The 71,040-nt window shown below is 41.6% G+C and overlaps 4 protein-coding genes across 7 annotated transcripts; 2 read left to right on the top strand and 2 right to left on the bottom strand.

Moving 5' to 3' along the window:
• Positions 1-19,340: 19,340 nt before the first annotated feature.
• ldlrap1a (low density lipoprotein receptor adaptor protein 1a) lies at positions 19,341-36,351 on the bottom strand. 2 transcript variants are annotated; one of them, XM_078268439.1, is made up of 9 exons: positions 36,149-36,349; positions 30,585-30,727; positions 28,492-28,604; positions 27,557-27,671; positions 25,054-25,126; positions 24,496-24,591; positions 22,853-22,980; positions 22,508-22,542; positions 19,341-20,296 (listed from the first exon to the last, which is right to left on the bottom strand). In XM_078268439.1, exons 1-9 carry the CDS (start codon positions 36,231-36,233, stop codon positions 20,152-20,154), a joined length of 933 nt encoding a protein of 310 aa, XP_078124565.1. In that variant the 5' UTR covers positions 36,234-36,349; the 3' UTR covers positions 19,341-20,151. The 2 variants fall into 2 exon arrangements, with proteins under 2 accessions (XP_078124565.1, XP_078124566.1); XM_078268440.1 differs by lacking the exon at positions 30,585-30,727 and having other exon boundaries at positions 36,149-36,351.
• Positions 36,352-39,170: 2,819 nt separating this feature from the next.
• On the bottom strand, positions 39,171-50,983 carry maco1a (macoilin 1a). Its single transcript, XM_078268614.1, has 11 exons — positions 50,729-50,983; positions 49,532-49,673; positions 49,148-49,274; positions 48,450-48,573; positions 48,062-48,240; positions 46,542-47,091; positions 45,034-45,192; positions 43,705-43,887; positions 43,147-43,267; positions 42,591-42,765; positions 39,171-41,192 (listed from the first exon to the last, which is right to left on the bottom strand). Exons 1-11 carry the CDS (start codon positions 50,806-50,808, stop codon positions 40,990-40,992), a joined length of 2,043 nt encoding a protein of 680 aa, XP_078124740.1. The 5' UTR covers positions 50,809-50,983; the 3' UTR covers positions 39,171-40,989.
• Positions 50,984-51,003: 20 nt separating this feature from the next.
• srfbp1 (serum response factor binding protein 1) lies at positions 51,004-55,779 on the top strand. The gene is made up of 3 exons (XM_078268615.1): positions 51,004-51,112; positions 52,786-53,262; positions 54,478-55,779. Exons 2-3 carry the CDS (start codon positions 52,798-52,800, stop codon positions 55,762-55,764), a joined length of 1,752 nt encoding a protein of 583 aa, XP_078124741.1. The 5' UTR covers positions 51,004-51,112; positions 52,786-52,797; the 3' UTR covers positions 55,765-55,779.
• Positions 55,780-56,605: 826 nt separating this feature from the next.
• On the top strand, positions 56,606-67,820 carry e2f3 (E2F transcription factor 3). 3 transcript variants are annotated; one of them, XM_078268616.1, is made up of 7 exons: positions 56,606-57,052; positions 58,810-58,921; positions 60,056-60,296; positions 60,712-60,843; positions 61,141-61,255; positions 62,526-62,721; positions 65,596-67,820. In XM_078268616.1, the coding sequence occupies exons 1-7, from the start codon at positions 56,828-56,830 to the stop codon at positions 65,874-65,876; spliced, it is 1,302 nt and encodes a 433-aa protein (XP_078124742.1). In that variant the 5' UTR covers positions 56,606-56,827; the 3' UTR covers positions 65,877-67,820. The 3 variants fall into 3 exon arrangements, with proteins under 3 accessions (XP_078124742.1, XP_078124743.1, XP_078124744.1); XM_078268617.1 differs by lacking the exon at positions 56,606-57,052 and adding an exon at positions 58,191-58,390; XM_078268618.1 differs by lacking the exon at positions 56,606-57,052 and adding an exon at positions 58,420-58,535.
• Positions 67,821-71,040: the final 3,220 nt, after the last annotated feature.

Raw genomic sequence — 71,040 nt, 5'->3', positions numbered from 1 at the left:
TACATGACTCGTTTTAAAGGTGCACTATGAGTTCCTGCATGGTTTCAGCGCTATTTCATTTTTGTCTCAATGTAGGCATCTCTCCTTGATCAGCTAGCTGCCTGCCCCCTGAACACACTGTGAAAAAGCCCGGTCTCGGGAGAACACACAGGGGTCGTAAACGTCAAACAAACACTAGAGGCACAAGATAGGCACCAAAATACAACAAACCACTCCAGCCAATCACCGACAAGATGGTTGGGGGAGGGGGTGGGGGTTAGTGACAGTTAGTCAGTTAGTCATGACAGTTACGGAAACATGGGGGGAGTGGAAAGTTTGCTCTGTTTTGTTTGGTATTTACTTGGAACGTCAACAGAAGTGACGTCATGCAGGAACTCATAGTGCCCCTTTAGCCAATCCCTGATGTTTTACTAACCCTAAGTATTTTTGTTGCATAAACTTAACTAGTTTCGTTTTACAACGTTTACTACGTGTTTAAAACTGCACCCGTTCATATGATTACATTCACATGATTAAACCACCACCGTGCGGCAGTAAATAAAACGGTCGTAAGTGTCTATGGAAATCGACCTATAATGTCGTTTAGGTCTGAGGATGTGTTGATTTCAGGGCTTTTTTCCTTTGCTTCCTGTGCTTCTGCAACAACTTAAATTGCGAACATGAACTAAGTTTCTCTAAGGGACCATCTCTTTATTAATTAACGGGTTTTCTCCCTGATCCCCCTGATATTTTTATTTTTGTTTTGGGAAAGTTAATTAGCTATGTACGGCTGATCCAATCTGCTAACTACAGTCATTTCCGCCGGCAGAATTGGAGTTCCTCGCCTGGAGATGAGTAGCCTGCTTTTGTCTCTCTGTCTGAAATCAAGAAACCATTGTGTCAAAAATGTATAAGAATGTTCAGTGATAAATCTGCCACCATTATCATTGTATACTGCAGTTTCTGCAGTGCTAAAATAGAAAGCTTAACAGGTGTAGGAACAGTCGCTATGGGGGATGGGATTTAGCTCACGGCCAATTAGAAATAAGAAAAATATAAAACAGAAGTTTTGCAAATAACACAAAACAAACGCTATCATGACTAATTTTGTTTCCTGCCTTAAGATATAAGAACTCATGTCCTTTGTCTCTCAAATCAAGTTCAGTAAATGTCTTTCCTCCAGAGCCTGAGACCAACAGAAAGCCATTCTCAGACACCATTGTACTGAAGAACCGATAAACCAGTACAGGAACTCTTCTCTACACAATGAAGAACTCTTCAAAAACAATGGACACAAATCTGAACTTGCAGAATCAATGGCTGCAAACAGTCAACCAGGAAACAGAAGAGGACAAACCTACTTTTACCTTTGTTGTGACCAAAACTGGACTGTAGGCAATGAGCGGACAGCCAAATAATACACAAGACACAAAATGGCTGTCAGTCAAAGCATGGGAGGGGACGTCATATCCTCTTGACAAGAACTGCTTGACTCATACGTTCTGGTTACTCTTCATCAGTAGCATCGAATCCCAAGAGTGGATCATCAGACTTTTTTTTTCCAACTTCAGGTTTGTATCACTGGTCAGAGAAAGCAGAAATGTAAGTTGCTTCGTAAGAATAGCTGGTCCTTCAGGTCCAGGAATTAGTCAGCACACAACTAAACAAGCTAAGCTCTGTTTTAAACCAAGGACTTTCTCTTTTTCTATCTCTCCATCCACATTCCCTCCTTTCTGTCTTTATTACTGCCCTTTGTGTAGCAGCTCATCTCTCTCCCTGTCTATCTGTGTTGGTGTCTCTCTAATAAGCACATTGACGTTTGGTGCTCCTCCTATTGTGATTGTTTGAGCCCTCACAATCCCAGTCGTGATTACAGTATCATTTTGTTATTGGGTTAGAAATATTGCACGTTGAGTCTTTTCTTCTGCCTTTCTCTCTTTGTGTCATCAGTTAAATGATGCATCTGTTATTCTCTCCTTTCTGAACTGCAACCTTAAAGCCCTTGTCAGTTCGGGGATAAAATATGACACTTTTCTTTATTTATTTTTTTACAGCGCACCATATTTTCTTTAAATGAGTTGGATGACAAATAAATACAGCCATGATTCAGAAAAAGTTCCAACGATTGACCAGGCAAACTCTCATCACAGTGGCGTCTCACTTAAAATCAAAATTTTACAACTTCCAGGTTTGAAAGCCAGAAGTTTACTCATGTGTCAAACTTTTAATAGACTGGCATGGCTGGGAAATGATAATGATGATTTAGGTTCAAATTGAGGTTTATTGTTCATCACTACATATTCAGCACCATATGCAACCTGTGGTCTGCATTAGAATGTGCAGGTAATGAGGATGGAGAAATGCAGGGCATCAATCCTAATGAAATGTATACACTGGGCAAATGTATGCTGGGTTTCCACTAACAGCATACAGATAATCCACTTGGCTATGTGGCTGTTTTGAAATGTAAACCATTTTCTCTCAGACCCCCTCTGAAACTATCATTAACATTCAAGGCTGTAATGGGATAGAGAAAAATCCAGGTGTAAATTTACTAAAGATGCACTGCAGATTTGATCGCCCAAACTGCCAGCACTAGGACTTGCAGACTGGCAGTACAATTAGAACTTGCATGAATATGTACTCTACATGCAGATAGATGACATTCTTATCTTTTCAGTCACTTTGGCCATTGGCATAGGTTTTTGATAACTGTGATAGCATTTGTTTTTGACATTCCATAGAGGAAATCAGTTTAATACATTTAAAGTCAATATTCAATATTTTCCTAAACAATCTCATAAAAAGACAAAATTCAGCAATAAATTGATCCAACTGTAATACCATTTGTTTTCTGTGTAGCAAAAGCCTGATATAATTTATTCCACTGCGTCATAGAGATCCATTGTTGTCTAAACACTATTATAAACACATCAATGAACCACATTGTTGCACTCTGTGACACGTTCCTTCATTACAATGAACCAAGCGGCAACTTCCCAGCCTGAAAAGTGAAGCCAATGCGGAAGTGCCTTAAAGTGCTCATATTATGCTCATTTTCAGGTTCATAATTGTATTTAGAGGTTGTACCAGAACAGGTTTACATGGTATAATTTTCAAAAAACACCATATTTTTGTTGTACTGCACATTGCTGCAGCTCCTCTTTTCACCCTGTGTGTTGAGCTCTCTGTTTTAGCTACAGAGTGAGGCATCGCACTTCTGGTCCATCTTTGTTGGGAGTCTCACATGCGCAGTAGCTAGGTAAGGACTACTAGCCAGTCAGAAGCAGAGTATTAGGGCGTGCCATGCTAGCAGCTAGGCGAGCATTATAACGTTACAAAGTGACGCAAGTTCGTCACGGAAGTAAAGACTGGACTACAATGAACCTTTTTCACAGCAGACATTTTGACTTGTCATTGTAGGAAAAGCACAGCTGAAATTGATAACCTTAACGATGGCTCAGTTCCATCAAGTGTCCCAGTAAGCTATTTCAGTGAGTCAGCATGCACAACACCAGGGCCTCTCCTAAGTGGAATGCAGCCATCATTAATGGTTTTGAATACACCTGTGCTTTTCCTACTATGACATGTCATCATGTCTGCCGTGAAAAAGGTCAATAGAGCTGTTTGGAGCAGTTTGTGAACAGTGTTTTCTGTTGGATATGGTAAGTTAGCCTGGCTCCGCCCTCCTACGTACTTACGCTCAATTTTCATTTCCCTTCAGTACTATGTCTGGGTTCGCGGTAAAGTCTTGGGTTTTCTCCAGCCAAATTTTTGGCCATCCAATCAGCGAACAGAGGGAGCGGCTGAGAACGATGACGTTGAGGTTGTGCGCTAGTGTTGTAGTTCCGTAATGGCGGCGGAGAAAGATGCGAGCGAAGCCATTCGGTCCGTTGTGGCAACGCTGCCGAATATCCAGAAGTTAAAGCCCGAGCAAGAACAGATCTTTGCTGAGTTTTGTTGGTGGCCATGATGTTGTGGCCCTCCTCCCCACGGGGTTCGGGAAAAGGTAGATTTTCCAGCTCGCTCCGTTAGTGGTGAAGGAGTTGGCTAAGGCTAATGCTAGTGATGCTAATGCTAAACATAAGCCATGTCAGTCTCCCTTCTTGTTGCACATGTGCATGACATACGTCACGACCAAACGTTAGCGATTGGTTATGGCAGATCCAGAGTGGCTCTGGGCAGATCCAATAGTTTTAAACTTCAACAGAGTACCCGCCTTCAAGGAAGTTAACACTTGTCAATGGAGAGTGGGCAGACTCTCTGTACAAATGAAATGTACCAGAGTCTGGTAGGACCAGGCTAATGGTAAGTGCCTTTGGGGTGGACTTTGGGATTTTTCACTATGTAAACCTATAACGTGCACAAAAAAGATATATAACACAATAAAGGAAAGGGAAAAGGCTAAAAAGCATAATATGAGCACTTTAAACCTGCATTCTATTCTCATTTCACTTCTTCAGTATGGAACAAAATGGACTTAGGGCTGAGTGCCACAGACAGGCTAGGGATGTTGGAGAGTATTGAGACTGAGTTACACATTATTGGTTTTGGTCTTTTCATGGGATTTGTTGATATAAAAAGGAACATGTTAAACAATGGCAGCCTAATCCTAAAACGCAAAAACAAATGAATAGATTAATCAGTTAGGAAAATCAATATTATTTGAAGTGCACTCGCACATCCTATTACTTAAAGGAGAAATCATGGCATACATATTAATAACCTTCCCACGTGTTTAGTTTACCACTTCATGGTTTTATGTGAAGGGGCAAAGGACTTTATCAGAATTATCCAGCTAAAGATAAAGCTTCATTATCTTCATAGGAGCTTCCTGTTCAATTAGGATGTGTTGTCCACAAAATTGCAAATTTTTGACCCCAACCCCTGAATACTGAGTGAGTCAGTGTGAGACAGAAACAATGCTGCAAAGCTGAACACAGCAGACTTGCGGCCACATTAGAGATAATGAGTAAATGTCTGAATGTCTCGCTGGTTGAGATGACTGCTAATCAGTACCACATACACGCTGGATTTTATATACTGCCTTGCGTATGTAAATACTGTGCTGAGAGAGACAGACATTACTTTCCCATCTCAATCTTCAGTTCTGCCAGCACACCGAAAACCCTCACCCTGCCATCTATTTTTTACCCTCTCCCTCCTTTATCAGGCTCCATTTGTTTTCCCTCCTCTATCTCCAGCCAACCTCATCCACATTCATTCTCCCATTTATGACTTTCCCCTCACTCTTTATCCCTCTGTTACAATGCTCTTTTTCTCATATGTCACTCCACCCTTTCTGGTTTCTCCCCTTCACCAGTCTTGTCCTCATTTCTCTTCCCTCCCCAGCTTCCCTCTCCCTTGTTTCTCATTATATCCACTCTCAGACTCCCTTTAGGCGCCGTCTCCATCTGCACATCAGCTCTTCTCTTTCTCATTCGGGCCCGGGCCACTGCCTATCCCTCGCTTCACTGTTCACTTATCAGCTTTTTGTCTCAGTCTGGCTTTGATGGACACTTTACCTGCACAAGTAAGGCGAAATAGACTAGAGGGAGGAGGAGAATGAAGGAATCAATGAAAGAAGAGAACTGACAGGATAAGATTGGTAAGGAAAAAGAAGCACTTTTTTACACTTTTAATAAGCACATAACTAGAAGTTAAAAACAAACATTTACGAGATGTAAGAAAGACACATATTTGACCGTTCAGCAGACCACCGCTGAACAGCGATGGTCAGTGATTCCTTTACATGTTGGTGTGTATGGGGCTGTAGAATGATATTTGGCATTTAAAGAGTTTGGAGCATAGTGTTTTTTGCAGGCTTTTTGCTTGAGACTTGCAGCTTTAACCTCAGTCTTTTGGCACAACGCCATGTATGAAGTTGTCATGTGCATATTCACGTTTTGAAAACGAGTCAGCTGGAAAAATGAAAAAGGTAAGCCAGAGGTAGCATTTTTCAATCAACTCGTGAATCTAACGTTAGCTTAATTAGCTAGCTAGCCACCACTGATTCTGTTGAATCTGCCAGTGATAAGTATCATTTTAGCTGGAAAAATCGACAGTCGTTGGCTAGAATCTAGGAAATCTGAATGACATCTAAGGCCCGTTTTTTTTCCAGAGAATTCCAAGTGGTAATTGGCCTCCATTTTCATTGTAAACAGCATATGTGCCGTACAAGAACGGAAAGCTTGACAGATGAAGGGGGGTGGAGCTTAGAGAAAGGTCAATTTTTTTTTATTTTAAGTGGTTAAAAATGAACAAAAAAACCTTCTGAATGAAGTTACATGATATAAAATATAAAAATAAAGAAATAAAGAGTAGTCTGTCATTGCCAGACCTATCTCCACAGCGCTACACCGCTTATCTATTCTGGAATGGGGGGGGACGCTCTGACTTGTTTTTATTTTTGTAAACCAATCTCAACCGTCCTGGCTGGTGCTAAGGCCCAGATGCAGCAACGGTGCCCTTGCAAAATAGATAGAGATATTTTCGGGCTTCATCTCAGCAATGTGTATCCGTTGAGCCAGACTCTATATAGAGCAACCTAACAACACCGCTTGAACATGTTTTTGCTGACCTCCAGTGATTTCAGTTCTCACCTTGTTGCAGTGATGTACAGGTGTACTCCAGGGAACTGTGACATCACCTTTTGGGTGTGGTTTCAAGTGCAACAAAGCACATTTTGAGACCACAACTGGTCAGAGGTGAAACCTTTCTTTTCAGCCTGGTGTTAAGTTACTCTGAAAAAAGTGAACAGATTAATTAACACCAATCTGTCAAACCATACGAATGGGTGTAAAACAAATGCATCTAAAGGGAAAAGAGATTCAAAAGAATGACTGTGTAGAATGAATAAATGACTCCAGTGGTGGTCTATGAACTCAAGCTGGTTGTAGACACAAAGCATCTGACATAAAAAAAAGAAGGCACCTGCACACAGACAAAGAGAAAGAGACAGTTTTTGAAGCATGTGATACTTGAAACGATGACAGAAGTGGGGCGTCGTGGCTGTCCTGTAAAACACAGCAGAATTAAGGAACAAGCGTGTCCGAGAAAGACACTGGGGATTTGAACGTCAAGGTTTTTTCAAGGAGAGTGTAGCTGGTAGTGTCTGAGAGAGCCTGTTAGAAGCTGGAGTCAGAGGGGTTGTTGTTGCTCCGTCTGCTCAGATGGACCAGGTGAAAGCGGGGAAAGATTCCAGTCAGCAAATCGGTTTCCTCCTCGCTGTCATGTGTTTAGTCTCTTTCTTTCATGAAGAAGAGAACAGGACAAGGACCAGATTGTTGTTGCGCAGATGTTGGCGTGAAAACACTCCTCATTAAAGTGAAGGCTCACCCATACTCTCCATTCTTCAACTTGATTATTTGCAGCAAGTAGCTTGCTTCTATTTTCTTAAGGGGCCAGTATACTCTACTGTAGAATAGCTTCTGAACCTCTGCCCACAAACCTTTCTGGCATCAGATTTAGGGGGAGCTGTGTTTTTGTGCGTTTCTGTTACTTTCGGAAGCCAACGATCATTACACCTACGTCATGCTGTGGTTGGCCAGCTGTGTTTGGCCACCTGTGTGGAGGTGAGAAAAGGGGCCAGGGTTTGACTTTTTTCTCTATGCTCTCGTTTTTTCAACCTTGACACAACTAGTTCTGTCACTTTTTATATAAATAACTGAATGCGACACTTTAAATGTCTTCCAGGACAGGAGAGACTCACTCTGCCTTAGGAGTGTAGTCTTTCGGAACAACTCTAAACTTTGGTTTGTGACGTGATCAGACAACACGTCGTACAAACTTGTGATTACTGATGTGATCGGACAACGTGTCATACAAACTTTTAAATACTGACGTGATCAGACAACACGTTCGAGCTAGTTTGATTGAGTATACCCAAGCCCTTACTAACGCTTACTATTTAAAGAAACAGTTCTACAAATTTAAGGAATGTGTATGCCAGATGAAGTCAGATGGGAATGAGGCTAGCAATTTCCCTTTGCTTCCCGTCTTTGTGCTAAGCGAGGCCAACCTGATTTCAGACTTCTGAATCACCGCACACATCTCGAAATTTTGGTGTTATACCCACACCACTGGTTGGATTAGCAGACGACCAATTAGAGCTGGTTGGCAGAATTAAATATGGGGTGTCATCTTTTTACATAGCTAGCTAACTAGCTAGTAGTTCAAAAATGTCCACAAGCGTGGATGAGGTCGATGCAGCAGTACAAGTTGTAAATCAACTTACCGAAAAAAAAAAACTCTTTAAAGGGGTGATAGAATGCAAAACCGATTTTACCTTGTCATAGTTGAATAACGACAGTTCGGTGGGTAAATAGGACATACATAGAAGCTCAAAATCCCATTGATACCCCTATCCTCTGTAAATCTCACATTTTGAAACTGCCACTGAAAACAGGCGAATCTCAACAAAGCTGGAAGCTGACGTAAGCATCCCAAATCCTAGTCTTTGTCACGCCCCAACATTTGCATAGGCTACACCACTCACCTGAGGTCAGCTTAGTCTTCTGAATCTAGCTAGGTCATGCAGATCTCCAGAGGTCCGCTATTGAATTACTAAATTCACTTCTGAGACCTTTTTATGCGAGAAATCAACTATGTAGAGGTCAAATATGGGCCGTTTTACGAAAATTGATGGCTAATTGCAAATTTTGTCCGACTGTGTGTCGCAGTTCAGCAGGAGCTCAGCAAGCTATGTGACAGCGGCCGGTGCTGCCTCGCCGCCCAGCGTGTCCTACTTCATAGACTCCGGCTCGCTGTGAGCTATCTGGATGTCCGTCACGAAGGGAAGCCCACGGCGCTCCATACCCACGTAAAGTCACCGGTTCTGGGTTACTGGACTACAAAATGCCGAGGCCCTGATGGAGATCCAGGGCCTGCAGCTAGCCGCGATTCATAGAATTGAAGGGACAGTAGCAGCTAACGAAACCCCTAATGTTCACAAAAATTCATTAAATTCAAATCGGACACCATTGTTAGCTTTATAAGACCTTGGGGTACATGTTATGTAAGTGGCGTGACGAAATTCAAACTGTAAATATACGAAAGTTATGCCGAAAGTGTAGCAACGATCTTTTCCCATAGGATTAAATGGGACACATAGCCTAGCTTGCAGCTCCGGAGCTCCGCGGAGCCCCGAGCCCCGGTCGTCCAGTAACCGAGAAACGGTGACTTTAACTGGGTATGGAGGTTGCCGCTTTCTCGTCAGACTGTGTGGAGCTCCTAAAGTCCCACACGGCTTACTAAATTTGCAATTAGCCTTAAAAAAGTCTCAGAAGTGAATTTAATAACGAAATAGCCCGACAAACAATGTATAACTTTGCAGTGTCTGAAATATGAGACCTGCTGTCTCGTCTCCAATGTGTTTCTATGGGGTTCACTCAAACCAATCAGCGCGCAGCTCATATTCACAGGGTAGTTAAGGGCCTAATAAAATAGCATTCAGGCAATTTTCAGCCCAACCAATGTTACATACCCTATTAGGAGACCTTAAGGAACAGTGTAAAATACCCTATATAATCATTCTATCACCCCTTTAATTTGAATGATGGGAAACAATGTCAATTCATGTCTGATTATCAGGCTAGGACGAACCATTTATTTTTGTTTTGAAGTGATTTTCTTATCCGACAAGAGTTTGAAAGGCAACAAGCACATTACTCAAAAGGTCGGACTGTTCTTTTAACTACTGACATCACACTCTTTGAAATTAGCAGCTGCATCTTGTCTTCCGAAATCCAAATAACTTTATCTCTTTTGTGATTAATCAAAGGAATCAAACGCTGGCGATCATCTTGCCACACACGTGGACAAGGTGAACTTTAGATTTTTCATTAAAATGGATGCATGGGGGTTAACACTATCTGGATCATTGAACATTAATCTAATATAGTTGGTGATAAAAGTACGAACGTGCTTAATAACCGTAATACAGTACTATTGAACCTGAAGTGGTAATTTTTCCGGTAATCCAAGCACACGCACACACGCACACACACACACACACACACACACACACACACACACACACACACACACACACACACTCATGCACCAAGTCCATTCTCTGGCTGGCTGCGGTCCAAAATGACACATTGGGGGAAGCAGCAGAAGGCAGGCCTGGCCCAGACAGCTCTGTCTCTGTCTATCTGAATCTGTGGGAGGCGACTTGACAACTGCTCAAGGTGAACATCCAATGAGTCATGTGCGAATATGCAGCCTGAGACTGGGAAAGAGACCTTAAGACAGACAGAGAGAATGGCAGATGAGGGAATAAAATTGGAAGTGACAGACACACACAGAGAGAGAGAGAAGATCATTACACCCAGTAAGGAGTTTGGAGTTTTAAAGCTCCTTTGAATGTTAACAGAGGTGTTAGTAAGTTGTGGAAAAATCTAGAAACAAAGTGAGTCCAACGTTAGGGTTCATCATTGAAGCAAATATTAAAAGTCCTATGACGTGCTGCTTTTTGGATGCTTTTATATAGGCCTTAGTAGTCCCCTAATACTGTATCTGAAGTCTCTTTTATATAGGCCTTAGTGGTCCCCTAATACTGTATCTGAAGTCTCTTTTATATAGGCCTCAGTGGTCCCCTAATACTGTATCTGAAGTCTCTTTTATATAGGCCTTAGTGGTCCCCTAATACTGTATCTGAAGTCTCTTTCCCGAAATTCAGCCTTGGTGCAGAATTACGGCCACTAGAGCCAGTCCCACAATGAGCTTTCCTTAGGATGTGCCATTTCTGTGTCTGTAGCTTTAAATGCTATTGGGGAGGAGAGAGGGGGGGCAAGGTGGAGGGTGGGGGTGCAGCCTTGACCAGCTTGCGGCCACGGTTGTAGCTCTATTTCATGGGTGGGCCAAATTCTCTGGGCAGCTGTGGGCAGTGGGCAAAGCAAAGAAAGGGGAGGTAACCTTGCTCCTTATGATGACATAAAGGGAAGATTCCAGATCGGCCCATCTGAGCTTTCATTTTCTCAAAGGCAGAGCAGGATACCCAGGGCTCGGTTTACACCTATCACCATTTCTAGCCACTGGGGGACCATAGACAGGCTGGGGGAACTCATTAATGTTAAAAAACCTCATAAAGTGAAATGTTCATGCCATGGGACCTTTAAAGGAATATTGAAAGAAATGTAATTGGAAACAATAAGCAGTTAAAATGAAAACTAAAAATTGCAAATACCAGTAATAAAATGTAGCACAATGGCCAAATACCATCTAATCAATTATTGCTTAACTTTGTACCCATGCAGGTTTGGCAGGCCATCATTTCTACGTTTTAGTAAATTAACACCCCTGGATTTTTTTCAAACATATGCTTGCTTGCCTAGTACAATCTCACCAAAGCAAGATTATTTCTCTTGTATGGATGTTTTAGGCCCTCAGTACTTATAAAACTATAAGACGTAAGAAATGTTAACATAATAAATAATTTAGTAGTGCAATTTGTCCCACTATAACACCATGAGTTTCTCATTAACCCCAGCCTTAAACCAAATTCCTGCTTATCTAATCGTCATGTGCCAACGAAAGACAAACAAAAAAGTCATCCCATTCACCCTAGTTTGCACGTTATTATGGATTCCATGCAACTTCTGGGCAAGTCCCGCCCTACGAAGCAGCACGATTGGTTGGGGTTAGGCATTGGCCTCGAGTAGTTAAGGTTAGGATAGCCGACTGGTCAGGGGATAGAACCTGAACAAATCGTGTTCCGTTACCTTGCGTAAGCATTGACGCCTGGCCAATAGTAACGTGTGAATGCTATTGAAGGGCAGGTCTTGCCTAGAAGTTGCGTGGGTTCCATAATAACGCCTAGTTTGCCTGTACTGTAGATGAATGAATGAATTGACTGTTGAGAACCTTGAATACTCACCCTAAGGTCCTACACATAGTAAAGAATAGGGCCGTTTACTTATGGCATATATTTGTACTTGATGTTGAAGCAAATAACCAAGAAGCATGGATTTACAGCAGAATAATGGAGTCAGTGTTTTATGTACAATCATGACGTCTGTGTTTGAGCCATTTTGATGTTCATGGGATAAAACCTGTTCATGAGGGCTAGCATGACTCTGCTATCGTTCAAACCCATGGTATATATGCTATTTCTATGAAAATATAAATGTCTAATTATGTATTAACACAGGAAAGAAATAAAATATTTTCAATGCACCATTTATGTGTTCTGGTGTTGGCTGTACATTCTATCAAAGAAATATTATTTGGTCTTGTCATGATGGGAAAAGCTGAATGTAACACCATGTAAAAAATAAAAGAGGATCATTGAAATATAAAATAGTATTGATGCTTGTGCTAAAACGATTAGAGTCGATTAATAGATCAGTTGATCAGCAGAAAATTAATCCACAACAATTTTGATGATGTTTTCTTGAAATGTTAATTGATTATTGATTGAGAAAATAAGCACACCACATGGCTCATTCAGTAGTAGTTCTGGAGCTTTCAGTCATAGTATATGATCTTCCGCAGTAAATGGAGTTTTCCCACTACATGATTAAATATATATACTGTATATATATATATATATATATATATATATTATAATTTTACAATCATGAAATTCTGAGCACTTGAAGGATTTATTGTAGATGTTCGCTTAAAAGATGATTCAAAGTTCATTCTTCACAATCTCACCACATTTCTTAACTGTTCTGGATCCGTTGGTGATATCATATGGTCTCTATCAGCAAACATACCCAGCAGTGATGGGTATGATGGAAAAAGTATTCAGATCCTTTACTAAAAATAAAAGCAAAAGTAAATGTACTCATGGAGCAGAAATGCTCCTCAGTGTCGGTGTCATGATATTATGACGCTTTGGTATTGTGTCATATTATCATGTATTATTTTGTGACAGGTCGCGGGTGAGCTCATTTTAACTATTTTATGTACTATTGGGTAGTTTAATCTTAGTTATGCATGATATATTCAATATGGCCATCACTGGTGTTTTGTGTGTGGAATCAAAGTAAGTAGTAATGCTAGCTGTCAAATGAATCCAGTGAAGTAAAAAGTACAATATTTGCTTCTGAAGTATAAAGTAGTAGAACATGGAAATACTCAAGTACTCAACTAAATATAGTGCATTCAGACCACTTCCCTTTTTTTTCACATTTTATGTAATTATGCTTAATTCTTTCCCTCATTAACTAACCCATAATGCCAAAGCAAAAACAGGACTTTAGAAATGTTTTTTTTTTTATTATTATTATTATTTATTAAAAAGAGAAAACTGAAATATCAATAATAGTAAGTATTCAGACCCTTTGCTAGGACGCTTGAAATTGTGCACAGGTGCCTCCCATTTCCATGATCATCTTTGAGCCATTTTACACCTTGATTGGAGTCACCTGTGATCAATTCAACTGATTGGACATGATTAGGAAAGGCACACCCCCATAGTCTATATATACATATATATATATATATAAGGTCTCACAGGTGGCAGTGCGTATCAGAGTAAAAACCAAGCCAAGATGGGGAAAAGAACTCCCTGCAGAGCTCAGAGACAGATTTATGTCGGGGTATAGATCAGACAGAAGCCTCTCCTTAGTGAAAGATGCATGAAAGCCAGCTTGGCGTTTATAAAAGCACCTAAAGGACTATCAGACTGTAAGAAATTCTCTGGCCTGATCAAGCCAAGACTGAACTGTTTGGCCTCAATTCTGAACAGCATGTCTGGAGGAAACCAGGCACTGCTAATCATCTGTGAAACACCCTCCCAACCGTGAAGCATGGTGGTGCGGGGGGGGGGTTTAATGGCAGGGCAAGGTTAGGGTCAATAGAAAGCTGAAAGGAGCTAATGATAGAGATATCAGAGCGCCCAGGACTTCAGACTGGGCTAAAGGTTCACCTTCCAACAGGACAGCGACCCTTAGCAAAAAAAGAAAATGCAGGAGTGGAGTAGGGACAACTGTGTAAATGTTCTAGAGTTGCCCAGCCAGAGCCTGAATTTGAACCCAATCATATATCTTTTGGAGAGACCTGAAAATGTCTGTCCACAGTCCCTGTCTGACCTGACAGAGCTTGATAGAATCTGCAGAGAAGTATGGCAGAAAAACCCCAAATCCAGGAGTGCAAAGCTTGTCATGTCATACCCAAGAAGCCTCAAGGCTGTAATCACCACCAAAAAACTGCTTGTACTTTTTAATAAATTTGCAAAGCTTTCTAAAATCCTGTTTTCATTTAATCATTTTGGGGTATTGAGTGTAGATTGATGAGAGAAAAAATAAACGACATTACGGTTTTAACATAAAGCAAAGGGGTCTGAATACTTTCTGAATGTACTGTATTTCTGAATGTACATTCCAGTTTACCGATGCTCAAACATCACCTGGCTGCCGGTTTGCTGTGGATCAAATCATTTCATTAAGCACTGAAATATCAACTGCAATAATGAAGAATCAAAACTATTTTTTACAGAGGGACATTTTCGTTGTTTGGTTTAGCTTCTTTCCAAATTATCACTTGATGAAATCGAGTATCGGTATGAAAAGGGTCTGGGCCCACCTTGCCCAGGACGTGCTTCAGCCCGGTTCTTCTGGCTCTGGAAAAAATGTGATGGGAATTTAATGTACCAATATAGGAAAATGTTGTACCACTAATAATAAATCACAAATATTTACAGAGTAATTGATCATGAAAATGAACATACTGGGGCGGCCTCTGGCTCATCCGGTGGGGGCGTTCGCACCATGTTGGCTGGGTCCTGCAGCGGCGCAGGGTTCAAGTCCGACCTGCTGCCCTTTGCTGCGTGTCGTCCCAAATCTCTCTCCCCCTTTCTGGTCTATCCACTGTCAATAAAGGGAAAAGCCCCAAAAAAATAATCTTAAAAAAAAAAAAAAAAAAAAATGAACATACTTGTATTGAATCCAATCAAACCTCAATATTCAAATATCCCACTTTAGTCCAGATCAGTCCCTTCCCATTGCACTGCGTCGTTTGTGAGAAGCGTTGAACGCTCCAGGAAAAGCTAAAGTGGACCGTGAGTTTTGTAGGATTGTGAAGATCCAGGACTTGGCCAAAAAATTTGAACATTGACAACTTCTCAGTCCCTCCCCGCTTTCCGCTAAAGCCCAAAACGGTCTCCTAAGCCCCTCCCCCTACAAGGGAGAATGAATGCGTGTGCATGAGCAGTGATAGACACGCAGTTAGACACCCCCGCTGGCCCTGATTGGTGCATCTGAACAGGGAGCGGTGGATTTTTGCAAATCACACTACAGGCTGTAGGTGGTGCCAGAGGAGCCAGATTATTTTTTTTAAATGACCTGCTTCATGTAGTTCTACTGGAACATAGGGTCAGTTTCAGCAAATATGACTGACAGTTAGTTAGAAGTCGTACCTACTGCACCTTTTAAACATGCAATTAAACTGCATCATGTTCATGCTTGCCTAGATCTTAATTAAAGACCAGTAAAGGCCCAATATATCAGATAATTTCAATGATGGCCTCCAGCATATGTGGCGTGACGAGGTTAGATTGCGATGGACGTGTCCCAGGCCTTTAAACTCAAGACTTGTTTACGAGACTGGATTAGCTGCTGCTGTGCGTCAATATAACAACCCCTAACACACACACACAGACACACACACACACACACTCTCCACGCATCCTGTGGAACCAAAAACATAAATTAGACTGCAGCTCCAGAGAGGGTTCAATCGCAGGTGTTCTCACACTTAGGCCCACATACACACACAAGCTAATGGCGTCAAATAAAATGGTGAAATTTGCTTTATAATGAATGGGGTAGTGGCAGATGACTCAGTATATTGTCAGAGGAGGCTGATGGAGCCTAATGATGCAAACACTTTGGTTCTGGGCTCTAGCTTTGGATGGCAGGGAGTGCTGGTGTCTGATGTGACGTGGATATCAAAAATGAAGACATGGAAACACACACACACACACACACACACACACACACACATCTTTCTAAACTCTTCTCAGCTCTATTCCCTATCCAACGATGTTTTAGTCCCCTGCTTCTCTGTCAGCCTGCACTCGCTGCTGTTATCTGAATATCCACCATTTCTCCATCTAACTGCTCCAAAACATTACCGTGGCATCTCAGCGTGCATGCTTTTTCATCAAATTTACAAAGAGTGAGAGAGAGAATTGGAACTCCCTTTGAGAAAAGGCTGTTAAATAATGCAGGTGGTTAAGTAAGCTTGTCGGGACGAATTGTAAGAAAAAAAAAAAGAAAAAACCCTGCTTCACTGAGTCAGAGCCTGTTAGGGAGAGAAAGGGAGAGAACCTGCGTGACTTTCAGCCCTCCAGAGTCCTGTTCACATACAGTGAAGTGTGTGTGTGTGTGTGTGTGTGTGTGTGTGTGTGTGTGAGACGAGGACGCCAGACAGGCTGAAGACCCCTGCCATTACGTCCTCTCGCCGGTGGTTTATAGATCAGTCTGACACAAAGCATCCTGTAGTTTTTACCTCCTCATGACATCTTTATTGACCTATGCTGTCAATTAGCAGGAAGAGGACGGGCATATTGGACAGAATTAGACGTGTTATAACATCCTCGTCTGGCAATGGAGAATACAAATGCCTGACTTGGTCAAGAGCTGAAGATGTGACCAGCATTAAATGCTGCTACAGACTCAAAATAGTGTGGGCTTCACATGATTGGCTAGTACAGGACTGCCCCCTGCTGCTGGTAAAAACAAACTGCACCCTCATGTCTTAGGACTACATTGTCATTAGTCAGTATGAATATACTATAGTCCTTTTAATACGGAAAGGATCAAATCAACAAATATAAACATTTGTCAGAAGATGACAGAAGCAAAAACAAGAGCAAACTGAGAATATAGGCCTACACAGTAACCCTGAAACTGTGACTACAGTGATCCAAACACATGCTGCAGCACTCAGCAGGTGGCCTATCTTCAGAAAGATCCTTGCAGTTAAAAAATAAATTAAAAAAAAGGAGGCTCACTCCATATCACTTTGATGCACTGTTGACTCCGGATAACCTGAATTCTCACAAATCAAAGAAACCATCCCATCGTATATTTGAGCAACTTTGCATTGGCTTTCCTTGCTTTAAATGAATTATTTGTATTACTAGTTTACAAGGCTCTGAATGGTTAAGCAGCTATATACATAGTGGACTGCCTCTCCCTCTTTATCTGCTGCCTTAGGTCATCAAAAACTACAGCATTAAATGTACAAGAAAAGGATGGAGAGGCAGTCTTTCCATAAAGAGCCAATATGCAACTGTTAAGATGGATCTTATTTAACCTTTTTATGCTTTTAAGTTGTTTTGTTGCCATTGCTTATATTCTTTTGAAACACATGTTCTGCTATGTTTTGTTTTATTTAAAATAATTTTCGTGGGACATTTTAATCCGTTCTAATTTCTTTTTAATGTAATGTTATGTTAAAGACTGGAGGTACATCTTATGTATGAACGGTGCCATACTATTAGTTTATTATCTTTATTTGCAGATAGTTTACCAGTTTGTCATGGAATTGTAGATGTGCTTACACTTCAGTTTAAAAGTTCCTTTTTTGACCTTGGCAATATGTTCCCCATCTAACACACAGCTGGTATGTGAATGTAATCACTGTACTGTTAATACATTATATTTACAGTGAGGCAAAAAAGTATTTAGTCAGCCACCAATTGTGCAAGTTCTCCCACTTAAAAAGATGAGAGGCCTGTAATTTTCATCATAGGTACACTTCAACTATGAGAGACAAAATGAGAAAATAAAAATCCAGAAAATCACATTGTAGGATTTTTAATGAATTTATTTGCAAATTATGGTGGAAAATAAGTATTTGGTCAAAAACAAAGGTTCATCTCAATACTTACAGAGGTCAAACGTTTTCTGTAAGTCTTCACAAGGTTTTCACACACTGTTGCTGGTATTTTGGCCCATTCCTCCATGTAGATCTCCTCTAGAGCAGTGATGTTTTGGCCACTCCAGGACCTTGAAATGCTTCTTTTGAAGCCACTCCTTCGTTGCCCAGGCGGTGTGTTTGGGATCATTGTCATGCTGAAAGACCCAGCCATGTTTCATCTTCAATGCCCTTGCTGATGGAAGGAGGTTTTCACGCAAAATCTTACAATACATGGCCCCATTCATGCTTTCCTTTACACGGATCAGTCGTCCTGGTCCCGTTGCAGAAAAACAGCCCCAAAGCATGATGTTTCTACCCCCATGCTTCACAGTAGGTATGGTGTTCTTTGGATGCAACTCAGCATTCTTTCTCCTCCAAACACGACGAGTTGAGTTTTTACCAAAAAGTTCTATTTTGGTTTCATCTGACATTTTATATATATATATATATATATACATATATCATACATATATATATATATATATACATACACATATATACATATATATATATATATATATATATATATACATACACATATATATATATATATATATATATACTATATATATATATATACACATACATATATATATATATATATATACATATATATATCACACACACATATATATACATATATATATATACATATACATATATATATACACATACATACATATATATATACTATACATATATATATATATATATATATACACACATATATATACATACATACATACATACACTGCAGGATTTGAGTCCCTGGCGGCGTAGTGTGTTACTGATGGTAGCCTTTGTTACTTTGGTCCCAGCTCTCTGCAGGTCATTCACTAGGTCCCCCCGTGTGGTTCTGGGATTTTTGCTCACCGTTCTTGTGATCATTTTGATCCCACGGGGTGAGATCTTGCGTGGAGCCCCAGATCGAGGGAGATTATTAGTGGTCTTCTATGTCTTCCATTTTCTTATAATTGGTCCCACAGTTGATTTATTCACACCAAGCTGCTTACCTATTGCAGATTCAGTCTTCCCAGCCTGGTGCAGGTCTACAATTTTGTTTCTGGTGTCCTTTGACAGCTCTTTGGTCTTGGCCATAGTGGAGTTTGGAGTGTGACTGTTTGAAGTTGTGGACAGGTGTCTTTTATACTGATAACAAGTTCAAACAGGTGCCATTAATACAGGTAATGAGTGGAGGACAGAGGAGCCTCTTAAAGAAGAAGTTACAGTTTGAGAGCCAGAAATCTTGCTTGTTTGTAGGTGACCAAATACTTATTTTCCAGAGGAATTTGCAAATAAATTCATTAAAAATCCTACAATGTGATTTAATGGATTTTTATTTTCTCATTTTGTCTCTCATAGTTGAAGTGTACCTATGATGAAAATGACAGGCCTCTCTCATCTTTTTAAGTGGGAGAACTTGCACAATTGGTGGCTGACTAAATACTTTTTTGCCCCACTGTATGTACCAAAGGAGTCGATTTTCTTTTTTTAAGAATATATTTTAATATTTTAATTCTGTATAATGCTGGTGGATTATAATGTACATGAAATGGCCACAATGGAATCTGATAACCATGATCACATCTGGGCTTCTGTCCAGAGAACGCTGTTACACTGCAGTGAAAAAGTACCGCCTGTAACAACGTGTCCACTGCTACAAAAGGTTCGTATAAATACAACTAGCTTGATTTTCACATTTTAGACATCCTCACTTTACAATCCAGGGTGGTGGAAGGCTAAATCCTCACAATAACTACATCCATTCAAACTTAATGCAGTGTGGTTGATTGTCCCGCTGTTATTAAGGCCTGTTGATACAGTCTGTACATCAGTCTGAATTAAATCCTACACTTCATCCATAAAAAAAATAATTACAAATCTATAAATTATAACTAAACACATATACAAAACATCGATTACGATGCTACTGAAATAGAACAACATAAGCAAACAACAGGACAACAAATGCTGACATAAGATGAACTTGGTAAACCTAGGTTTGTGGTGTAATAATAGGACACATGCAGTAACCGTAAACAGGATGACATTATTGCTTTGGTGTGCAGGGACAGCAGCCCGTTCTGTTTCCACAAAAACGGAAGAACAGTCCATGTGAAGAGTGCAACAACAAAGTGAGGAGGCCAAACGTTATCTCACAACTCCACACTTCTTCCCATATGGACTTAACTGCAGCCTCATCTTAAATGCACAGTGATGCATTCATAGGAAGACATAAAGACACCCATCCTCCCCTCAGTTGTCGTCTCTTTCTCTGCTGTCTCGTGGTGGTCAGAAGCCGAAGATATCGTCCCCGAAAGGGCTGAGATCGTTGGAAGGGTTTCCATTGGTGGTGTCCCAGTCGGGTTCAGTGAGCCAGTCTTGGGGCGTCACCCCAATTTCCAGGACCTGGGGGTTAGTACGCGACACTGCCAGTCTGAGAAGACGGGAGAAGAGAAGGATGAATGGATGATTTGAAAAAACAAAATGGCTCGGTTACGGTTTGTGAAACCGTTTAAAAATAGATAAGGCCGGTGTTATTCACCGCGCTGTAGATTTTATTTTAGCAAACGTTACTGAAACTGGAGCGAATGGTGCATTTTTTGGTGACAGACGGACTTTTGGAGCGCTAGTGAACATTAAGGATTCAAGGATTGTGTCATGAAATGCAATGTGGCGTGCTTCTACGGTAGTGCTTAAGGCTAAAATAGGTACAAACGCCAAAGAAATATAGTATAAATATTCATGATAAAAAAACATTATGCGTGTGTGGCCGGGTTGCTCAGTGGGTAGAGCAGGCACACATATATTTAGAGGTTTATGTCTCGACGCAGAGGTCCAGGGTTCGACTCCGATCTGTGACGATTTCATGCATGTCTCCCCCCCTCTCTCTCTCTCTCTCTCTCTCCCCCCCTTCTCACCTGTCCTGTCCATTAAAAGGGTGGAAAAAAGCCCCAAAAGAATTATCTAAAAAAACCAACAAAATATGATGTGTAAAATACATAAATGTACACGTCTCAAGTGTAAATTTGCAATGTTCAAGGGATTGGCTGAAGACTTTGCTAAACAGCAAAATACGGAGTTCAGAGGTCATCATAGAAGTCTCTCGGTGTTGAACTTGTAACTATGGAGGAATTTGTCCAGTGAAAGTCAAATAAACTAATTAGTAAAAAGGAATAGAAATAAAAAATCTGATGTCTAACAAGGTGGTTAACGAGCTTTCTAGCTCACAGTGTGACTGCTTTTTTTGTTGGGTTGGTAACACAAGTACTTGATGTCCTCTTCTTTTTCACTTCAGGCCTAATGTCACTCAGCCAGAATAGCCGTATGCTCCTTAGTTCCTCTCTTTAAAGTTTGGGGTCGAGTAGTGATTTTAATGCTGCCTCCACAGCAGCTCAGACCTCCCAGACACGTTTGTGTAACTAAAGCCTCCATTCTCTAATTAAGATCCCTCGGTTTGGCTGCAAACTGCCTTTTCCCCTCTCTGGGATAATAAGTGGGGTGGAGGTCAACAGGATTACTTCAAGACATCCGGTTCACTCGATCCGTGGGATAAGTCGTTTAATTTGTCACTAGGCTTAAGTGACCCACTGCTCGCTCACACTTCCACACCATCGAATACGCAAATTGTTCAGCAAAGCCCTCGGTGTGTGTAGCGAAGTCCCATTACTCCCACTGATTCAGTCCAGTCAAGGCAAAGACTATAAAGTGGGTTATCAGGAAGAAGAAAAAAAAAAAAAAGTGTCTGTCTGTCTGTGCGTGCCTCTGGGGGGGGGGGGCATATCATAGTCGGGGGGTCTGGGTGTCCTCCCCCAGGGAAGTTTTGAGCATCAAAAACTTAATTTCCCGTATTCGTATAGACTTATGCACCAATTTACAGTGGAAATACCTTTTGTGAAAAAGAAAAATGCCGATGACAATGCAAAATATATCAAAAATATAATGGAAAGTATGTTGTTGCATGTCATTGGGCATTTTTAAGTGGGTATATGGAAATCCTGGAGCTTTTTTAGAGGGTATACTGCATATCACGTAGACTACACCACTGATTTCTGGTTATACGAGATGGGAAAGGATGTCATTTTTCACTTTGACTGAAACTCAGTACTGTGGATCAGCTTTCTTTTCTGAACCCAGTTGACAATTATTCCATCAGGGAGGAAATAAATTTTTTTTTTAAAAAGGACACAGGAAGCGATTGATTACATTACTGAGCTGTGAACAGTGGTAATGGGTTTGGCGGTGGATGAATGGAATGGCTTACAGGTAGGTTAGTACTGTAATTAGGCTCTACAACACTACAGTAAGGGCTTGTAACAGCCAACAGTGGTACTCAACTTTACCTGGACATGAACCATAGCTATCCAGAGCTCAGCTGGAGACACAAACACACAATAGATTGAGGACAGTTTACAGTTTAGCTATCAAGTTAATTTCTCATGTACAATAAATTCTGCAGTACACCGAAATTGTCAGTAAGTGGCCCTGTAAAGCCAAGCATTGTGAGAGTGGACTACAGTAGGCTGAAGGATTTGACAAGGCAGAGTTTGGGGGGGGGGGTTGGGGTGTATTATTTTAACAAGCAGCAGACAGAATCAACTACAATTAATTTCACTGAATAATTAAACTATTAAGACAAATATCTCACCTGGAGAAGGCTTCATCCAAACCATCTTCGATTCCCTGGAAAGATGAAAAAGAAGAATATTAACTTTAATATTCACCCAGTGAATATTATATAAAGATGTGTGGTGATGCCGTTTCATAGAACTACATTTTAGACACACCTACTTAAGACTGAATCTAAGACATCGCACGTCATTTTCAACTGCGTTTGGACTTTATGACTTGATGTTCTTAATACATTCAAAGGCAAATCCACTTGAAACACAGAAGACTTGCGGTCTAAATCTCAAATAGAAAATGGATCCCAAGACGAGTTTAGAGAAGACTTAGGGGAGCAACATAGAGCCAGAGGAGGTGAGGCTCTTACCCAGGCAGAGTTGTTGTTGGTCTCAGAGGGCCTGCGGTTATCCAGCTGATCCTCCTCTACATTCCCATTGGTCTCCACCACGACATGCGCACTGTCCTCAAAGTCCAATAGGTTGTCCGTGGCGACATCTACTTGAGGTGAGAGAAGGACATGCCGTTAGTTGTTGACCCTTGGGTCAAATTTGACCCGTTTTCAAAATATCTATATCAGAAATATGGGTTTCTCTTTAACGACCTCATTTTAATTACCCCAAATTAACATGGATCTCTCTCTCTCTCTCTCTCAAAAAGACGATTTTCAGTTTTGACCGGGGAGGACCCGCGTACATGGTTGAATGGAAGACAACACAAGGGTTAAAAATAGGGATCGACCGATACTAGTTTTTCAAAGCCGATACAGATTACTGATAGATTAGATCTGCAAACTGCCAAAAACCGGCCCGATAATCGGCCAGGGCAGATCATTGGTCTATCCCTAGTTAAAGGTATACACAGGTAATCTGTGTGTATTTTGAAGGGACTAAAAGTCTAGCCGTCCCATTAGGTTGTAGGTCAGTACATAACAGAAAACTGATTTTTTTTTACCAATAGTGGAGCACCAAATGTAAAGTGTGGCCTCAGGGTGACACCAGAAGAAAGGCCCTAAACCTTATTGGAAAAGGTCTATCCTCATCCTTTAATTTCTAAGTAAAAAGGTGGAATACAATTTTATTTCTCATTTATCCATTATGTCATTCTTTGTCAGCCATGGGGTTATAGGCAGGGCTTGTCATTAACAGTTTTGCTCAACAGCCACTGTGGCTGGTGGTTTTCCAAACTCACTAGCCACTTTGCATTTTCACTAACCACAATTTAGTGGGAAATTATTTTTTTTTTTTTTTAAGATCATTTTTGGCCTTTATTTTTATGAGACAGATGGAGACATGAAAGGGTAGAGAGAGGGGGGAATGACATGCAGCAAACCCACGGCCGCTGCATCAGAGTAAACCTCTACCCAAGCGCCCAAATTACATTTTATTTGATTAAAAGTTGACTGTGGTGTGCTGCACTTTACTTGAAGAACTAGACATACAACCCATTAAATGTAAATAACCACGCAAATCGAGACTACATAAAATGTGTAACACTACAGTCAAACATTCAGCTGTGATAAGGTTGTGTGTAAAGCTCCTTTTCTATGAAAACATGCAACTGGTTAAGACAAAGACATAAAGGAGTCTTATTACATAAGTGGTGCAGGGGTGTATAAGATTCATTGAAAGTGGTTCGGAGCGAGAGCTCGCGTGTCAACAAAGGTGACGAGAAGCAAGAAGAGAACTTTACCATTCATCAGAATCAAATCATTTACATCACATATGTCTTTTATATTGTTTATAATTGATTATCAGTGGCTTTTCTTGCCAGATTTGCTCGCCGAATGCAGAAAAAAAAATAGATTGTCTTGTGTGGAGAGACAACAATTATTTAACATGGGCGCTGAAAAGAAGGGGGCAGCGCTTCCCGGCTCAACTTGCTAGTCTCAGTTTCAAACTGTAAGAGCTCAACTGTCATTACTCCACTGCAAAAGAATGAAAGAAATGGAAAAAAAAACAAACGAAAAAACACTGTGGCTCCAATGATTTGTGTGCTTCAGCCACTTTTTACCTGTCCCTTTCAGGCTCCCCAGGCTGTTGGACCTCTCTGAATGGGAACTACTGCTGCCATCTCCAGCTGAACTGGACTTCACTCTTTTCCCTTTCTCTAGAATAGAGGAGAGACATTGCACAAGCAGGCCAAAACGTGTTGGTTGCAGCAGATATAATATATGCAAGTACCATCAGGAAAATGTAAAAGTAAAAAGTAATCAATGCAGAAAAATCCTCACATTTTAGAAACTGGAAACGATCCAAACTGTTCTGTGTTTAATCTTCAAAATCAATTCAGCTGGACTTGTAGGCCGTTATATTGTTGGGTAGTTTAGTTCATGATGCATAAACTATATGCGTTTCATGTGAGAAAATCTTAATTTGTAAAGTAACTAGTAACTAAAGCGATCAGATTAATGTAGTGGAGTAAAAAAAGGACAATATTTCCCTCTGAAATGTAGCAGAGCAGAAGTAGAAAGTGGCATGAAAAGAAAAGACTCAAGTAAAGTAAAAGTACCTCAAATGTGTACTTAAGTACAGTACTTGTGTAAATGTACTTCACTGCCGTGGTGCTTACCTGCTTTGGCCACTTGCCAGAGTTCAAAAGCTACTGTGAAGGCCTGGGCTACCGTCAGAGCCACTGCCTGAGCCTGGAAAACAGAAGGAAAGTACACGTTGTTACAGACCATGGCTGCATTACCAACCCCAAGTCTGAATAAACAGAATGATAGGCATGATCTTCAATATGTATCCCATTTCATGTCAGGATACATTTCGGCTTGCTCAAGGCACACATACAGTAGGATGTTGTGAACTGTGCTGAGACTGAAGAGCTGTTAGAGCAGAGGACAGAAAGAGGTTACTGCCATTCTCCATAACCACGATAAGAGAGAGGCAAGTACTAAGGAAGTAGGGTATTATCGTGTTATTCTGGGAGAGAAAGGGATGAGTGTGGAAGCAAGTAAGATGAGATGAAAAGTGCCCTTCTGGTTTTCAACACACAGAAGGAGCACAGGAAGATGACAGACGGGTTTGGGGAGCGGGACTTCTAGGGTTTCCTGTTGTCCTCGGGTCAAATTTGACCCATTGTTTTTCAAAAAGTTTCTAGATCAGAAATTTGGGTTTCTTTCAACCAAAATTGTCAAACACTCTCCACAAGTAAAATAAAAGACAAATTAAATCAATTCCTACTTTCATTGAATTTGGGTGTTTTATTCAATGTTATAGCATTTGAAAGAACGTTGAAAAAAGTGACAAATGTCAGAAAAAGCTTTAAACTTTAAAACACCCCCAAAAAAAACGTTGGCAAAAGCTTCAAAAACGTCGGGAAAAGTAACAAAAAGGTTGCAAAAAGTGACAAAAACATCGAGAAAAGCGGCAAAAGTGTCGCAAAAACACCAAACATTGGAAAAAAATGTTTGCTATATGATATAGAGCTAAAATTAGCATATTGAATGCATGTTACACAATACATGCACACAGTGGCAGTTCTATCTATTGTTTTATTTCCGCTGTCATCATAGGTAACATGAAATCCAACATGTTCCCACACACCAGACTATATACGATGCTGGCGCATCCTCCAACTACGGACAGCCTTCCTCATCTCTCCTACTTGACATTTCTGCATGTGACGTGACCTGCAGCACTCCACACTCCACCTGAGGAGCGCTCGGCTCGGCGCCTCTCACAATCTGACGAAAATCTTTTAAACTGACCTTTGTCGATCAAAAAAGCAGACAGATTCAGCAACTGTATGGCCTATTTCTCGCTTAAAATGTTTTCAGAAACACTTTTCGGTGAACTATTTTTGTAAAATACAAGATCGTATTCAGAACGAGACGCCATTAGAGTCAGTTTTGAAATTCTGGAGCAGCAAGACCCACGTGACGCGTTCGTCCAATCAGCTGCCACGTGTTGCGTTCGTCACGCTCATCCCCCTCGTCGTTTCCAGTAAGGGTTTTAACATAGGTGTTGAAAGTGGGCACTACGGCAGTAAGTGGTTAGTGCACATTAACAGTGTACTGATGAACCGTGCGACACACGCACCGAACCGAGACAAGTGAACCGAGCGGTTTGGATGTTTTTTCATGAACCGTACCACCACTACTACTCACCTTGGAGAAAGAAGCAATTGGATGAGTAAAAAGCACATGAGGACATGCTTGGTGTCTTAGGTTTTTAAAGGATAAAGAGGTCACAAACTCAGGGAAGTGAAACTAAAGCTAGATTAGATAAACCCCCCCAACCATAAAGAGAGGTTTACACCCCATCAAACTACAGACTAAAAAAAATAAATAAAAAAAAGGTACACTTAAAAAGGTCCTATGACATGCTGCTTTTTGCATGCTTTTATATAGGCCTTAGTGGTCCCCTAATACTGTATCTGAAGTCTCTTATATAGGCCTTAGTGGTCCCCTAATACTGTATCTGAAGTCTCTTTTATATAGGCCTTAGTGGTCCCCTAATACTGTATCTGAAGTCTCTTTCCCAAAATTCAGCCTTGGTGTAGAATTACAGCCACTAGAGCCAGTCCCACAATGAGCTTTCCTTAGGATGTGCCATTTCTGTGTCTGTAGCTTTAAATGCTATTGAGGAGGAGAGGGGGGGGGGGGCAAGGTGGAGGGTGGGGGGTGTGGCCTTGACCAGCTGCCACTTTGCTTGTTTGCAAGCCATGATGTCTCTCGCTCTCTCATGGGTGGGCCGAATTCTCTGGGTGGGCAAAGCAGAGAAGGAAGAGGTAACCTTCCTCCTTATGGCCTCATAAAGGGAAGATTCCAGATCGGCCCATCTGAGCTTTCATTTTCTCAAAAGGCAGAGCAGGATACCCAGGGCTCGGTTTACACCTATCACCATTTCTAGCCACTGGGGGACCATAGACAGGCTGGGGGAACTCATACTAATGTTAAAAAAAACCTCAAAGTGAAATTTTCATGCCATGGGACCTTTAACTCTCGAGTTAGAAATTCAAAATAAAGTGATGCCGACCAAGTTTAAAAAAAAAAAAAAGAAAAATCACTGCATTGGAATTTAAATGATATGCAATATGAATTAAAACACTGATACTGTAGTCAACTCACCACTTTCCTTTTGGAGCAGAGGTAAGCATGGCACTCCAGGGTCCCATTGAGGGTGTTTTGAGCGATATAAGCAAACATTTTATCATGCAGTTTGTCCACTGTGCAGTAGGATATTCTGCAAGCCAGAGGGGACAGGTTAAAAGGGACAGTGAGTGTACCAAGAAGTCAAGGAGAGTTTACAGGCTAAGCAACATAATTGTAATTTATTTATTTGAACAGGGACAGTGCAAAAAAACAAACAAAAAACCAATAGATTTCTTGTGCCAGGTTGTAGCAAATTGCTAGTTTCCGCCCGTAGTCCCTGGGCAGGTAGATGGCGCAATCAAATACAGACAAAGTATGTGCAGTATACAATACAGATACATAAAGTCATAACAATCTACATACATTATTGTCCCCCTATCCCACCCCATCTAGAGCTAGAACTAGACCCCCCCATAAACACATCAATTCACTGGTGGGAGCAAGTCTGCTTTGTTAACAACCAATGCTTTGCTAAGCGTGAGAATGAGTGCAAGTTAGTGCATGAAATTAGCTCGATGGTGTTTTAAGCCCCCAACGGAGAAGGAGACGTTGGGGGGCTTAAAACACTGATAAACATGAAATTAGCTCTGTAGGAAGAGTATTCCACTGATTTATAGCCACAAAAGGAGAATTATGTCCCCCCCCCCAAATGCAGGTTAGCATTGTGGAAGACTACATTCGCCCCTTGTGGCTGATCTAGTTCCCTGTGTTGTTTTTTCAGAGCAGTGTAAGAGTTCTTTTCAGGAGGAGGAGCAGAAGCATTATGAATTACCACATCAATTACAACGTGCCACATCAACTACACGGCGACGGTCTTAGAAGGCTGTGAACTTGCATTTAGCAGTTTCAGAAGTGCAACGACGCCGTCAATTAGACATTTATCTGCAAACGGCGAGCTGCTCTTAACATACCTGTAGATGGAGACGTTTTCCAGGAGTTTATCGGTCAAGCGGTCGTACAGGACGATTCCCTGTGGGGAAACTTTGAGAGCAACCTTCTTAGGCTTCTTCCCAATAGCTTTAGCCTGTTAAAGAAACAATTATCAAAGGGTTTGTTTAATAGAATGTTAGTGTGTTGAACTATGGGATCAGGCAAAGTACATTGGTACAGTGGCTTTTAAACCATTTTGATCCAGAATTTACAAAAAGTACTCGAAGTGAAGTGGGAAATGAAGAAATGTAACAGACATAATTGATAACGCTGATTGGCTGTCCAGCGTTACACGTCATAGAGACACGCAGGAAGAACTCGTTACTACGTTACACACAGAGACAGGGCTCACATAGTAGGAGCTGAAAAATAAATTAAAATATTTGTGCCACAATGTGTAATGTTGTAATTTCTTTTTTGTTGAAATGGATTTCATAAAATGGGTATTGAAAAAAGTCCATGCAATCCAAGCAGGGTTTTTCTTGGCTCGGAATAGGCTATTTGGAGGGGGAACGCACAACAGTTAAGTCCAGGTCCACGTACAGTAAAGGCAATGGGTCTGTGTTACCCGATTTGTCAGAAATAAGGTTTCTGACAATTTGAAAAACAAAAATGTATATTATGCTTGGGTAAATGAAACCCAAATTAACAAAACTGGTTAATCATATAACTATTTAAATAAAATCACCCGGGAGACTCCCCAGCCATAATGTGGACTGTATGACATGGTCATCGTTACTCTAGGGCCTCTTTCACACTGGCTGTGTGGCGTGAGCGTGGCGTTTCTGTTGCGTGTCAGTTGCGTGGCGGCTTCGTGGCGTTTTCTATGTCTTTGCACACCAGAAGTGTGTCCGACGCGGCGCTGCTGCTGCTAGCCTTGTACAGTCATGTGAATAAATGAGGACACCCATGCTAAAGTTGACTAAAAAGAGGAATAAAAAAAAATCATCTTTTGCAAATTGATCTTAATGCCTTAATTTAAAAAAAATGAAGAAAAATCCAACCTTTAACGACACCAATTTTCTTTATAAATGAATAATGTATCGTAAATAAATAAATGTTCTTCCTTAAAATACAGGGAGCGTAAAAGAGTACACCCCTATGTTAAATTCCCATAGAGACAGGCAGATGTTTATTGTTAAAGGCCAGTTATTTCATGGATCCAGGATACTATGCATCCTGATAAAGTTCCCTTGGCCTTTGGAATTAAAATAGCCCCACATCATCACATCCCCTTCACCATACCTAGAGATTGGCATGGGGTACTTTCCATGAAATCATCGCTCAATGCAAATCAAACCAGCTATTAGGCTAACTGAAATAAAACCATGCCAATCTCTAGGTATGGTGAAGGGTATGTGATGATGTGGGGCTATTTTAATTCCAAAGGCCAAGGGAACTTTATCAGGATGCATAGTATCCTGGATCCATGAAATAACTGGCCTTTAAAAATAAACATCTGCCTGTCTCTATGGGAATTTAACATAGGGGTGTGTATACTTATGCCCCCTGTATTTTAAGGAAGAACATTTATTTATTTACAATACATTATTCATTCACAAAGAAAATTGGTGTCCTTAAAGGTTGGATTTTTCCTCATTTTTTTAATTAAGGCATTAAGATCAATTTCCAAAAGATGATTTTTGTATTCCTCTTTTTAGTCAACTTCAGCATGGGTGTTCTCATTTTTTCACATGACTGTATGTTTCCCACTGATAAACAGACTGATTTGATTACAGCAAAGACAACATCGGCAGCATTGACGGCAAAATAGGCTACAGAATATTTTGTTCTGTATCGACAGGTGAAATATTTGAAAATGTCATTTATTAAATGTATTTGTGTCAAAATGACATATAAACATCTTTTCCTCTTCTATTTTTCCTGGAAACGCTTCCAACACGCTTGCGTGTCGCGTGAAAAATAGGCGTCGGCCCTATTTCTAGCATGCACGCATTTTTGGCGTGGCTCGAGCCGCGCGTGTAACGCAGGCAGTGTGAAAGCTCTAACCTGTTAACGTGGGAGCTGACACGGACACGCCACGCAGCCAGTGTGAAAGAGGCCTAACTCTCACCGTGGCAACGATCCTCTTAACTGCAGCAGCGGACAGCTCCTCTCCCTTGGGCTGGTCCACTAGCGTCATGCCGAGGTGACGAAGATTAAACGTCATCCCCTCTACGACGGTCTCCCGTGTGTCAGTCCAGTTCTCTGGGAGCTCTACGGAGAAACATTTTTTAGGGAAAAGTGGGTCAATCAATTGATCGACAGGAAAACGGTTTGCTAACCACGCTCTCGTTGGACCAAAGCATCGAGTTAAAAACATCACATATTTGTTGGTTACAGTTTCAGAGACGCTACGACGTGCCTGCCTTCCCTTTCAGGTCCAAAAATAAATAGCGCTGCTCGTGAGAACATTCAAAGAGCATTTGAGAAAAACACAAATTAGGAGGAAATGTAAACAGCCCATGTTGAACTTAAAAGTTCAGACATTTCATCTGCTCGCTCCCTGAAGTGGAAAGGCAAAACTAAGGTATCTAGGTCAGAGGTACTGTCAAGTAAATATTTCAACACCAAAACAACTTTTAGGGCTTGACAATAAAAAAAGAGTTAGGAGCAAGTATACGTGGAATCTGAAAGACTATGATAAGAGGGAAGAGCGAGTTTCCTTTTCTCAAAGTAACAGAACAGATCAATCTAAACCAAACTAGGCCATTAGATGTCCCTCGGAAAAGTACATTAGGGGTTTTCGACCTTTGTGATCAAATGTTAGCACTGATATGTTCCCTGAAAAAGAATGAGGAGTGTAAACCGGTGAAGGAACAGCTGCTATCTCCATGTTGTTTCTTTCTTATCAGTTTGTGTGTGGCGGCGGCTGGCCCTGACCCTCTGGCTGTGTTTACAGAGATTTCCTCAGAACGAAAGGAGGGGAGACGGGTTAGGGAAAATAAGAGCAGGAAAACATCCCCCATTACCTAGAAATCCATCCTCCAAGCATTCACCTCCTCTGGGATGTGGTGCATACCACATACTCATGCAGACACATGTTCACACTATAAAAAAAAAAGGAAGGAAGGAAGGAAGGAAGGAAGGAAGGAAGGGTTTTTCCTCCATTTCTTTCCTTTTAAGCGCCCCCTCAAAGGAGGACCAAAGGAAAAAAAAAAAATCACCCGCACCAAAACGTCTTTGACTTCCAGCAGTCAACTCGCAGTTGAGACAGTTTTAGAACTGGTTAAAAACTTCGTTAAATAGTAGTCTACTTCCTTGTTTTGGTATAGTTGGTGTTTACAAGCCAAGCCAAGGTACGGTACGCAATGTTCACACTAATCAAACAAACGGTACTTTGGGGGTCAAATGTACTCTGACCCGGGCCCAGTTCCCTGATGTCAAATGCCCCTTACTGCATTATATTCCCTTATATCGTTTATTTTTTAAATGTCACCTGCCTCCTGAATTTTGTGTTTTCGTTCACATAAATAAAAAGACGTTTCCACCATAAATTGGTGCATTCAAATGTATCAGAATGAAATCATTTCCTAGTAGAGTTTTCTGCTCGAAATTTCCTGGGGGAGGAGGAGGACCCACTCTTGATGCCCCCCCCAATGGCCCATTCTGAGCCAGGAAAAAAACTCTGGAAGGAAGGAGGACTGCAGCTGAAAGAGGATTCTTTAAAAAGGCCAAAATCCAGCACACATTTACACCACTATGTGAAAAACCCTCCATTAAAAAATGTCTTAAGTTTAAAACTGCGTTGTGAATAATTTTTGGTTGCCACTGATTTCAGGTCCATGATGAATAAGTTCCAGCTTAACACGTTTTTCTATCTGCACTCTACTGTGAAAGGTCAGGTACGGACAGGTACATCAGAACAAGACAAAAGAGTCTACACAGCCATGGTAGCGAGGTACCAAATTTCATGAGAAGTCACTTCATGACATGTCACTGGCAGAGACAAGTGTCAAAACGTACCAAACTTAATGGCACAACGAATCCCCAAAATAACTGTGGTCAGTCAGGTCAGAGCCACCATAGTGGGAAAAGGACAGCACTGAACGGTCAATGGGTCTGAAAACAATGAGGTCAGCCCTATGTTCCCACAGCCCTATGTTCCCACATTTCTAAGATTTTTCTTAAAATTAGGCCCCATGTTCCCACAGCCCTATGTTAGGGTTAGGGGTTATTGTTAATGTGGGAACACAGGGCTGTGGGAACACAGGCACGCCTCCCAGACAACAGCGCAGGTACAGTACCAGGCACCGCTCAGCCAGAGAATTAGGGAGGGCTTTGTGATCAAAGGTCAGCAACTGGGACACCTGAGAGGAAACAGCTGTGTTCATGTGTGAACTGAGACCAAGTATAACTATCTGACCCTGCTGTAAATACAAGTCAACCTCACCATCTGTTAATGTCAGGAGAATGAAGAAGAAAAAGAGTTGCCTTGTCTTGGATAAGAGAGGGGAAAAGGAAAGGTAAAACACCCCAGTTCTCAGCTCCCTAGTCATCTATCAAGTCCAACACTAATGGATGAGTATCCATTGCATGTATCAAAGTGCAAAAAGAAAGCCTTTGTTGAACACTGCGACAGCAAACGTGCTGATCCAAAAGGGTCCAACTGACAGACAATTCACGTTCTGTCTGATTTGTGTGTCTCCACCAAACACTGTATCACTGTGGAAACCACCAAGTGTGGCCCTACAACTTAGGACTGATCCAGGACTCTGAGCCACATAACCTCTTTGTTATTTTATAAAAACAACTTCTGTTACCATTTAACTTTTCTTTTAAATCCGATGATCTACATCCACACACAGCTCCAAAATCAGGTTTCAAGGAATCCAAATTCATCTGAGTTGAAGTGCGGGATTCTACTGATGGATGCAGAAACATTTTTAAAAAAGTGATAACGTGTTTGTCTGGAAGTCTCTGCAGCTGCAAAAAGTTAAACAAACATTTCGGAGGCATTTAGCCTCAAGTTCACTCACAACTGTTACAATGCAAAACATACTCATCCTACCAGGCCTGGAAGCCAGCCTTGCTGTCTCAGAGTCTGACTGGTGGCCTTCAGATCACATCTAATCAGAAAACAAGGTTGAGTCTGAATAATCTAGCCTACTGCGTCAGATACCACCTGCTGCATCTGAGACCAGGGGGGAAATACATTAATCCCATGTATGGTTCTTATTGCCAGAAGGGTTTTGGTTCTAGACGTTATGGAGGCAAAGTTACAGCCATCAAAAAGACCACGTTGCCAGCAGAGTGTCTGACTGATAGTGGGAGAGTAACAGTGGAAATAGAAGGGGAAAAGCCTAATCCATAAGCAGAATCCTCGCCGAAGTAGAAGAGCTACCTGGAGAGCAAATGACATGCTTAGGTGATATAACTACTTCATAAGTCAGATAGAAATATTGCCATTGTGGCAATGATTTGCCAAAGGGACCATGAGTGTGTGCTGGCATTATCACATGCTTCTATTTGAGAAGGTCCCAAGAGAAAGGCTCTTTTGCTGCATACAAGCACCCTCTGGCTGGTCCCCAACAGTGGCAGTGTGCCGGTGAGGGTCGTCTAGGGCGACCAAACCGGGTCAATGAGAGCAGAGAAGTGGATAAGGAGCGGAGAGGCCTTTGCCATTTAAAAAAAATGGCGTAGTCCCCATACGCTTGAATAGGTTTCTCCTCAATGCAAACTCACTCACGGTAGGCAGACGTGAAGTTGAGTGTCTAAGCCAATAGAGCCCCATTAATGGCAATATCTGTGTGAAATGCTGGACCTCAGGTGCAACAGCCCTGTTGCTTTGCCGTCTGGTAAAGCCCCTGAAAAGACACAAAAATGTAGGTTGATCCCGACTTTGTCCCATAGGCTAGAGTCAGACTTGGCAGTCTGACATGGGCGATATGGGTCAGCGCTGGTGAGGAATGCGTGCCCTGCAGTCTAAAGAAGACCTGGTAACCTATACTACAATTCTTCTATAACAAGTGGGTCACTAGCTGCATTCACAGGAAGCTTTTAAATGTAACTAATTATTAAAGTAAGAGCCCAACAAAAGTAACAATGCTTCTCAAAAACACCTGAGTCCGGATAAATTAGAGACATTTTACAGGCTGGTTTAAAACCTTTACAATAAATAAAAAGGGGTTTGGGTTTAACATTTAAATGCCCAGTTATTACAGGATTCTGTGTCGTTTCATAATAAAAGTGATGGTGCAAAGGGCTCCACGCGGGTTGGGCATGCAGGAACTGTGCTTTCCTATTGTTTACAGTCGGGCGTTCTAACAGGACATGTTTACAGTACATCGGTCATGTATTGCAAATATATTCCATGGAATTATTAATTTGTATTGATCTCATTTAGAATGACAAAGGTTGGCCCATGTAACTGCAGGCACTGATAGTAAAGTAAATACATTAACATGTGACCCTCATCAATTAACACAGAAATGTGCAAGCAAGATATCGGTCTGCATGTAAGAGTGTATCTCAAACTCCCAGAGGCCTTTTCTATTTTTCCAGGTGAGCTAAGGTTACATATAGTAACGGAGGATATTTATGTAATCCACCCTGTATTTTCTAATGATCATATACAGTACGCTTTGTAATGGGCTCTCTGATGGAATTTAAAATAGACCTGCTTGAACTCAAGCTAAAAGGAACCTTGCACTGACTGACTCGCAGCATTCCTGGCTTGCCCTAATGGTTACAGACAGGGGCGCTTTAAGGCTGTCTAAGCCACCCAGTCACTCCCCAGAACTTTACAGCCAGGATCAAGTGAGATTTATTTTACAAAGTGGCCCTTGAGTCCTACAATGGGCACCAGAGTGCTTTAAAAGAGTTTCATGTTAATGTTGCAGTGTGGGCAAGTTCCTGACCTACTGAAGGGCCCTTGAGCAAGACACAAAAAAAAAAAAAAATCCCTGTAAATTCTAGTATTACTGACCCTGACCCCTTGGGATTAGCCACAAATCCAAAAGACTGCTGTAGTCAGTAAAATAACTAGCAACACAAGGCACTGCTCCTAAAACATGTGACCACTGAGGGTGCGATAACTTAAAAAAAATGTTCAATAAAAATCATATTTGTCACAGCAGCACTTTATGTAGGTGCTGTGTGGTCTACTTAATTCTGCCTGGTTTTTCGAAATAACAATTATTTCCGGAAAATTCCTGAAACAGGATAAACCGCAATGTAAACAGACTTACTCAATCTCCGTGGGATAAAGTACATATTTTGCACAAAACAGAACAAAATACCAGAACAAATAAACAAAACAAAAAAAATCGCTTCTAAAAAAGTAGCGTTTTTAATCTCTTTGTCAAACTAAATGACACGTAACGTTACCTACGCAAGTTAAAATATGTCAACATTAATCTTTGTAACTTTGCTACAACAGTCCAACACCGGGGGGTTGGGGGGGGCAACATAATACTATTTTGCAACGTTTCGCTTTTGAAACAAAACGCTAAACTTTGGTAAAGTTAGCTCACAAATGTAACGTTATTTATATCCGTCACTGGGGTGATTCAAGTAAAATGGGCACAGCGGTAAGCAGAAGTCAACTTTTGGCAAGGTGAAACTAAAAAAAATGTAGCCTAAAGGTTAAAACCCTTGTGTCTACGTTTTTCTGTCAAATTAACAATTGCTTCTTACTTCTGTGTCTGCCGGCAGTCCAGGACTGTTTCGCCATACTTGGGCTCCGGATAATAGCTCTCCCAGCCGACTTGAGGACATCCATGTCGGTGTTTCAAAATGCGGTGGTGAAGAGTCGGTGAAGATTACTGGTGAGTCTTGCAGGAGAAATGTTGTTGACCAGACTGCTGATGGGGAGGATGGACTTGTGGTGCCTTCCTGTGCTGTCAGAAATCCCGCTATTTATGAGGTCAGCGCACGTGAACAAGCAACAAGCCCACCAGAGAAGTAATGCTGCATTTGGATTTAATGGGACATTAGAGACCGTTCAGGTGATACGAAAACATACATACTAAGTAAACACCACGAATTAATTTCCAACATGTTATTTCCTAATTCCAGTGGATTTGTTTCATTACCATTGTGTCAGCGTATTCAACACCCTTGGTTTTGGAATAATGCTGCTCAGAAAGTAGATTAGGAGAAATCTATTATAGGCTATACCGGCTTGGTATCTTCATACTGTATATGAGCACAGCTTGAGCATACGTTTCCTCTATTGTAACCTACTTTGTTGACAATTATTTCAAATTGTTATTTCATTACATGGCATAATAAAGAAAAAAACATGCATTTTCTGACTTTAATATGTATTGATGTATGTTTCTACGTTCTCTCTTTAAGTCTAAGTAGTCTAGTACTCTTTTGGTCTAAGTAAATGACATGAATAAAGCTTGTACAGCGTTATCTTCCTGAACCTGAGCAGCTGAAAAATGTACCTAACCTTTACGTCAGCCCATTATGACAGACACATATGCCTAAATAGAACAAAGCAGCTCTGTAACTTGAGGATTTCTATGAAAAAGGCCTATTTGGTTGTTTCGTCTTCCTAACAATTGAATGTGTTAAACATAGAGTTTAACATAGAACATAAACCTGCTCCCGACCAGGTTAGGTTCACAGTTACCATAGTAACTGATTCAGAGGTTAAGTTACCTCTCTTTCTGAAACGGGCTGGAGTTACCCCTCTCTCTCAGGTTTGATTAACTTCTCTTTCTGAAACGCAAACCCCAGAGTTTCCCTCATCTCGGGGTTAACAAACTCAGAGTTTTCACTAAACCCGCTTTCTGAAACGGGCCACAGATCTGGGAGGTGACAAGATAAACTAAATGCTTGAAACGTGTATAAGTTGTCTGCTACGTGGAAATGCATGCAACTTCTGAACTGAGAAATCTGGCAATTAAAGGTGCCCTTTAAGTAGCTGACACACCAAAAAGACGGCCGACCGTCGGCAGAAAAGGCAGTCGGACTGATCAGTCGGGTCCCCGAGGTCCAAAAAGTGCCTCAGAACACACCGAAGAGACGCCGACTTGAGCATACGCTCTGCGCGTGCGCAAAACGTAATACGTCTCCAGGCGCTGCTCTGTATTGTTTCCATTAACAGTCCGACTGTTTCCCAGAAAATGAAAACTGGCAGCTGATTGGACGAACGCGTCACGTGGTTCTTTCTTCTCCGGAAATTCACAGCCAGACTGTCATGGCGGCTTGTTCACAATACGATCTCATATTGTACTAAAATAGTTCACCGAAACGATGCAGTTTCTTAATCTGTCTTCATTTCAGCTTGACAAAGGTCCGTTTAAAAGATTTTCGTCAGATTTTGAGCGGCTCATCCGCTCGCCATTTCCGGGCGAGTCCCGACTGCCCTGTCTCCTGACTGAACATGTTGGGTCGGCCCAAATGAAGGCCGACGGCTCCTCCCGACGGACGACGGCACGGGACACACCGAACAGACTCGAGTCACCGACCCAGCCAGACGGTCCGACGGCCGATTATCGGCTTGGTGTGTCTCCTCTATTACGCCACACGTATTTCATCACTTTGTGGTAATGTCTGAAGTTCTACCATGGACTCTTTAACATTTTTTTGTGGAAAAAATGCCTTGGTTACCTTGTTTCAAGCCATTCTAGCGTGGTATAGAAAGCCTGCAGGAAGACTCGGCTCGATTTGTGCCAGTTCTCATTAATATTCAATGAGCTAAGCTGCTTGACTCTGATTGGCTAACAACTAGCCAATGAGAGCCTCGCTATCAGCATCCTTTACCCAGCACAACTGGGCGAGCTCATGAATAGTAATGAGCTCAGGCAACACCACGTCAGACTGACCAGCTTTTGTAATTGGCCTGATTTCTCCGCTTATTTCTTTTCAGTGGCTAGAGCTGACGGAGGAGGTAGCAGTTCACATTCACGACATAACACAAACACATACCTAACATATTTCAAAAAAAAAAATACAAGTAAAAACGATTTTGTGTGGCAGGGCACCTTTAAGGTAGAAAAGTCAATCTGTACTCTCACAAGGGTCCTCAGGCATTAAGTTTCTTTGTTTTGACATCCCAAATGTTGTGCATCACGCAGTCATTATTTCAGGGAGGATGAAAACTAGACACACAGATCATGACACTTAAAGATTGAACAGCTTGCATTGCCACCAGCAAGACTTTCTTTAATAGTGATGGCCAAAGTGAAAAGTGTGACACAGCCACCATCACTCAGAGTAAAGAAAACAAACATGGTGGAACAATGAAAAGTTAAAACAAAGCACTTTTTTTTTTCTTCTTTTTTTTTTTTAAAACCTTCTCTTCCTTCTACACAAACTTATAAAAGCAACTTGAGAACTGAATTCACAACACCAGAGCGATCCACAAATAATATATATATTTTTTTTTTCTTCTTCCAGGTAGGCAACATGACAGCACAACATGGTCAAATGGTTTAAGGGGGGGGTTACCTTTTCCCAACACAACACATTCACAGAATCCTTCCTGGCAGAAAATATAGGAAATCAACTGAATATGATGGGAAATATCAAGGAGGTGCCACTCAATAAAACATATTATTTTTTTTTTTTTTAAAAGTCTGTAACAAATAAATAAATGTGTGGCTAACACAATTAGTCCAACTGACCACCTTGCTGCTTCACCATGATCAGCCCAGAACCTTGTAAACACAACACCATTCCAATAGTTTCCAATGACAAGAAATGAAGAGAACAGCACACATTATGCTAGCTACATCGATCAAAGTATGGATGGAAACCAAACACCAACACTCGGCACTTAAGAACTGAAATGAAATAAACAAAGAAAACATTCCTCAGTAAGTTAATGTACATTTGTTGTAAACAACTAAATGCCAACTCTACGGCATGATAATAGACAATCAGTTTGGTTGGTGTTTGGCGTACCAAGACTGTGTCACTATGAAATGACGTGTACAATGTCCAGTGTTACGTTTTCCCTTTTTAAGCCTGTAACATTGTGATCAACTTTTGTTTGAATGTGTCTGAGGTGACACTTAAAGGTGCAGTAGGTACGACTTCTAACTAACTGTCAGTCATATTTGCTGAAACTGACCCTATGTTCCAGTAGAACTACATGAAGCAGGTCATTTAAAAAAATAAAAAATAAAATCCAGCTCCTCTGGCACCACCAACAGCCTGTAGTGTGATTTGCAAAAATCCACTGTTCCCTGTTCATTTACACCAATCAGGGCCAGTGAGGGGGGAGTGGGGTGTGTGTGTCTAACTGCGTGTCAATCACTGCTCATGCACACGCATTCATTCTCCCTTGTAGGGGGAGGGGCTTAGGAGTCCTGGATCTTCACAATCCTACCTACGGCACCTTTCATTTTTGAATACTGAATTGAAAGGATCAGTATGTGAGAACTCTTAAATGAACACCAGGCAAATCAGAGAGAGAGAGAGAGAGAGAGAGAGAGAGAGAGAGACACGGCTTTGAAGCTTGATGCGTTTCAATCCCAGGATTGCAGGATTGTTTCTGCAGGTTGAAAAATAAAAACTGCAAGGCACTGTAAAATCTGCAAATAATGGTAACGACCAGTTAGTTACCTCGACATCAATAAAGTGATACAATATGGCCCAACAGCTTCTAATTTAGTCCAGAGGGAGAGGAAACGTGTCTGCGGAAAACACGTGAGCGTTAACATTTTGGCAGTGCCAGGTCAAATCTAGCAGTAGCATTGTTTTTTTGTTTTTTTTTTGTATATTTGGACAGAACTACATCTGCTTCTTCCCCTGACAATCCTGACAACTGATAATCCTGGAGACTTTGCTATTCCAGCATTTAGAGGATACATTGTATTGTATTGGGAGTATCTGAAGAACACAGCAATGTATCTGTTCAATATCTATCCATTTTAGAAGAAACGTACAGTCTCATAACTGAACTGAAACATTGCACAACAAACACACACCGATTTAAGATAAAACATGAATAGTTTTACATTCATGTATCTCTCAGTGGGCTTTACTTTACTGGTGAGTTTCAGCCTCAAACTGAGCCGTCTTCTGCCTTAACCCTCGGGAAAAGCCAATTGTTTTTAAATGAAACGTCTGTGTGTCAGTTCACTATAGAAGAAGATATGGCTCTGGGAGGGGGGGGGTGTTATACTGACACCAAAAGAAGACGGACATTAAGCGATGGATGGCGGCTCTTGGCCAACAGGATTGTGTGCTCCTTTCTCCCCGTTCAAACAGATCACGCTGTCTAATGGCTAAATCCCTAAACTCAACACACACACAAAAAAAAAAAGTCATATTGTACACAACCCTCTCAAAAGAATAGTTCTCATAATAGAACCAAAAAAAGGGAGCCAAATACACATTATGTATGGAGGGGTTGTGTGCACTGTGTGTGTGTGTGTGTGTGTGTGTGTGTCGTACATTAGAGTGTAAAAACTGTCGGGGCCTGGTACACTCAAAAAATAAACCCGAACTGAGAGCTTCACCAAAGGAAAGCAAGAAACAAAGTTCTGTCTGACAAAAAGTGTAGATAATCAGAGTCACTTTTTGAGGGGCTGGTAGACTGAGGCGTTGGGGTCCAGGGAGGAGGGACTATTGTCCATGAACTTGGAGGAGTAGTGCGGGGTGACGGGGCTGAGGTTGCTGCTGTCTGATGAGTAGGACAGGCTGGGCATCACTGCCATCACCTCGGCTATCTTCTGCTTCAGCTCGGCGATCTCCTGCTCCCTCTGGTGGATCTGGCCTGGATGGGACGGAGCAAACAAAGACATTCATATCACAGCGTTGAGAGAAGAGTAAGGGTTCCTGCCCACTGGCTGCGTGGCGTTTTCTATGTCTTCGCACGCCAGAAACGTGTCTGACGCGGCGCTGCTGCTGCTGCTAGCCTTGTCTGTACACATGTATGTTTCCCATATGGGGAGAGAGTTGTGGAAATTGACTGCACTCACCCAGTAGTATACGTCGTTCTGTATTGACAAGTGCAATATTTGAAAATCGATAATGATTTATTTGTATTTTCTTTTTTAAAATTACATTTATATCTGCATTCATGTCAAAAAATAGAGACTTTCAAAACATCAAAATGTCATTCATTAAATGTATTCGTGCCAAAATGACACATGGACATCTTTTCGTATTCTGTTTTGCCTGGAAACGCTTCCTTGCGTGTCGCGTGAAAAGTAGGCGTCGGTCCTATTTCTAGCATGCACGTCTCAGGTGCATGCTCGAGGGTGTCACGCAGGCAGTGTGCAAGCTCTAACATGTTAACTGGAATAAAAAACGGACACGGTATGTAGCGGACACGCTCACGCCACGCAGCCAGTGTGCAGCAGCCCTTAGGGGGACATGAGTTCTGAAAGTGCCCTTTGCAAATCGAATCCCCGACAGCTCTCGGATCACTTATAACTTTCCTGTGGGTGGGGGAGACAGTCCTTCCTTCATATTGGCATAGGGGTGGGCAATATGGATACATCCTACACTAAACATACCACACTCCTATTATTAATTATACGGCAAAAAAAGAAAGAAATATAATGCATTATGATCTCAATTTTCCATTTTCAATATGGTCCAGTCCTGTTAAAGTTGTACACCATACTGTGATGTTCATATTCAGCATTTGGATTCTTGACTTGACTCATTTATTTATTTATTATTATTTATTCTAGTTGGGAGAAAGTATATGGCGTTTCTATAATTGGCATATTTCATATTTTCACCACTTTAGTTTAGATGTTAAATAAACAAAGCAAACAAACAAGCAGACATGTGATCTCTGTAAACATTCAGATGTGGTGGGTAAAACCACTGAAGAGTAATCACTTGATCCCATGGAGCTATGGTTAGTGCTGTAGTGGGTGGGGCTTTGTGGTGTAATGGTAATAGCTGTGGGTTATCGACTCCATTTCTAAAAGCAGAAATAATTATGTTTAGACATGAATAGGTTACATATGATTAGGGTCAGATTTCAATTGCGTGCAGTGAGATTTTCAAATGCATGCTTGGTGCCGCCCCTCGAGTTGGGCCATGTTCATTACTCATTGCCAGACCCTTAATCTTTCGGATTGGTGTCTGGATTTCCAGGCTACTACGGCATCTGAACTGCTAATGATTACAGCAACAACGACAGCTGCGTCCCTACCTTGTGCTATCTCAAGCTGCCTCTTGGCATCCCCCAGTGCAGAGAAGAGGTCCAGTTTGATCCTGGTCTCAGCACTCAGGCTGTTCTCCAGGTGCTGGGTCTTCTCCTGCATGGCCGACAGCGCTGACATCAACACCTCCGTGTCCTTCTCATTCTCTTTATACTTCCGCAGCTCCTGTAAGCGACAGGATAGGAAAGAGACATTTTAAACAAAGCAAAAATGATTATAATTAACCATCTTATTTTCAACAACAAAATAAGCTGTGCTAAATGCTTGATGCACCAGAAGACACAGGGCCTCTGTTTATTTAATGACATCAATTACTCTAGCTAAAATGGCATATCATTTTAGTAAAGTGATCACATTTGTTGTTGTTGTTGTTGTTGTTGTTAGAATTTCTAGTACAGCAGCAGCATGTTAATGAGAGCTTATTCACCAATTACATTCACAGAATTTACATAACATTGTGCGATATCTTTAATGACCTAGGAAGCGCACATTTAGCAATTCAAAGCATTATCTGATCAGAAAATGAGTCCTGTTATTCCTTCTCACCTGACACTTGCCCTCTAGATCCCTAATCTGCTCCTCCTTAAGTTTCATGTCCATGCTGAGCTTCTTACACTCCGTCTCCAGCTCTCTGATGCGACCACGCAGAGAGTCCGTCGACTCCACTCTGTCGGCCAGAAGAGAAAAGCAGAACTTTTAATAGTGGAAAAGGCATCCGATTTCCTACAGTGGAATCGTTTCTTCATTGGAATCGTTTAGAGGATTTGGTTTCAAATCCGATCATCGCCTCCCAATTTAACATTCCCAATTTAAGTGTTGCTTTCTGTAGCGGCCAGGCGCTTGTTGTGTTGCAGCCTTGGAGCAGAGTAAGCAGCGCTCTAGTGTGGCTTTATTTTACATTGAAAAAGCCCTGTAAAACTGCAACTCACCACTGAATCAAAATACAACATTCCTCTTATTTGCGAAAATAGGCACGTGACCCGTTTCAACCCCACCCCTCAAAGAATCGGAATCGATAAGAACCGGAAGCGGAAGGAAGAATCTGTTCAAATCCAATGATGTCCAACCCTAGCTGTAGCGGTAATACACTTATCGAATGAATACCTGGTGGCAGCAGCTAATGCCACGGCTCTGGCAGCAGTGGCCTCCTCCATCTTCTTCCTCTTCCTCTCGTCGGCCAGCTGTTTCTCAGCCAGAGCGCGAGCCTCCTGCTCGGCCTTTAGCCTCTTCTCCAGATGGGAGATGGTCTGCTTATCCTTCTGCTTGGCCTGGACGGCACTGTGGAGCCTAAAGTATGGTGAAGAATATAGTCAACCCTGGCTGGATCGTAAGATGAACACACCTTTGCACTTCTTCCACCGATGCAGCCCCTGTCTGCCTTCTGGTCGTTGTAGTAGTCATAAAACGTCACTTGCCTATGATTTTAATTGTTTAAGCTTCAAGTTTGTTTACTGATAACACACCAATACCACGACACTAACAGAGAAAGCAATGTTTGTGTACCAAGGCTTGTCACTGACAGAGATACGGGTCATAGACTTAATACCCTTTCAAACAGTACTTTGTGCAATATGTCGTCGTTTTTATAGGTGTTCTGACCGACTTCAATTCAGTAAGTTCAGTCTATTGCAGAGTCAAACTGTTACGTTAAAACTAGCCTATACAAGCACTGCTATAAGGTTAATAGCTCAGGCGGAACTGACCCATCAGATATGCTTCTGTGGCTTTTGTGGTCTGTACTAGGACTTTTCAGCAGGCAATGTACTGTGAATCATAGCTGAGCTGACGACGGCGCTGTCAGCCACCAGCGAGGGGAGCTCAACTGGGGACAACTGATCCGTCCAGTCGTCCAGTCGCTTGAGTTTGAAGATGTCCTGTTAAAGGTCGCCCCACAAAGATTGTTTTCTTTAGTCTGTAGGATAGGATTTGTAGGCTGGGACGTCTCTGCAGCACCACACTACTTCATTCAGAATGGTTTGACACATATTTTGCCTTTAACAAATATCGCGCCCCCCCCCTGCGATTTGGATATTGCACTAGTTCATGTTGCGATTTCGATAAAATTGCAATTAATTGTGCAACCCTAATGAAAATACAGCGAAAGTGTAAAATAAAATGCTCCACCTGTTTTGGATTGTAGGGATCTTGGCTTATAGGGGATTTGGCAGACAGGACACACACACACACAGACAGACAGACAGACAGACAGACACGCACGCACACACACACACACACACACACACACACACACACACACACACACACACACACAACCCAGGAATCCAGACCACCACACAGTCCTGAACTCACCAGCTGCCTACCTCAACATACTGTCGAGAAATGATATTTATTGCATAACAACTTAAGTAAGACTGTTGTCAGAGTTTAGGTGAGTAGCCTACAGCATACTGTGTGCATGTGTCATGTACCCACTTGTTCTGTAGCAGCTCGTTGTCCTGGCGGAGCTGGCCCAGTTCAGAGCGTAGGCTGCGGTCCTGGCTGCTCAGAGAGGAAAGCTGACTCCGCAGCTCCGACTCCAACTGCCTGTTGGCCTGAAGGTCTGCCTTCAGTCGCTTTACATCCTGCTCCAGCCTTTCGGGAAACAAAAAGGAAAGGCGAGTTCATCAAAAGGCAAACAATTCTTCTGTAGCTAGTCCAGGATAAAAAAGAACTATTTCATTATTGGATGGAGGGTCATGAACACAAGAGTTAGCAAAGCGGTATTGGCTTGTATCAGTCAATAAAGTGAAAAAGAAAGCAAGAAAATACAGTAAAACAAATGTTGGATGACTCTTATAACTAGGCCTGACTACTGAATTTGATACTTTTCAGGCACAGAGCGAGTTGCCTCCTTAGCAGAGCTGGGCAATATATCGATATTATATCGTGATATGAGATTAGATATCGTCCTAGATTTTGGATATCGTAATATGGCATAAGTGTTGTCTTTTCCTGGTTTTAAAGGCTGCACTACAGTAAAGTGATGTCATTTGTAACTGTTCTATTATTTGCCTTTACCCACTTAGTCATTATATGAACATTACTGATGATTATTTATCTAAAATCTCATTGTGTAAATATTTGGTGAAAGCACCGATAGTCAACACTACAATATTGTTGCGGTATCGCTATCGAGGTATTTGGTCAAAAATATCGTGATATTCGATTTTCTACATATCGCCCAGCCCTACCTTAGTATCGAGTATCGGAAAATGCCTCGTCATTCAATTCCAAATTATAAAGGAGCAGATCTCATCAGCGGCAGCGAGCCAATGAGCATGCAGCGTGCTTCTACCACGATCTAATAATGCTGGTGAATGGCTGTCTAACGTTACACGTCGTCGAGGCAGGCAGGAAATACTCTACGTTACGCACAGAGGCTGGGCTCACGTAGTAGGAGCTGACCAATAAATAAAAAGGCTAACCCAAACTCTAGTCAGGCCAATTACATCGTGTATAGAGTCGGTGGGCGGGCTTATGGCTGCCGCTGCTGGGAACAGCGGTCTTCTGGAAGACTTGGAGTTAAGCTTTTCTTTGAGAAAAGAACAAAGAACGGCACTGAAGTCATTCTTAAAAAAGGAAGATGTGTTTGGAGTTTTGCCGACCGGATACGTTTAATCTATCAACTAGCGTTGCTCTGGTTGGTTGTAGCGCTATACTATTGCGTGCAGAGGGAATTTGAAAGACAACCGTTTATCCCGCCCCTCAGATTGAGCCCTGTCAATAGTGTTCCCAGACACTTGATGTGGGTCTGGCTTGTCAGGCTAGGATTTTATAAAATTGTTATCGAAGAAAGTATAGTTCAGGAACCGGTATCGAAGTCATAGTATTGGTATCTGTATAAACATTTTTTTGAACGATACCCAGCCCGATTTATAACTGCACAGAGCAGCAACAAGAATAGTGGGTGTTTTGAACCAGTACGACGGTGTGCGTCTTACCGTACGAGAGCGTCCGGCTTGCTCAGCTGGTTGTTGGGGATGCAGTTCTCCACTGGGTCCTTCTGCCCCCTCCCTGCCCCCTTCTGCTTCTTCTCATTCTTATTGCTTGAGGGACCTGGCGGCACGCTGCCATTTGAAGAACTGTGATTCCGTGGAGACGAGTTGGAAATGTTACCCCCACCTCCGCTGCCATTTTTGTAGTTCTTCCCTGTCCCCCCAATTTCCTCTTTAGAAGCGGAGTGTGTGTTGGTGTTGGCGTCGGCGTGTGTGTTCTCTCCTGCCAGGTCGTTATTCAGTCTCTTTGCGCCGACGTAGTTCTCTATGTACTCTGTCTCCTGTAGTTTGGAGTCCAGTGTGTGTATAATACTGTTGTTATTGATTCCGATTGTGTTTTGTTTTTTGCCCTCGCGCTCTTTAACAGTACTGTCCTTCCCTTTTTCCCGGTACTCCAGTTCCGGTAGCGGGACTGACGTGCTTTTCTTTCCAGGAGGTGCTCCGTTTTGGGCTATAACTGCGGGTTCTACCTCAGAGATCCCTTTGGCTAAAGCAGCTGAAGGAGAGAACATGTAGGCAGCGTTAGAAGACATACAAACATACTGGACAGAATCAACCAAATTCCACAGCACACTGGGAGCATTTATGACCATAAATATAGACTGATTATGTGTGAGTCAAAACAGAGAACATTCCTGACAACAGCTTCATGCCAGCAGGCTGTTACAGGAATACTCTATTAAAAGGAACACGCCACCATTTTTTGAAATAGGGGTTATTCACTGTCTCCCCTAGATTTAGATAGGTGGGCAAACGCATTTTTGTCTCAGTGCATGCATTGTCTTAGTCCGGCAGTGCGGCCGCTAGTTTAGCTTAGCATAGTGAATGGAATCCTTTGTTGCCGGATAGCACGTCGTGAGTAAAAGTGAGCCAAAAAGAACCTGTATTACTTCTTGTGGCCTGTGTATTCACGACGAGTACAAATAGCAATGCAGATTAAGACTAGGCGATTTCCTAGGCAGATACTGACTTGGGACTATATTGGGGCGAAGCACTGCTACTTGGGTGCAGAGAAGCAACTCTGTGTGAGTAAAGGTCTAATATGGGTCGATCTATCCTGTAAAAAAAAATAAAAAAAACAACAGTTGCGCGTTCCTTCTAAATAGACAGAAGACCCACACCTGACCTGTTTGGCGCAATCAACTTAATTATGGTGTATTTGAGCGTTTGGTTCGGGTTGTTTCAGCTGGTGGTCGAACTCAAGTGCGGACAAAACATCCGGGCCCGAGATCTCATGAAAAGGTTAAGTCTGATCTGCTTCCATGTTGGTTTGTTGTTTGAGAGCAGAGCAGGCCAACCACAGGATTATGTGATAGTAGATAGCCAACCCATCATCATCATCATCATTGTCTTTGTTCCCTGTCCATGAGCGTACCGCCGCCGGCACAATTTTGATGGAGAATTTCTAATTTTCTGTATCGTAATAAGTTTCGTGCTTCACACGCGTGCGTGTGTGTATAGCTCACCCTCCTCTGCCTCCCTCTCCTGTCTCTGCAGCATCTGTTGCTCTGGCGGTAAAGCCTGCAGTAGGAGCTGCATGTAGAATTCGTTCTCCTTCTGCACTTCCTTCTGTTTCCTCAGTCGCATCTTGTAGCTAACGTAGCTCTTAAAGCCGAAGCCCAGAGTCACCACTGGATAGCCGATACTTGGAGGCGAAGAGAAACACAAAGCAAACTTTTTTTTATAAGGATATCCTTATATATATATATATATATATATTTTTTTTTTTTTTTTTTGAGGAAATAAATGTTGAAGCATCTGCCATTTTATCCTGAGTTGCTTTACTATTTATCATGGGCATTACAAAGAAAGAAATGATAGGGCATTGACAAAAGACTCTACTATGACGTGTACCAGTGAGCAGCAAAGGGTCGACACAGGTCTACGTGAAAGTTCTTCAGATCTTTGAACCGTATGGCCGCTTCGATGTACACAAACAGGATCCACAGCGATACAGTGGGTAGACAGACTCCTCTTTCTGCGTGAAAGTAAGAGATGAGAAAAAGAGAAAAAAAATATGAACACTCTTGAGTCTGGCACTAAAGAAACTTGGCAGCTATGAATTTCTTGTGAGTCTTTCAGGTGAAAGTAGGGCTGCATGATATGAGGAAAATATGCAATCTGCGACAACGTTGAATATCGCGGTAACGATATTACTTGCGATAAATAAACAGATCTTAAAGTGTACTCAGTTCTGCAGCTTTCAGTATTCTGCTAAAATGCAAAAAATTGCTTGCTAGATTTATAACAAATGAAAGGAAATCATTTCCAACATTCTTTTATTGAACAAATTGAACATTGAATATATTAAAAAAAAGGTACCAATATAAAAAAAATGACATTTTAAAGTGTAGTTTTCTGCTGATATTTTCTTTTAACGAACACAAAAAGTGTCTATAGCGATATGTCACATCCTTTTGCGATGGGTTTATTGCACCAGTTGATATCACGATGACGATAAAAAAAACAACAATATATTGCGCAGCCCTGGGTGAAAGTAGCCGTTTGGCTGGCAGAGATATAAAAGGGTCCACAAAAAAACTTAGACTAACCTGTGTGCCAGACATACTGGACCCATACGTAGGTGCTGGCAGCGAAAAACAGCCATTGGACAGGGATGAAGAGGAGGCAGATGATGTCTGACGTGAACGCCACACATACAAAGAACACAGAGAACGCCTAGGTGTAGGAGACAGAGACAGACAATCAAATATGCCATAACAACTGTGCATAAATACAGTAGTTTATGTAGAGGCATGTGCGTACATGCATGCCCCTATTACACTTAAACATTAACGTGTACTGGAAAACACACTCAAAAAAGCTTGTCTTGCTGGTGCCTCATCCACCACTACCATGTTTGACAAGCATCTACTGTTGCGGATGTAAGCAGTCCGACAAAGGTAGAAAGAGGGGTCATATAAACAAGCTCTTACCAGCCCCTGATATCTGAAGGAGTCGTAGACACTTCGAATGAAAAGCCAGAAAGGCCACAGGTACTCGAACCTGAACTCTAGCACAAAGTCGGCGAGCAGAACTAAAACCCACACTACCAGGAACTTGAGGTACAGGAAGGTACTGTGGGAGAAGACAAGGTAAAGAAATAAAAGATGGAGAGAAAAAAAAAAGGTTAAAAAGAAAGACACAAGAAAGAAACAAAGAGGGAGACTAAATGAGGTTTACCATTGGTATCATGACAAGCATCAGGTTTATACAATAACAGTCTCATGCCTATAAGAACCACGTCTCCAGTGTGATTGCAGAGTGTTACCTCAAGTTCTTACTAGATTTAAAAAGGCAGCTAAATGCCTACTCAACACAGCAACATTGAGCATAAATACAAATCTAGATATTCCCAACAAGTCTAACAATGTGTTTCTATTATCAAACACAAAGTGAGAGAGATGAGTATAGATAGATAGATAGATAGATAGATAGATCCAGTATGTATCATGGTATGTACAGTGTCATGTCTGGACATGTTGCTTACAGCACAGCTGTTTTTTTTGCGTTCTTGCCATCATCAATCAATCTATAGGAAAAGGCATGCTATTTTTGATATTACATTTTATCTGCTGGAATATTTACATGTTCGAGCTAGACCGGATTACTTGGTGGTTATTGTTCCCTTGGTGTAAGTTAACGTTATTTAAATGTAGACCTCTGCCAGACAAAGCACAGGTGAGACCCCCGCCGTCGGCTTCACCCCGGACATCAAAACGAGCGCCTCTGACATTGCTGCTGTTCTTTATTTCTCACAAGTTCACGCTCTCTCTTTTTTCTGTTTTTTTTTTAGCTGAACATATTTCCATTTTGCGGAATGTGTTACAATTTATACTTATTAAATCCCACACAGAGTCACGGCCACCGTTCATTTTTAATTTAGCCAGAATTTGAATGTAACTAACGTAAGCCAGAAACAATCATGTACGAAATACCACACAAGTAACGTTAACGTCAGGCCTGTAATTTTGACAATATGCGGGCAGATTCCTTTAACATTAGCTCGTTGTGTAGCTACAACCAAAGCGTGCCTAAATATGAATGTAGCACAGCCTGGCAGCCCTGTCTTGACATATGCAGAGGGGCGCCATTGTTATACAATAGCGTCCCTCCAGCCCCTTTTTTTGTACCTGCTATATATACCCTCTGTGATTCGGTTCCGTTTTAACGGCCGTCGGAGTTTGCTGCAGTCCGCATTGCGCCGCTTCATCCTCCCCCTGTTGATTCACTTGTGATATCGGTCTGGTAACTGGAACTGGAAATGTCATTCGCTCATCCTAATATTCACACTTCTTCAATTATCCACCATTGTTGTTGTTTTATGCACATGAAACAAAGAAATAAATAAAAACAGTCCGCTAAAGGCCCTCCCCTTTTCACGACAAGCTGCGTCCCCTTGCTGACGCTTGACGTCATGCCGGCATCGGACGGAGGCGTAGGAAACAAACATGGCTGCCCCCTAAGAGTCGAGACGTTTCTCTCATTTTTAAACGTTTTATATTTACTTCTGAACGGTAAGTGTGACCATAACGGGTGACATGGATCTTATTTAAGTTAATGCGCCCGTAGCTTGTTATGTTAACGCTATTGATACGTAAAATAAGCCTTTATACACATGACGTATGGTAAAAGTTCTCCATGCTGGCTCAACCACGTTTGTTTGGCAGTCAGGCATTTAACCACATTCTGCTCCCTCGGCAGAGATGCATTTTAGTCTCAAGTTTATTCAGCTGCGACATCACATAAAATATCATATCATTTTCATAAAGCACTCCGTGGTGTAATACGAATGTTTTTTGGGGAGTTTTGATGCTGCAGGACACGTCTTCAATGATCAAAATCAATCGATCAAAAAAGATCACAAGTTTTAAATGAAGTTTGGTATTCAGGTCTCCTGAAAAATATCGATGCAACTTTGACACACACACACACACACACACACACACACACACACACACACACAAAATATATATATATAGTCTGTTGTTTTTACTGTGTTAGACTAAATAATATAGTTATTATATATAAACTTAGCACAAAAAGTAAGGAAATTTGTGTTTGGTAGATTCCCTTTCAAATGGTGCCTCATTTGTAAGAAACATGCATTTGTGGGATGAGCAGCAGTGCTGAGTATGTGGGTTGCGCCCATGAAAAATTTGCCAAATCTTCTCTGCCATTGCCAAACATCTTATTCTGCCACTGACTCGTTTGGTGGATTGGATGATTCTGCCTACGGCAGTTGGATCGTAGGGTCAAAGTGTGGAGAAGACGCGGAGAACGCTATGCTGATTGCTGCACCGTTAGAGTAACACACTTTTGGTGGAGGCAGTGTGATGGTGTGGGGCGGCATCTCCCTCACTGGAAAAACAAGGTTTGTCATCATTGGAGGCAATCTCAATGCAGAGAGATATAGAGATGAGATTCTGCAACCAGTGGCAATCCCATATCGCCACAGTCTGGGACCGAACTCTATCCTCCAAGATGACAACGCTCGCCCCCACAGAGCGGGGTTTATCAGAGACTACCTCCAGAATGTGGGAGTGGAGAGGATGGAACGGCCTGCCAGCAGTCCTGACGTTAACCCCATTGAACACTTGTGGGATCAGCTTGGGCGTGCTGTTCGTGCCAGAGTGACCAACACAACCACGTTGACTGACTTGCGACAAATGCTGGTTGAAGAATGGGATGCCATCCCACAGCAGTGTGTGACCAGGCTGGTGACCAGCATGAGGAGGAGGTGCCAGGCTGTTGTGGCTGTGTATGGTTCTTCCACACGCTACTGAGGCTCCTGTTTGTGAAATGAATACATTGTTAAATTGCCAATATGTCTTGTTTCTTCAAACTTCAATCATCCAATCCACCAAACACCAAACGAGTCAGTGGCAGAATAAGCTGTTTGGCATTGGCAGAGAAGATTTGGCAAGTTTTTCATGGGCGCAACCCACGTACTCAGCGCTGCTGCTCACCCCACAAATGCATGTTCCTTACAAATGGGGCACCATTTGAAAGGGAACTAAACAGGCTTTCCAACGGTATAAGATTTATTGCCAAAAAGCATTGTTACCACAGAGAAATAATCTACCAAACACAAATGTCCTTACTTTTTGTGCCAAGTTTAGATAGTTGAGGTGAGAATAAGTGAGTTACAGTCAGATATCACTCAAAGGATGGGCTTATGTTTCAACAGATAATATATACCATGGATAAGGTAGAGGAAACGGTGCCATCTGCTGAGGAAAAAGAGAAGGAGGAGGAGGAAGAAGAAGAGATCGAGGAAGAGGAGAAAGAAGGAAAAGATGACGCTGGAGGTGATAAGGAAGAAGAAGATGGGGATGATGAAGAACAGGAAGGCAGAGATGAAACGGAAAAGAAAGAAGAAGCCGTGCCACAGGCCTCGGCTACAGTTGAGAAAACCATTCCACTGCCTGCTCAACCCCCCAAAAAAGAGAAAAAGCAGAATGAGGGCCTGAACCTCAATAATGAGGTGGTGAGGATGAGGAAGGAGGTGAAGAGGGTGAGGGCTTTGGTCATCCGGAAGCTGACGCGACAGATGAGTGCCCTGAAGAAGAAGAAAGGGACGGAGGTGGAAATAGAGAGGAATCAGAGGAGAGCGGCCAGACTGCTGGACGAGATCCACGCCATGAAGGTCCTCTCACCAGACCTGGTAGGTTTCTCAACACCTTCTGTTTTGAATGCTTTATTCCTCAATATTCTCAAAGTACAAATTCAAATAAGTGAAAGATGTACTGAAAATGGTGACTCTCACACTGGTGAGACTTGGTGAAATGTCTAATTAGGACTGGGCAATATATCAATATCATATCAACATCGATATATGAGGCTAGATATCGTCTTAACATTTGGATATCGTAATATCATGATGAGGGATGGGGATCGTTAATTTGTATTGATATTGATACCATTTTCGAGACTGCTTAACGATCCGTGTCTTTATCGCTACTAGGGCTGCACGATATGAGGAAAATATCTAATTGCGATTATTTTGACTGATATTCCAATTGCGATATGATTCACGATATTGGAAGGAATGATCATTTTTGTCTCATTTTCATTGAAAAATATAAAAAAAATTTAAAAAAAATGATTGAAGTGTGATCTTTTGTGAGGATCTGTACCAAACAAAGCTTGCTTTCTTTAGTCTGTAGGATAGGATTTGTAGGCCGGGACGTCTCTGCAGCACCACACTACGTCATTTTAGAATGGTTTGACACATATTTTGTCTTTAACAAATATTGCCCCCCCCCGCGATTTGGATATTGCACTAGTCCATGTTTTGATTTCGATAAAATTGTGATTAATTGTGCAGCCCTATTCGATACCATTATTGATACTTTTCCATTATTTGGTGGAAAGACTAGACAACAAATTCTTAATCTTAACAGAACTGTTATTGCTTTCATTGCAGTCTGTGACTGTTTGATTCCGTCTGTCTACTCGATGGCAGTATCGATAAGCTCGGACCTTATTGATTTTCGGGTTTTGAGAAATTTGGAACCGGGTCCTAACAGAACCGGGTCTCGAGACCCCATCCCTAATCATGATATGACACAAGTGTTGTCTTTTTCTGGTTTCAAAGGCTGCATTACAGTAAACCGAGTACAGCGATGTCATTTTCTGAACTTACCAGACTTACTAGCTGTTTTATTATTTCCCTTAGTCATTGTATCCACATTATTGGTGACTATTTATCAAAACTCTCATTGTGTAAATATTTTGTGAAAGCACCAGGAGTCAACCCTAACAATATCGACATCGATGTATTTGGTTAAAAATGTTGTGATATTTTTTTTTTTCTCCATATGGTTCAGCTCTATGTCTAATTAGATGAACTGATCCCCCCCCCCACCTCTGTTGCCAGGTGACCAAGACAGCCTTGCAAAAGAATCTCAACTTTGAACAGGTGTGTAAAAACCCCAAGTCGACTATTTCCGACCGGGCCACAGCGCGGATCGCCACCCACCCTCAGTTCAACAAGAAGATTGAGGACATCAAAGCTGCCGTGCAGGCCTTCAAAGCGGAGCGGATGAATGGCGGGAAGCAGCGAGGGAAGGACAACATGCAAAATAAAGCTGGGAAGGGGACTCCGCAGTCACCAGACAAAAAGGGAGAGGGAAAGAGTGAGAAAGAGGAGGACATTTCAGGTAAAGAAAAGGAAATCGTAGACCACGAGGAAGGAGATGGTATTCTTAAAGACACTAAAGCTGCAACCGTTGCTGAACCTGAGAAGGAAACGGTAAAAGCAAGTCCTCCAGCTGAGGATGCTGACGGTCCACGGAAAGCAGTGCCAGAGTCTAAGAATGTAAGACCAGCGTTGTTGAAAAGTAGCGAAGGAAAGGACAGTGTCAAAAACAAACCTCAAAGTAAAGGTGCAGAAAGGAAACCTGATCTTATGTCGGCACCTGAGGTGCTTGAGAAAAAGAGGGCTGAGGAAGAGAGTGATGTAGAGTCCTCGGAGGATGAAGAGAAAGAGTACTTTGATGACAGCACAGAGGAACGTTTCAACAAGCAGTCCTCCCAGTCTGAGGAGAGCGACGACGACGGTGGCTTTTTTGTTGGGAAAGTGAGCAAATACAAGAAGAAGAAGAAGCAGAAAAGTGTAGAGGAGGAGAAGGCCGACAAGGGGCGAGAAGTGAAAAGTTCAGACCAGGTCCGGAGTGAACTGGACGAGCTGGAGTCCCGGCTGAAGCCCAAAGCGACCTCGCTTCAGTCCGTTTTCTGTTCGTCCCTCTCTAAACCTGGTGGGGGCAGAGGCGCAGGCAGAGGGCGAGGTGGAGGTAGATTTAGTGGCCGAGGGACACCAAGAGGCGGGAGTGGCCAAAATAGAGATTTGAGTAAACAATCCAAGTTCCAAAAGCAAGAGAAAGGAGCAGAAAGGAATTCAGAGTCAAAGTACAGCAAGCCCCGCCCAGAGGGCCGACATCCTGGGTCGTCGGAGAAGGGCTTTCCCTCTGTCGGCAGAGGGAGGGGGCGAGGCAGAGGTGACGGTGCAAGGCAAAATGATCGCAGGGGTGGGGGTGTCTTTTCCCAGCAGGCACCACAGCAGGCGCTGCATCCGTCCTGGGAGGCCAGTAAGAAAAGGAAGGAGCAGCAAGGACAAATCCTGGCTTTCCAGGGAAAGAAGATCAAGTTTGACGATGATGACTGAAAGTGTTGTGTGTGTGTGTTTAATTAATGCTGAATACACACCTTGGGTTGAGTGTCATACATGCCATATTATTTGGGTTATCTGGCCCACTAGGGATGTGTAAAGGTTGTCACTTATTCTTTGTAGTTCAGCGATGATGTAAACTGCTTTTTCACCGTTATGGTTGGTAAAAGGCCACAACCCTGGAGGTTTTTGTACAAAACGTCAAGAGAAATGTGTTGTTGAACTATTTTTTTTTATTCCTGAACATGATTTAATTCTAAATTGGGACACATTTTTCATAAAATAGGTTTACCAGTTAACAACAGTTTGAGGAAAAAGTCATTTGTAAAAATCCTGTGAGAGTCCTGCGAGAAATGTGTAGGTGGGGATTTGGGAAGTAATATTGTTAGTTTTTGTTTCATTTTTTTTATATTTATAAACCTGTACGCAATTTCACTGCTTTGTCCACAATGGTAATTAGGGCCCCATTATTATATAGTAAACCTGTACACCATCTCTGAAATTGATGTGTGATGATACACATGATAATCTTTAGCAGCAAGATCTTTAACCAAATAACTTATTCCTGTTTGTGGTACTTGTCCCTCACCAATGTATGTGTTTTAACAGCATACAGTTTATATACTATTATAGTTTAATGTACTTGGCTGTCTTATTTTTTTTCCCAAGAAAACTTCATTTCATGTTCAATTTTAAATGTCATTTCAATCATAAAAAACAAGAAATGCAACACATAAAGACTAAGTAATCTAATTTGTTGCAGAGCTCTGTAGCCATTGGTCGGTTAGAGCTGCGTCAGACGTACATGACGCCGCGTACACAGTGATGGCCAACAGTAGTTTACATGCAAATCTGGTTTAAAACTGTCCCGGGGAATATTGAGCTTCGCGCGTAGAATATCCTCCCGCGCTTGTGTCAGCTGTGACTCGCTGCTACCTAAAATAATATTTTTCTGCGTTAGTAAAGGAGATAATTGAACTAGATAGAGAGGGATATGACCAGTTTTATATTGTACAAGCGGCAGAAATGATAAGAGTGGCAGCAGTCAATACGGGACAAGATGAGAAAACGGGTTTCCTCGGTCTCGGAGGTCTCTGTCGACATTAGCGTGGGTTGGTCCGAGAATAGCTCGACCATACGGACCGACAGCCCTTCGCCGTACGTTGTCAGGGCCGTTAAAGTGAAACTCTCCGAGTCGAATTACGGTCCAAAGTACGCTAACGTTACACCCTCCGGACCCTCAACAACAGGGACAAGGCAGATATTTAAGCTCGAACGAGTTCAGGTAACGTTAACTTACGTTAAGCAGAATTAACCAGACGCAAAATGCGTGGGGAGCTGGGTCAACTTGGATACAGGCTAGCTAAAGTTAACGTTATATTAAAAGCTGATATGCCAAGTGGTTGGTGGTTAACGTTCCATATTAATTGTGACACCCACCAATGTGTGGTCACATTTGTTATTTTGTGTCCACACGTAGTTATGTAACGTTACACTATGTACATAACGTTACTAGCTGTTCTATTAGCTGGGTTACGCTACTGTTTATTCATACGTAACATCACCCACCATCTTCGACCAATTAATGTAACGTTAAGGTATGGCTAGCAAATATACACATCTGGACGTGTTTATTATTTAACGTTAACCCTTCCGAGCTTGTCCCTCATGATAGGTTAATTTTTTTCAAATTAGGTTGGACGCTTGGTAACCTATCTAGCGACGTGTGTTTGTAAAATTAGCCACCCGCACACATACGTGAGGACACGATGTATTTTCTCAGTGACATTTTAGCACCACTGGTAACTCGAAATGAAACATTAGTTAGCTGCATCAAGCACGCGATGGTTACCCTGGTTATTAACGGAAGCGCTAAATCTGTCTTCAGAATAAAGGCATTGTCATTCCAAGTAAACGGAGTTAACGAAAACAGCGACTGCTTCTGTTTAAACGATAAACGTTAAATGCAGTGGTAAGATAATACCTGTGGCTTTCTTGTATCAGTGGGTTTGACACATAGAAAAGGACATATAGCATTGATGTGTGAAATACAGCTTTTAATTAAGCCGAAGCACAACAATATGTGAAAGCTGTTTTTTTTCGGGGGGAAATGCTAATGAAATATCAATTTTGTTCCTTAAAAAACAACAAAAACTTGCCACAACTTGGAATTAGGCCAGACAAAAAAGTCTGTATTAATGTTGATTGATTGTAGCACTGACCACAATGCTATCATGGTAACATAATTCTAAACTTTGATATAATACTGGTATAGAAAAACGATACTCGATAATTCTAGGTCCACAGAACTGGATACCTAAATTCATTTTTGTTTGACTGAAAAGCTGACTGTAGATCTGTTTTTTTTTTTTGTCCTTTCGATACTAGCCTATAGAATGTATACTTTATTAAATTTGAATTGCCTACTTTTATTTTGAAGGCGAATTTGTGAAGCTTCGACTACATTTGTCTGTTTCCGGTAACTTTATGCTTGTTTTACCTTGGCTGAGGCATCACACCGCGCCTGGTCGAAAACATACTTTTGCACACTTTGGTCTTCGAGTGCGCACGCTGACAGCGCTCTTTAACAGTCGAGTTTCTGTGGGATTACATTGTTAAGGAGGTAACTGTAAATTCCACTGTATTCATTACTGCCATTAGCAACTACTACTTGGGCCTTGGGTGAGCATGGGAGGGGGATGGGGAGATGTTGTTCCAACTAGCTAAACACACTGGTGAGGGAAGCTATCTTCTGTCCCAACCCCCAGGTAATAACAATCTTCAATAACGATGATTAACCAGCTCCAGATGACAAGATAAACTGTAGTTAATGCAGATACACATTCAATGCTTCTAATTACCTGCAGATCAAGTCATAAGTGAATACAATGGGTTCATGGCAAGTTCATACTGTATTATTGGCCAAAATGGCTGCCCTGTTAGCAACATGATTCAGTGAGATAATGGCAAAGTAAAAGTCTAAGTTGCATGCTATTGTAATACAAAGCATTTTAACTGTACATGCTGCTTCTTTTCACTCAGGCAAAGAGAAGGCTGGAGCTGGAAACCGCAGACCCCCAGGACCTTCAGGATGGTGGCTGGACCGCCAAAGCCAAAAAGCCGATGGCCTCTCTGTCCCACACAGGAGAAAAGGGTAAGACTTTTAACCATAAGAGCCAATGTTCCATTGCTGGCCAAAAGAAGTAGTAGATACCAGCTTGCGCTGTGGTGTTTTGCGTCAAACTGTCAAGCAGTTGACATATAGTGTTGGGTCTGTAAGCAAATAAACACACAGTCAAGTTAGTAGAGCAATGATGCTGTGATGTTTTCGATGTTTGTCAAAGTGATGTTTGTCGGTGTGGTGTCTTAAACATATTCTCCACAGTGGTGGTGACTGGGTTAAATGGGAGCTGATTTGCGTTTGTGCTAGGGCTGCAACTAACGATTATTTTCATAGTCGATTTAATTATTTTCTCGATTAATCGATTAGTTGTTTGGTCTATAAAATGGTGAATAATGTGGATCAGTGTTTCCAAAAAGCCCAAGCAGACGTCCTCAAATGTCCTGTTTTGTCCACAACTCAAAGATATTCAGTTTATTGTCACAGAGGAGAGAGGGAACTAGAACATATTCACATTTAACAAGCTGGAATCAAAGAATTTTTACTTTTGTCTTAAAAAATTACTTAACCCGACTAATCCAATATCAAAATAGTTGGCGATTTAATTTAAAAGCTGACGACTAATCGACTAATCTTTGCTGCTGTAGTTTGTGCAGCTCAAAGTTCACTTGATTCTTCATGTGCACTATCCAGCACCACGCTTGAGTGGTTTTGTTAAATATTTATAGTCTAGAGTTTTCCCAAGTTGCTTTTAGTCTGCTCTGTTTACCCTGAATCTGTTCATCACGTCGCCTCCAAGAGGTTCCCAATACACTTTTTCGTCTTCTTTCTTTCCCCATATTACCAGTGAAACATTGGTCGACTGCTGAATTCTGGTCCTGCTGTTCATTTGCATAACTTTCACTACATCATATTCTCACTGAGTATCTGGTTTAAAATAAAATTAGGGAATTTATGATGGAGAAACAATGTCTAATATCATATGGCATTGAAAGTTGAAACCATAGGGTAACCCAGTCCTTGTTCTGCGCAGTGGCAACAGAAGAATGGCAAGTGTTAGAAGGGATGTAATCAAAATAAGTACATTACAATATGACACATTAGAACAGATACAGAAATCATCAAAGGCTCTTAAAAGAATTCTCAGTTCTCACCCCGTTTTTGCAGCTCCCGCCCCCAATCCCATAGCACGCAAGTCCCTATTTGAGAAGTCGCGCTGCGACACCTCGCTCGGCTTCTTGACGCAGAGGTTTGCCGAGATGCTGCGCCGCTCCGCTGACGGGGTGTTGGACCTCAACCTAGTCGCCCAGGAGCTCAATGCGCCTAAGAGACGCGTCTACGACGTCACCAATGTCCTGGAAGGGATCCAACTCATCAAAAAGAAGTCTAAAAACTTCGTGGAGTGGTTGTAAGTATGAGTGGTAGTGTGTGCTTTTCGGGAAAAGAGCTTGTTGTACGATGCGTATGTGCACATTATGGCGGCTGAAGCTTTGTTGGTATGTTTTGTTGAGAATTAATCAATATTTAACAAACATGTTGGTCCATCTATACATTACTATGTATGTTTGTACGAGTGGTGTGTAATTCTACCTTTTTTAAAGACGGTACCAGCTGCTGGTGGATACTTTGCATTCAGCTTTTAGATGTCGGACTTAATTCATCGTGTGACTGTATAATTCTACGTACTTTTAGCCGTATTGTTTTTCTCAGTTGTCTTAGTCTTAATTTCCCCATGATCGGTTAAGTTTGATCATCAATTTGATGTCTTAGTGAGGTGTGTTGTGGTGTTAATCCTGTGTTGCTGCTCGGATGTGTGTGCACAGGGGCGGTCAAATGAACGTGGACCTAGATCAAGAGCTGAAGACTCTGGTTGAGGAGGAGAGGAGGCTGGACGAGCTGATCCAAAGCTGTACGCGGCAGGTTCACCAGCTGTGTGAGAACCGGAGCAGTCAGAAATATCCTTGGGTTATAATTTCAGCTTCGCTTTGTACTGTTGTTGTCACCCAAATTGACTGCTGGTCAAACAGGTGTTCCCCAAGCGTTACGTGAAAAGCATTATTGGTGGGGTGTCTGAAGGCCAAGCCAAACCAATGGCATTTTATGTTTTCGTGTGCATTGGAAGGATGAAGGCCTCCCGCCCTAGCCACCGCTGTTGTGCTTATGATGTGAATTTTGAGTTTAGTCCTTGAGTGTATCCCCAGCTGTACACAAACACATCCAGGTTGATTATATACCTTAACCATGACGATCACGTTTGCCTATTTGACTTACGAGGATGTCCAAAGGATTCCCAGCATGAGAGAACAGACTGTGATCGTGATCAAAGCCCCTGCAGAGACAAAACTGGAGGTGCCACACCCAGAAGAGGTATATTTATAAAAAAAAAACAAAAAAAAAAAAAACTAGGGCTGTCAAACGATTAACATTTTTTTAATCGCTGAATGTCTATAATTAATCGCATATTTTATCACATGATTAAAATTCTATTATTTTGCATTTCAGAACAGTTTTTAAGTACATATTAACAATCAAAAGCAATTCTTACCAGTGTATCTTGATTGGGAGTCAAATGAATGCAAAGAAAGTTACTATATGAACTTGATTTTAAGATTTGTAATTATTTATTTACTGTAAACAAAAGAAAAATGTGTGAATCTGTCATTATTGCACAATTCCTCCAAGTACCTAACTAAAAAACTAAAAATCCCTATCCTTACTAGAGTCAATATAGTGTTTAGTAACTCCTAAATAATGTTGATTACTCACTGACGTCCAGTGATCACCGGTTAATGAGACAGCGTTTGCAGCACCTTGCAGCAGTTCAGTGTGGCTGCTTTCTCCGTGTCATACAGGCTGTGTGTCCGTGAAAACTACTGTCTCCCTCGACGGCAACGAGACAGGTCAACCGTAGTACGTCTTTAGGACCAGAGTCCTCTACGATGCTGACAGGTCTGCAGTTAGTTGCCACCCGTTTAGCCCGCTAGCGGGTAGCATCACGTTAACTGTACTACTATGCTTAGCTCCGTAGGTGGTAGCTCAAGCTTGACGTGCTTCGGTGATATTTTAATTCAGCTTTACACAACGTGCATATGGCTTTCGACTTGTCTACGAGCCGTCCAGGAGTTTTGGAAAATAAAAAGCTCCATTCAGAGTTATTGCTGCTGTGTTTCTCCATCATGCCTGCAGCCTGCAGCAGCAGGATGTGTTAGGAGGAAGTGGGAGCTTGATGATAAGTAACGGTGCTGCAAAGGGTCAAACTAGTAGCCTGTTAGGCACGACGCAAAGCCGAGTGAAGTGTAAAATAAATTTATAAATGCCAGCATGCAATTAAAAAAAAATTAATCGCATCGCGATTAACGCGTTAAAGCTGACAGCCCTAAAAAAAAACACATAATCAGTTAATTATTTTTTGTTTTTGTTGCAGTGACATATTTTGACTTGAAATTCCAATCAAACAACACAGTATGGTTTAATCCTTTCGTTTTACTGATGCAGCATTGGCTCAAATTAAATTATGTTCTTGCCATATCCTCCCAAGACACTGTTCACTCAGTTCACTCTAAGTGTCTGCTGCTAGCTCCTACTGTATTCATAGACCATTCAATACAAGCACTTTGTCTGCTTCCGCTATGTTCAGAGCCTTCAGGTCCACCTCAGCAGCACACAGGGACCCATTGAGGTGTTCCTCTGCTCTGATGACCCCATCCCCATGGAAGCCACAGACAGCTCTGTGGCCAATGGTGCCAATAGCAGCCACTTAGACTCGCCCGCCAATGGGAACAGCTCCACCCCCCTTGTGCCTTACTCGTGCTTCGTCCAGGTGTCTTCCAAAGGTGAGTCTAGCACTTTCAACATCCCACGGTCTGTCTCAAACAAGTTGCTCCTTATAAAATGGTACTTTGTTGCCACAGAGAAGGAAGCGACAACCCACGGGCTTTTGCCCAAACAGGAACCTTTTATAAGATGATGCAGGGTTTCCTACAGGTTGAGAATTTACTTGTGGTGATGGGTGGCGCGGGATGTGACGGTAGCTGGGTTCAGTAATAAACTAGTCAAACAAAGGTTTATGAACTATTTATTGGAAACAATGACTACATAAAAATAATTTAGAAAGTCATAACTATTTACATATTAAACAAACCAAGCTAGAACATGATACAGATGAAGTGTCGCTGTGCTTTTTCAACTAAATCTGGTTAGTTTGTCAAATAAAATGTATGGTTCGGCAGATAAAATACCTGATTAACGTCACCCAGAGCTGACATGTATTAAAAACCTCAAAACCATACTGTGATCCATACAGAAAGGTACGTGTTATTGTAAATCTCAACACTATGCCCGCGTCATGTCTCCTCCTAACTCCTCTCCTCCTAAATCTTCTCTAAATCATATTACACTAAGGCTATCCAAAGTTAATTCTTGTTCATTTTGGTTGTTCTTGATCATTGTTCATTTTGAGTGTTTTAATCAGTGTTTTGGGGATCCTAATAATGTTAATAATAATGTTTCATGTTGGCATGAAAATTTCACTTCACTTTCACTTTATGAGGTTTTTTAACATTAATATGAGTTCCCCCAGCCTGTCTATGGTCCCGCAGTGGCTAGAAATGGTGATGGGTGTAAACCGAGCCCTGGGTATCCTGCTCTGCCTTTGAGAAAATGAAAGCTCAGATGGGCCCCCTCCTCCTCCTCATTAGCATTTAAAGCTACAGACACAGAAATGGCACATCCTAAGTAAACCTCATTGTGGGACTGGCTCTAGTGGCTGTAATTCTGCACCAAGGCTGAATTTCGGGAAGGAGACTTCAGATACAGTATTAGGGGACCACTAAGGCCTATATAAAAGAGACTTCAGATACAGTATTAGGGGACCACTAAGGCCTATATAAAAGAGACTTCAGATACAGTATTAGGGGACCACTAAGGCCTATATAAAAGAGACTTCAGATACAGTATTAGGGGACCACTAAGGCCTATATAAAAGAGACTTCAGATACAGTATTAGGGGACCACTAAGGCCTATATAAAAGAGACTTCAGATACAGTATTAGGGGACCACTAAGGCCTATATAAAAGAGACTTCAGATACAGTATTAGGGGACTACTAAGGCCTATATAAAAGAGACTTTAGATACAGTATTACGGGACCACTAAGGTCTACATGAAAGCATCCAAAAAGCTGCATGTCATAGGACCTTTTAAACACACTGTTTTGTACTTTACATGTCTGTGTTGTAGGGTTGGGCGACGTCCCCTAAATTGGCAGTTGACGATGCGCACAGTAAAACATAGCGATGGACGATGATATCGTCGTCGGGGGGTGGAGAGGGGCTGGTAGGGGCAGTTTTTTACAACTTGACCTACTTTCACTTAGCTAACTACGGTGCAGTAAAGTCAATCAGATGTCCGTGATCTGCGTAACGACAGTACAGCGGGACGTTTGCCTTCAACAGAGCGACAGTAATAACCTAATATACCATCATTACTGAGATTAAACTACATTCACGATGGTGGCTCTCAATCGCGATGTCGGCCCGCCATAGACCATCGGCACAACCCTGCTGTGTTGCATTCATTAAGTTCTCATCTGAATAGTTTCCTGTCTATTAAAGAACTCTGGATTGTAGTTTAAAACTTTGACAGCACACTTAATAAAATGTCGGGTTTTCTTCGGGCTCGAGTGCATAAATAACGTTACAGTTAATGGCTACGGGCACGCAGAGAACGTTAACTGAAGGCTTGGTTAGCAACGATTAGCTCCAGTTAACTCCAAATATAACAAGCGGAACACACTTCTGCGGAGAGACTGTAAATGACGTTTGGGCTGTGCCCCCAGCGTTTTGACTGTTTATCAGTACAGTTAATCCCCACAGGAAGCCACAACACCGCAAGTAGCATGCGCTACTACTAAAGCTTGATTTATACTTCTGCGTAAAATCTATGCTGTGGCTACGTACGTAGGTATGTGGAGACACAAACCTACGCCATAGCCTAACGTGCACCTCACGAAAAATGTAACAACACATCGCAGCGACGTTGCTCAGCCGTGGCTTAGTAGCGTTGAAATACCCCCCCCCCCGACTCATTTCCTGGTTCTCCTTCTCCATAAACGACATTAACTCAAGGAGAGGGTTAACTTTTCCTGCTCCAGATTTCCCACTGTGGTCAGAAAGCACAGGAGGAGACACTTTGTTTCTCTCACTATGGCTCTAGAGTCAGTACTCGCTCCGAAGATAATCTCCGTCACTCTCTCACTTCTCCCTCGCTCTACCACACACTCCCCACACGCACACATGCCGGCTTGCCGCACACACCAATGCACAAGTACAAACTTCGCTTACGTAGGCAACAGCTAAAGGTCTGCGTGGAGCCTCCACAACCATATATTGCACTTAACGTGCTACTAACATAAGCCTGGCTCTGAAGAGCCTGAAGTGAATTATTGATGCTGTGACTGCTGGTCTGTGTGCTGTAAAATTACACCTTTGATGGGGAAAAAAAATATGTAATGTAAAATGTGATTTTTGTCTACATGGATGTCAATGTATGGGAAACAATGGATGATGTATTTAGTTCCAAGCCTACTTCTAGATTGTTGGCTCACATTTGCTTTGGGGTTTTAAAACATTCACCGCTCATCTTTGTTCCTTCCTCCATGTCTCCTCATCCACACCCCCACCTTATCCACACCCCCATTATCTTCCCAGACAGTGATAACCGTACTCTCGGAATCGGTAGTACCTCCAACCCGCTGTACCAGCCGACACGACACTCCTCGCCAGTTACTGTCGCCCCCGTCTCCCCCATGCACACCTCCCTCCAACCCCCCTCCGAAGAGCAGCAGAGCTTTGTCGGCCTCACTCCACCTCTAGGTTTCTCTCTTGGTGGGGATGAGTACCTCATGAGCCTGGCTGAGGATGAGGGCATCACTGACCTCTTTTCTTCTTATGACCTGGAACAATTGCCCCTGGATATGCCCCTTCTCTAAGCAGCTGTTTTGGAAATTCAATAATTTTGGAGGCAATTGCCATTTTCTCACAAACTGGATACCAAGGGGATACGATAAAAGAACAAAGGGCTGATCTGTACCTAAGTTTTCTATATTTACATTTGCCTATCCTGGACGGATGGGACTGCGATTTACTGACGCTCAGGTATGTGGAGGAGTGAGATCTTGTTATGGCTTCCTTATTGTCTTCAGGACTTGGACTGACATGCATGCTGTTATTCAAAATACTTTGTTTCAGAGCTTTAATCTGTTGCATGGTTGGGTGTCCTTAAGTGTCCTTCTCAAAGGTCTGAGCATTTCTGTCTGAACACAGGACTCATTCTTGACCATTGGCCATGTCAGTGGGAATATGCCATTTTGTATTGTGATCACATAGCCTTCACAACAAACCCTGATGATTCAGACACCCATTTAGTGTCAAGAAGTGTTGATTAAAAGCATACAAAAAATGCAAAGAACCCACATGTCTTGTCTTGACTCGGCTACAAGGGATCCACCAATCCAACTCTTTCTCACCAGATACCAATTTTAATACCTAAACTCTGTTTGCTGATACAGAGTAGACAATCTGTTAACCTCTATGTGTGGAATTCCCTGGAATCATTTTTATGTAAGGTAACACAAAGCCAGGGATTGCTGTGGCACTAAAAACTGAGTTGGTGGTACCGGAACAACTGAATGAATGTGTGAATAATTGAACATTGGATACACTGAATTTGATAATGACACTGACACTCATCATAAGCTATATAATATTGATCGGTCACGGCTGGTACAAGCTCCATTTATTATGGTAAGTATCTTATCTGTCTCCAGTTGTGGCGTCATAGTTTCCTCAGGGCTCTGTGGCTTTTACAACAAGTGCAATTTTGTAGATGCAGACTTGATTCACACAAAACTTTCATTGAGTTCCCCAAGTTTGTCATTTAACCTTTTTTTTTTAAGTTCCTCTTTTGTGGGGAGTGGTTTGTCTAGATTGTAACAATACTTGTTGACTTATGGGAAAACTCAATCTCAAGTTGCACGTACCTGTTTAACATTGAGGCGAGTGACTTGTGCAAGTACTGTAAGGCAGATTGTCTTCACCATGTAGCTGTTTAAAGGCATTGACTCATCTACTGACAGCACACTAAACAACTGACTCTTCTTTGTATGTGTCCTTGATTGCGGAGACATTTTAACTGCGATCCGTGTCAGGTGACCACAGCTCTGTCATTTTAGGTAGGTGTATATTGAGGCCATCAAACTGAAAATAAAGCATAAGATTTAGTGGTCTCAAGTCAGTATTTGTCAAACTGCTGTGGATAATTTTGTTTATCCAGTTTTGTTTTTATAATTTCTTCTCAAAACCAAATGTGGACATCAGCATGCAGATTAAGATTTCTGCCACTTTTGATCTTCTTAGCAATTAAAATCCACTGCGAGGAGCTGAACAGCTAATTGTTGAAATCCAAGCTTTTTTTAAAATGTATTATTTGAATAGCTTTATCTACCCCAGTCAGTTCCTATTTAGCCACAGACCAGAGTAATCTGTTCCTGTTTTCTCTAAAGTTCTGAACTTCGGCCTGTTAAATCGGTTAAAATCGTTGGGAGTAACATGACTATGGAGATTAACACATTTTCACACAATGTCTAGAGTTTTCATGTCATCCATTTTCCCGTTGCTCTCAATGACCTTAGATGCTTCCTTACTTGAAAAACCACTCGTTACAAATATGCGACCAATTTGTGCCTCATGCACTTTTTTCTTTTTTTAAAGGGGATGAAGACCTTTAGGGCTAATTAGCTTCCACGTAGCTTTAAAGTAAGAACTGTATCAAACAGAAATAAATGGAGATGTGCCTGAGCTCATACTGTAATAATTGTTGTTAAGCTGTTTTTAAATACTAGTTTTTAATACTAATCATGGTGTTGATTCCCCCCCCCCCCTTTTTTTATTTTTATTTTTTATTTTTTATTTTTTTTCTAAAAGATTTTCTTTTGGTATTTAATGCCTTATTTGATAGATAGGGAGAGAGAGGGGGAAGGACATGCAGCAAAGGGCTGCAGGTTGGAATTAAACCTGCTGCAGCGAGGGCTGAGCCTCTGTACATAGGGTGCACGCTCTACCAGGTGAGCTACCCAGGCGTCCTGATTCCTCCTTTCTTCCCTTTCTCATAAAGTTATGTTTTCCACTACTCACATTGCAGTTTTAATGTAGTATTTTGACCACCGTGCTACATTGCCCTCAAGACTAACCTGTAATATTTGACCATATATACTAACCTGTAGTATTTGACATTTGTGTTCTTCAATTTACTCTCAAGATCAGTTTTTGTGGTAACAATATGAACAAAAATTAATAAAATATGTGTTGGGTAACGAAGTGCATAGCATTGTTTTCACCAGCGGTGATTGGCTGAGTGAGAAGGTGGTTGGATTACTTCTTTTTTTTAATAGCAGTTTACTGGCTGAAACGTTGAGTGTTAAACCGTGATATGTGGCCGTCAAAAAGTAGGACATTTCTTACTAAGTCTAGCAAGTAGCAAAGAAAAACCAATTATTCTGAAGGAAATGCTTTTTGAACTGCCAAATGTGTTTTACTTCATACATTTGACAGGCAAATGTATTACTAGATGATCAAAAAAAGAATAAATGTACAGTATGATAATGGATAATATAATAATAAAGCAAATTGTAAATTATTATGATTAGTTTATTAACTATATGTTGGTTTACATACACATTGCAATCTTAAAGGGGAGCTGTGCCCATTTTCAAAATTCATACGTTATTCCTACACGACACTTCAAAAATATTAGTAAACATGAACAAGTCTTCCAAATCCACAAACTAGAGTAGTAAAACGTTGATGTCATTAAGTTTAAAGTGTGGAACTCTTCTATAGACGATGAATTGAAAGGAATGTTAATGGATGAAACTGAGGGCACCCAGGGTGCTTGAGTATATGGGTAATATGTCGGCCTGCCTTGAGTATATTGGGTAATGGGTACATTTTCTGTTTCGGAATTGAGAACACTACAATATAATAGAATAAAGCTTATTTGGATATAAAAAAAAGAAAACCTCAGTCTCCCATTCATTGTCTATGGAGCAGCTCTAGACGTAACACTAGATGACACAAGTTTGAGACTTCTCTGGTTTCTGGCTCTGAGAGAGGGAGTAGCTCATGCTCACAAATACTAATTGAACTTTCCTAGCCCGTGGAAATAACATTGGAATTCCTAATTTTAGATAGTGTTTCCTTTTAAAATCGGATTCGTTTTTTTTTATTTTATTTTTTTAATCAAATTAATAACCTTTTGAAATCTAAACGGGTGCAGTTTTAAATTTTTTTTTTTAAAGATTATTATTTGGGCATTTCCGCCTTCATTTTGATTGGACTAGGTGAGAAAGGGGAGGCAAAATTACGAATCCCACTATGGCCACGCCAAAAACCCACCCTACGAAGCAGCTCGATTGGTTGGGGTTAGGCCTTGACCTCGAGTGGTTAACGTTAGGATAGTCGATTGGTCAGGGGATAGGACCTGTACAAATGGGGTTACGTTACCTTGGACCTCTGCATCGAGGCATAAACCTCTCAGTATATGTGCGCCTGCTCTGCCACTGAACCAGCCCGGCCACACTAAACGGGTGCAGTTTAACCACTGCTACGTGAACACATCTAAAGCATTTGACTTGACTAGATATTACAACTAGAAAAGATTAGTGAAAATCCCACTTTCTAACATTTCCAAGTGTCCTACAGACTTTACCACCTACAGCATCTTACCTGCAGTGACTCTAGCTGACTCTGTTGCCATATATATGGAGACACTAGGAGGCAGTGTGATCCCACAGAATCCCTGCCGCAGTCACAACTGTGATGTTTTCAAACTTATGTGATTGAAGTGTTACCCATCTCTTTCCGGGAATTTAATATTATGAGTTTGGCATCAAGTCGAAATTACTGATACATGTAGCAGTATAATTGGCTGCAATGTCAAAACATGACAATGGGAATGTTTAATGTTCAAATTCATTATTAGACTCGGAGGAAGGCTCAAGCCAGTGTGCGTTGGTGTATTTTTTTGTTTGTCTTGCCCTGTTAATTAAAGGCCTTTTATCACTTTTTGTAGCCAACCTTGAGTGCTTTGAGTGAGTTTTTTTTAATGATGTTTTTAGTCATGATTCATCCTCTTTTCCATGACAGTGGACATGTTCAACTACATCAGTAGAGAAAGTTTTAAAAAGAAGTAGGCTCCTCAAATTAAACGCCAATGTGTAATGTTTGGTTTCAGCTACACATCATCACCTCTTGAGCTAGTAGGGCTACAGCAGGACAGACACCTGCTGACATGGTGATGTAATGTGACTGTTTGTGCTCTCATTGATGTCCAAACCTTTTAGGCATTAACTGCTGATGAATTGCATTTTGAAATAGAAGATCAGGTCTACATGCTGAAGAAAAGACGCTGAAAATAAACCAAATAGAGCCTCTTTAGGCAGCAATAGAGAACCCAGTTAGAAGAGTTGAAAAACTAGGTTTTACTGACATCATTGGTTCTGCTGACTTGATTACCATTCCTTTAGCCTGTTTACTGTACATACACAGGTTAGTGTATAGTATGTATAGGATAGTTTTGACAAATTATGGTGGATATACAGTATTTGTCTGGCTATAATTTGTGTAAGTAGGACAGTCAGATTCAAATTTATATGAATCTGAATAAAGATGAGATCTGTATCTATACTTTTCAGCAGAAGACTGGTTGTTTGTTTGGGAATGTAGTCATTAGCCCAGATGGCATTTATTGCCAGTTGATAATGCAAAAAAGGCATGTAAAATATTCTTAATGTTATTAAAAAGAAAAGAAAAAAGTCTGAACTTAAAACTTCTAATTTTTCCTGTATACATCCAGAGACACAGCTTGCAATTTTTCTCCTATCTCTTTCCTATGTAGAATACAACTATCTCCATTTTTGCTTCTCTTTGTCTGAGCCACAGCATCTTAGAAAAACACATCAGCGCCCTTAACCTGATGATGTAATCTGTCGGCAGCCTGCAGCATCCAGACTCGTCCATGGATGGCAGTGTTGCACCTCAAAACCCCACGTAAACCCAGTCAACCCAGTTCCCCACCAACTGTGAGCACACACACTT

The sequence above is a fragment of the Sander vitreus genome, chromosome 14 (assembly GCF_031162955.1).
Source record: "Sander vitreus isolate 19-12246 chromosome 14, sanVit1, whole genome shotgun sequence".
Classification (NCBI taxonomy): Eukaryota; Metazoa; Chordata; class Actinopteri; order Perciformes; family Percidae; genus Sander; species Sander vitreus.
This window is presented reverse-complemented; position numbering and strand designations above follow the sequence as displayed.

What these genes read in the sequence shown, in the direction of transcription:
- maco1a (XM_078268614.1), bottom strand. Translation starts at nt 50,808, where the DNA reads ATGAAGCGGCGCAATGCGGACTGCAGCAAACTCCGACGGCCGTTAAAA. An exon ending in CCAGTATGTCTGGCACACAG is followed by an intron (nt 48,574 to 49,147) that starts GTTAGTCTAAGT and finishes ACTTTCACGCAG; the next exon opens with AAAGAGGAGTCTGTCTACCC. An exon ending in GGAGAGGGAGGCAGAGGAGG is followed by an intron (nt 47,092 to 48,061) that starts GTGAGCTATACA and finishes TCTCTCCTTCAG; the next exon opens with CTGCTTTAGCCAAAGGGATC.
- ldlrap1a (XM_078268439.1), bottom strand. Translation starts at nt 36,233, where the DNA reads ATGGATGTCCTCAAGTCGGCTGGGAGAGCTATTATCCGGAGCCCAAGT. An exon ending in CTGGCAAGTGGCCAAAGCAG is followed by an intron (nt 24,592 to 25,053) that starts GTAAGCACCACG and finishes CCTCTATTCTAG; the next exon opens with AGAAAGGGAAAAGAGTGAAG. An exon ending in CCAACAACAACTCTGCCTGG is followed by an intron (nt 22,543 to 22,852) that starts GTAAGAGCCTCA and finishes TCATCTTTCCAG; the next exon opens with GGAATCGAAGATGGTTTGGA.
- srfbp1 (XM_078268615.1), top strand. Translation starts at nt 52,798, where the DNA reads ATGGATAAGGTAGAGGAAACGGTGCCATCTGCTGAGGAAAAAGAGAAG. An exon ending in AGGTCCTCTCACCAGACCTG is followed by an intron (nt 53,263 to 54,477) that starts GTAGGTTTCTCA and finishes CTCTGTTGCCAG; the next exon opens with GTGACCAAGACAGCCTTGCA.
- e2f3 (XM_078268616.1), top strand. Translation starts at nt 56,828, where the DNA reads ATGAGAAAACGGGTTTCCTCGGTCTCGGAGGTCTCTGTCGACATTAGC. An exon ending in AAAAACTTCGTGGAGTGGTT is followed by an intron (nt 60,297 to 60,711) that starts GTAAGTATGAGT and finishes GTGTGTGCACAG; the next exon opens with GGGCGGTCAAATGAACGTGG. An exon ending in GAGAACCGGAGCAGTCAGAA is followed by an intron (nt 60,844 to 61,140) that starts ATATCCTTGGGT and finishes CATGACGATCAC; the next exon opens with GTTTGCCTATTTGACTTACG.